At 33.7% G+C, this 70,125-nt stretch overlaps 2 protein-coding genes across 7 annotated transcripts; one reads left to right on the top strand and one right to left on the bottom strand.

Annotated features, from left to right (window-relative positions):
- Positions 1-36,080: 36,080 nt before the first annotated feature.
- LOC114368172 (protein MAIN-LIKE 1-like) lies at positions 36,081-37,254 on the bottom strand. Its single transcript, XM_028325512.1, has 3 exons — positions 37,120-37,254; positions 36,614-36,973; positions 36,081-36,230 (listed from the first exon to the last, which is right to left on the bottom strand). Exons 1-3 carry the CDS (start codon positions 37,252-37,254, stop codon positions 36,081-36,083), a joined length of 645 nt encoding a protein of 214 aa, XP_028181313.1.
- Positions 37,255-42,029: 4,775 nt separating this feature from the next.
- On the top strand, positions 42,030-48,710 carry LOC114368592 (pentatricopeptide repeat-containing protein At4g21300-like). 6 transcript variants are annotated; one of them, XM_028325804.1, is made up of 4 exons: positions 42,030-45,020; positions 45,202-45,295; positions 45,395-45,465; positions 48,309-48,710. In XM_028325804.1, exon 1 carries the CDS (start codon positions 42,399-42,401, stop codon positions 44,943-44,945), a length of 2,547 nt encoding a protein of 848 aa, XP_028181605.1. In that variant the 5' UTR covers positions 42,030-42,398; the 3' UTR covers positions 44,946-45,020; positions 45,202-45,295; positions 45,395-45,465; positions 48,309-48,710. The 6 variants fall into 6 exon arrangements, with proteins under 6 accessions (XP_028181605.1, XP_028181604.1, XP_028181603.1 ...); XM_028325803.1 differs by having other exon boundaries at positions 47,881-48,710; XM_028325802.1 differs by having other exon boundaries at positions 47,046-48,710.
- The last annotated feature ends 21,415 nt before the right edge of the window (positions 48,711-70,125 follow it).

Genomic DNA, 70,125 nt, shown 5'->3' with positions numbered 1-70,125 from the left:
ATTTTTTTTCACATCACAATTTTTTTTATCCAAACATAAAATTTTAAAAATAAAAGAATTTCAATTGAAGTATTTGAAATTCTTAAAATTTAAAAATTCTCTCATCAAAACACACTCTTATGTTAATTGAATTATGGATTTGTTAATTAAAAAAGAAAAGCCTGTTGACAAATAAAAGTAACACGCACAGGTAAGGTTAGTTCATAAGATTTGAAAAAATTAAAGGAAAAAATAGATGCAGGGTGAGTTTTTAAGTGTTTGTTTCATAATAGATTAGCATTTAATCTGAGATTATTAAAATACAAAACTCAAATAATAGGATAAAACGGAGTGAAAGAGTAAGTTAACGGTTGAGTTGCAGAGAATACATTTCCAGCCTCCCGACTTCTCCTATCTTGTTTAGTTCATTTAACTTAATATTGTTAGAGTGCCCCCATTCTTATGTTAAAATATCAAGCAAATTACATATCTTTCCGTGAAAGATATAAATATTATATTGTCCTCCCCAGATTAACATATACAATTTAGTTTATTTAGCTTAATATCGCTAAATAATACTCATCATAAGATTTTAATTAAAATATATGGTACAATATTTTTAGTTTACTAAACTATCATTCACTTACTCGACATTTAAAGAAAATAATTAAACTTAAAATGATTTACTAAATTGATAATTAAAAATAAAAGTTTATAATATATATATATATATATATATATATATATATATATATATATATATATATATATATATATATATATATATATATATATATGTCAGTTTGTATATAACATATTAAATTTGCAATAATTATATTTTATATAATTACAGATTTTTAATATAAATAGATTCATTTAAAAATTTGTACATTCAGTATACATATATGATATATTAGCAATTTATTTCTTAAATCCAATAAATATATTAACTTTAATAAATATAATATATAGCAATAATATTAAAATTAATTATATACTATATAGTTAATAAATATAATAATTAAACTAAGAGCATTAGTCGAACAATTGAATCGAAAAAATAAGTAAATGATCATTCTAAAATTAGAAGAAAATTTCAAAAGTCTAATTATTTTTTTTTCATTATTATAGAATAGGTGTTTCAGAAGAATTGCACCTATTTGTAATGTGTTTTGGAATATCTTTTTTGAAATTATTTTTAATATTATCAAATACTTTTTCTATTTCTAATTATAAGAATCTTTCAATTAATTTATATTTCTTAAAAAAATAATTATCACATTAAATTTATCAATTATTTGTATTATGATTATAAAATTACTCATTTCTTCTCTCTTTATCCACTTACTTGTTTCTCAATAATATTTGGAAAGAGAATAATTAATTAAGAGTATATAGGAAAAATAATAATAAATATATCTAAAAATTAGAAAATAATCTTATAAAAGGGACAAACAAATTTTTTTTAAAAAAATATTATAATTAGAAACATAGGGAGTAGACATTTAGAAGTATGAAGTTTTGTTTATGAAATAGGTGTTTTAGAAGAAAAACACCATCCGTGAGGTGTTATGGAATACTTCTTCAATAGCACATTTAGAACATGTTTGGTCATTGGTGGTTAGAATAAGATAGAATAGGATAAGACAACTACCCTATTGTAATTTGTTATTTATTGCATCAATAGGATATAATTATGATTATGTTAGTCAATATATATGTTAAATATTATAATAATTATTATATATATAATTAAATTTTCTTTTTATACCAAAACTATACTCCCTCTATCCCTAAATGTAAGAATCTTTTCAAAATTTTGCTTGACCCTTTTTATAAGATTATTTTTTAATTTTTAGATGCATTAATTTTTTTCTACATACATATCATTACTTAATTATTCTCTCTCCAAATAAATAAGGGGATAAAAAAATAATAAAAGGATAATTTTGGAATGATAATATAAATAATTGATAAATTTAATGTGATAATTAATTTTCTTAAAAGACGTGAATCACTGAAAAATATCTTATAACTGGGTAAGGAAGGAGTATAACATTGCATTTATTATAAAATACACATAATATATAATTTTATATGTTATTATATAATTATATACATATATAATATAAAATAAACATAACATATAGTATAATATTAATTTGTATAATTATATATATAGCAATATATTATAATTCAACACATTATATATATATATATATATATATATATTAACGTTAATTCACGCTAATTAAGAAAATTAGAATTAACTACATTTAATTGCATCAATTTCAATAAAAAGTAATTTTTCTTAACTTACCTTTCATTTGGAACTTGATATTAGGAATAAAAGCATCAGATCATTGAAATTAATACCTCAATTAAATAAAGAGTATTTTACATATATTAACATCAAATAAGGTAAAAATAGTTAAAATTTTATCATATTTGATATCAAGAAATATATATTTTTTATATTTGAGATTGGAGAAAGTATATATATAATAATTTTGGCAGGTAAATTTAAAATAGGTTTAGTTTACACATTTTGGTCGTTAAAAAACTTTAACTAGTAAGAACTAAAAGGGATATGTTTAGAAATTATAGAGACTAAATGGATAATTAAGCCTTTAAAATATATTACTAGTTAATGTACTAAAAATTATATAATTATTGTTCAAATACTTTTTTAAAATATTTAAATTTAAATAATAATCATAATATCCTATATAATTGTTTTTATAATCTTAAGAAAAGTACTTACGTAAGTAATTATAAAATTATATTTTTTTAAATAATTTTTATAATCTGTATAATAAATCAAAATTTATTTTAAAAAAATGTAATTTTAATGAAACTGTAGTCTTGTCATTTGAACATACTTCTCTCTGTTACTAAATCTAATACTATTTTAACTAACTCACATTTTAAGAAAATTATTTAATTTAGTTAATAATATTAAATTTATTAATAATTTGTATTATTTTTTTAAATTACCCTTAAAGTTATTAGGACTCATCATCTTTCTTTTTCTACTTAATTACTTTTTACCTAATTAATTAATGTTTGTTAGGATTCTTCTTCAATCCATATAAGAAAGAGAATGCATTTATGTTTTAATTCATAATATTTATTGTAAAGTAATTAAGAGTATATATTTATCAAAAAAATAATTAATGCAAAAATTAACTTAAAAAGAGTCTTATAAAAAAAGACATGCCAATTTAAGAAAAAAGTCTTATATTTAGGGGCAAAAATAATTTACATTTTATTCTATCAATACTTGGTTTGTTATATGGTGTGCATCAAACATTGGATAAGATCAAAGCTTACAAAATCACGGTCCTTGAAGTAACAAACACACTTATTTACTATTACACCATTTACCACTACATCATTTAGATATTTGATGCAAAATATAATATTAATATAAGTTTCATGTAAAAATAGCTTAAAATTTAAACCTTTTTTTTATTTTTTATTTTTTATAAACTTATATATTATCTTTTAAAATATAATATATAAGATTAAATTTTATTTTGGCATAAATTATAATTGTATACTTATATAAGCTTTGTTTTTATTTTATATATTATATTTATATAATCTTATGTGTTTTTATCATATTATTCAAAACTTATTTTATACTTTAAATATATAATATGAATTTTTATCTTTAATTTATATTTTTTATATAAATTATAATTTCATAAAATGACAATATTGTATTATCTTTTAAAATATTTAGATATGTGATTTAATGGCGGTATTGTTTTTACCTATATTAAGATATTATCATTATTTATTATAATAATATTTTTATTTATATTTAAATTTATTTAATCAAGTACATAATTTTTAAAAAAAATTAAATTATATACTAAAGATAAGTAATTAAATAAAATAATAATATTTTCTATTTTTAAAAACATTTATATATGTGATTTATTGACATTATTTTTTTATCTATATTACAATAAATAACACGAATATCTTAATATAGACAAAAAAATGTTGTCACTAAATCACAAGTATTATTTTAAAAGATAAATATAATATATAAAATAAAAAAACTTATATAAATATACATATTCTAATTTATATGAAAATAGAATTTAATATTATATATTATATTTTAAAACATAATATATAAGATTATAAAAATATAATAAATTAAAAAAGAAAAAATATGAATTTTAAACTATTTTTGCATAAAACTTACATTAATACTATATTTTGTACTAAAATTTTAATTGAGTGTTTGGGTGTAGTGATAAAAGAGTGTATTTCTTCAAAAATCATGGTTCTAGTCATTTCTCAAACATTTTTTTAACTTCTTATTTTTAAAAAAAATATTGATCAACTTTCTAATCTAGTCAATGGTTAAAATGTAACAGTGACTAAGATATTAAATGAAATATAGGGAAACTCAAATAGTAACTTAAAAAATAGGGAGACCGATTTGGTGAAATAAACAAAATAGGAGGATTTTGATTTTGTAGTCTTTATTATATCATATCCTATCTTGGCCACCAAATGAGTCATTAAAATACCATTATGGAATACGAATTTGAAAATACATTTATGTTTATTGAATTACAGATTTGGTAATCCAAAAAGAAACACATACAGATATGGTTAGTTTAGAACATTTGAAAATATTGAGCATCTAGAAGAATCCATTTTGAGTTCTTGGATCACTTTCATTGAGTCTTATGATATCACATAGGATGCAAAAAAAATTATCATTTTTTGTTCCAGCTATAGAATCCAATTTAGTTTCTTAGATTTTACTTGGAAAAAAAACAAAATATCTTTTTTCTCTCAAATGATATTAAAAAATAATATGTTTTGAAAAAGTAGAATTCTTGAGAGTTTTTTTCATATTAAAGATGTTGTCACTGAAAGAAAGACCCAAATTCCCCTTACTTTTAAGGAAACTACTTGTCCAAAGTACATTGGGTGTGCTACAAGTAGAAGTCATGTGGAAATTTAGTGGGAAAAAAAGAAGCAAAATATGGTTTCAAGATTGAGGAGGAATTTCGAGTTATAACTCAAGGGGTTTGTGAATTACCAAGGATGAAGATCACTTTGGTTGATCTATCTCTCTCTATATATATAAAGTCCATGTGAAACTTCTATGTGTAACAAATCACCACTAGCATTGCACATAAAAATATACTAACACTTTGTTAAGGAATTCGAAAATAATTTCCATGCCCGGTTTGAAAGATTGTGTTTCACAAAAAGTTTTCTATCTGGTTCCAATTTTAGTTGTCTTTCTCCAGTGATTGTAAACAATGTGACATTCCGCAATGTCTTCCAAATTCAAATGAGTGAACCCTTTGTCTTATATAAAATAATACATATTGCTTGGAACGTCCTGATATTAACAATAACTTTACGTGAGAAATGGAAGAAATTAAAAACTTGGCAGATAAAGGTTGGTTGAATGATTAAGTAAATTACTAAGTAACTTACCAAGTTGCTACAGGTAATTTTGTATTGATTCAGAAGCACGTTGAAAGTGACTGAATTCGGTACTTGATGGTATAATGAGTGTCATTTTGGGAACGATTTTGGATGACTACTTGATGTAGCTCCATATGGAGCTTGTAGGCCTTGAATCTTCTTCATCAATGGATTCCTTTGCTTCTTGAAGATAAATGGAAGAGGAATGGAGAGATGATTGGAGATGCCACTTCAAGGAGAAGATGAGTCAAGAAAAAGCTCACCACCATAGGAAGCCATGGATAAGAGCTTGAAGGTAGGAGAAGATGAGTGGAGGGAGAGGGAGAGAAAGAGCATGAAATTTTGTGCCTCAAATGAGGTCTAAACTTTGAAGTGTAATTCTCAAATGATCAAAGTTGAAAAAATGCACACACATGACCTCTATTTATAGCCTAAGTGTCACACAAAATTGGAGGGAAATTTGAATTTCTATTCAAATTTCACTTGAATTTAAAATTGAATTTGTGGAGCCAAAATTTCACTAATTATGATTAGTGAATTTTAGCTATGGTTCAGCCCACTAATCCAAGATCAAGTCCAAGATTCTTCACTAAGTGTGTTTAGGTGTCGTGAGGCATGTAAAGCATGAAGGGCATGCACAAAGTGTGACTATATGATGTGGCAATGGGGTGTAGCAAGAAAATACTCACCCCCCTCTAAAATTTAATTGGATTGGGCTTCTCCCAATTCAATTAAATTTATTTCCCAACACACACCCCAAATATTCACTTAATGCATGTGAAATTACAAAACTACCCTTAATACAAAAACTAGTCTAGGTGCCCTAAAATACAAGGGCTGAAAAATCCTACATTTCTAGAGTACCCTACCTACATTATGGAGCTCTAAATACAAGGCCCCAAAATAATGAAATTTTAATCTAATATGTACAAAGATAAGTGGACTCATACTTAGCCCGTGGGCCCGAAGTCTACCCTAAGGCTCATGAAAATCCTAAGGTCTTCTCTGGCTCAATCTTCTTGGAGTCTTCTATCCAATGCCCTTGGGGGGTATGATTGCATCATTCCCTCCCCGTTGAAAAGGATTTGACCTCAAATCCAGAGGTTCGTGAAACTCTGGGCTTCTTCCCTCAACATCTATAAAAAGAATAAAAACATATATATTAGTGGTTTTTGGTATGTTGGAGTAAGGTAAGGTCTGAAAACTTATTTCCTGGGCATATTCCCATGAGGGAACATAGTTCCTCACCAACTCAATAAGTGGTACTACAAGTATTGAAAAATATGGGACAAAATTTTTGTAAAAGTTTGTTATGTCATGGAAGCCTCAAATTTTCCTTATACTTGGTGGAGTGGGTCACTCAGGAATGACCTTTATTCTCTTAGGGTTCGTGGGAACCCCTTAATCACTATTTAAAAAATTAAGGAAAGTAATGCAATAAAATGTATTTTTTTTGTATTTTCATGTTGATTATTTCTACCAAAAAGTACCACAAACCTAAGGTGTCCCGTATGAGCACCTAAGTTTGTATTGAAACTAAAAACAAGAACAAACCTACCTAATGAGTTCCTATGTACACAAATTATGAAGATGTTTGGTGCATGAGTGATTTTACAAAAGAGGGTTGCACCACTCAACACATTCATCATACCACCTATTTTAGGGATTTGGTGCCTAATAATACCTATTTTGGGCACCAACAAAGCACAAGGATTTAAGCTCTTATGAACCAAACCTTCATCCAACAACTCCTTTACTTGAGGAATAACCTCAAGCCCAAGAGGTGTGGCAATACTAACAAGTGTCTTTTTACAAAGGAGAAAATGTGGAGGTTGTCTAAGAGGGGAAGTTTCTTTAATGTTTGTCTATATTGTAAAATAACTTTCCTTCTTAGCTAACCTCTTGGAGGAGACACTTACCTCCTTACACTCCTCCTTAACCATTAATGGTTGTCCTTCTTCTTGCGGGTAAATTTCTTCACTAGATTCTTCCCCTTTTGCTTCTTCACTTTCACTAGAGGAAGGTGAAGTAGTAGCCTCATCTTGGCTACTATAAATTGTAGAAGCAAAGCTTCATGGTGAATCAAAGGAAATTCAAAGGTGTTTTGATGATAACAAAAGATTATGACAAAGGTGATGACAAAAAGCTCAAAGATCAATCAAAGAACAACTCAAGTAAATCAAGAAGAATTCAAGACTCAAGAAGAAAGTTTAGAGTCAAGAATCAAGATTCAAGGTTCAAGATCTCAAGAATCAAGATCAAGATTCAAGACTCAAGATTCAAGAATCAAGAGAAGGCTCAATCAAGATAAGTATGAAAAGATTTTCTCAAAAATTGAATAGCACATGATTTTTCTCAAAACATGTTTACCAAAGAGTTTTTACTCTCTGGTAATCGATTACCAAATTGTTGTAATCGATTACCAGTAGCAAAATTGTTTTGAAAAAGTTTTCAAATTGAATTTACAACGTTCCAATTAATTTCAAAAAGCTGTAATCGATTACAATGTTTTGGTAATCGATTACCAGTGCCTTTGAACGTTGAAATTCAAATTCAAATGTGAAGAGTCACATCCTTTCACATAAAAGCCTTGTGTAATCTATTACACTGATTTGGTAATTGATTACCAGTGACAGTTTCTAAATAAATCAAAAGATGTAACTCTTCAAAAGGTTTTTGACTTTTTCAAATTGGTTTTAAGTTTTTCTAAAAGTTATAACTCTTCTAAATGGTCCTCTTGGTCAGACATGAAGAGTCTATAAATGCAAGGCTTTGATTTGCTTTTCAATACACTTTTTACACTTTTCTAATCAATCTTTTACAAGCCCTGGATCTCTTTGAACTTCTTCTTCTTCTTTGTACCAAAAGCTTTCTGAAGTTTTCTGGTTTTCTAAACCTTGAAAACTTGTGCTATTCATCCTCTTCATTCTCTTCTCCCTTTGCCAAAAAGAATTCACCAAGGACTAACCGCCTAAATTCTTTTTGTGTCTCTCTTCTCCCTTTTCCAAAAGAACAAAGGACTAACCGCCTGAATTCTTTTGTGTCTCCCTTCTCCCTTGTCAAAGAATTCAAAACGACACAGTTTGAGAATTCCTTTGATTCTTCCCTTTCCCATATACAAAAGTGTTCAAAGGACTAACCGCCTAAGAATTCTTTTGTATCCCCATTCACAAAGTATCAAAGGTTTAACCGCCTGAGATCTTTGTCTTAACACATTGGAGGGTACATCCTTTGTGGTACAAGTAGAGGGCACATCTACTTGGGTTTGACTGAGAACAAGAGAGGGTACATCTCTTGTGGATCTTTGCTTGTAAAAGGATTTTTACAAGGTTGAAAGAAATCTTAAGGACCGCAGGTCGCTTGGGGACTGGATGTAGGCACGGGTTGTTGCCGAACCAGTATAAAAACTCTTGTGTGTTTGTTTCCTTCTTCCCTACTCTTTTACTTTCCGCTGTGCATTTAATTTCCGCTTTTACTTTCTGTTAAGTTTCTCTTCTACTCCATATTCTCTTAACAACATAAGTAAAAGCCTTAGAAGAGTAATTTTTTAATTAGTAAAGGTTTAGGAATAATTAATTCAACCCCCCCTTCTTAATTATTCTGAGGCCACTCGATCCAACAGAAATGTCTTGGCCCCTTATAATCATGGTTTTCTTGGTGGGGCATTGAGAAGTAATGTGTCCTCTTCCAAGACATTTAAAGCACTTTATAGAGCTAGTCTTCTCTTGCATACTAGCCTTAGGGGGTTGCTTTTTTATTGTCTTCCCCTTATCATCTTTGGGCTTAGAAGGTGCTGCCCCTAAGATGCCTAGACCTTGGTCTTTCTTTGGATAAGAGTGAGAGCCATAAGATTTTAAAGTAGACTTTCTTTTAAGTTGTTGCTCTACCCTTATTTCCCAATCTAAGTAAGCCTCTACATTGTCCTTCCCATGGAAGTATGAGAGGTTAATGTTAACCTCTTGAGGCTTTCTTTCCTTTTCTCTGCTATGGGAGTGAGATCTAAGATGTTACATATGCCTTCCTTCATAATAGTCACAAAGTTCTTCACTTAGGCTCTTACAAGAGTCATGACTACTATAGGTGGCATGTTTTTCTTTTCTAAACTCTTTTAGTATTTTCCTTCTTTCTTCTTCCTTTATTTTTTCCCTCTCATCTTGATTTATTTCTACCCTCTCCTTTCCTTTTTCTTTTCTTTCTAGTTTTTCTTTCCATAACTTGAGGGAACTCAACTCATCTAAGATTCTAGATAGAGGGTTTTTATGACTAGTACCCTCACCATTAACACTAGATGAATGATGACTCATGTTGGTTCCTAAGTTATGGTTTTTTCTTGTTGGGGGTTTGCAAAAAGGTAAAAGCTAGGGTTTCAAAAGAACTCAAGATAAGTGTGATAAGCAAGAAGAAAGTATTATGCAATAAAAAGATAAACTAGGCGTGACTAGTAAAGAAAATAAGCTATGAAAGTAAGAAAGAAATTAAAGTGCAAGAAATGTAAACTAAGCGAATCCTAGGAGTGTATGGATGACCACATTTAAGGTTCCCAACAAAATACTTACTATCCTAATGGAAAATTTCCTAAAATTATTACACACAAATAGAAGTTTGGCAACCTATTGGAGGCTCCCAACACACTTCCAATGAAGGCCTTTTTGTTACAAAACTTGAAAGCAATGAAGGTAAGTAAATTGCGAATTACAAAATTACAAAACGGTCCTCAATTTTGGTGGTTGTTCTCTCTTTGGTGATTCACTCAATTTGAAGTGCTTCTTAGTCCAATAGCTCTTAAGGTGGTTGGCCCCTTGCTTCTTGACTCAAATTCTTCAAGGGATGGCACCAATCCTCCTTTCCAATTCCCTATATGGCAACTCACAAACAAGGAAACAAAAAGACAAGCAATAAACAAAGACCAAAAAATGAAATGAAAGCTAAACCAATAGATTTTTAGTAAGACAAATTTTCAAGGATTATTCAACAATTAAAGCAATGAAAAGCACACAAAAGCAAGCTAGGACTCAAAGAGAAACCTAGAATGGCTCTAGAGTAGAGTAAAAAAAAAGAAATAATAAGACTCAAGAAACATCTAGTTTTGGCACTTGTTTTCACACTAATTTTCAATTGAAATTTTAGAACTAATATTTTTATAAAATAGTCACCAATTGTAGAACAAATTTTGAGCCAAAACAACAAGCACAGTTCCTTTTCACTTTTGTTTTCCTGGACACTGATTTTCCTGCCAACTTGTGTGATTTTTCTTATTTTTTTCTTTTATCCCAATCACTTGGTTATTTTTTCTAATTTTGGTACAAGTGTCTATAAAATTCAGTAAAAATTTCAGCTCAAAATTCTTAGTGACCAATTCATAGTAATTTTTACAATTCATATGTTCAAGCTGCCAGCACCAACGATTTCAACCTAGAAATCAAGAGTAGTATTTATGTTGCTTAAGGCTTGGATAATTACAATTTGTGTTTGCTTATGCTCAAATGTCTTGAATAACACAATTCAAGAGAGCTTAAGACTTATTTTGATTCACAAATCCAGCCACAACTCAGCACCATAACTCAATTTCTTCATAGGCATCATATAGGAAACTTATAAAACAAAACAAAGTTCAACAACAAGACTACTTCTAGGAATTGATTTAGAACATCTTATAAACTAAATAGCATGCATGAATTAGACTCAAAATTCAAAATATAGGCTGAGAATGACAAGAATACATGAACAAATGTATCTAGAATTCAATCAACCAAAATCAAAATTCAACACAAACTTAGAATATAATGTGACCATTATTATGACTAAACATTACTCTAAGACAACATGGATTAAGTGATTTACACTTAGATTTTTGTGTTTTTTTTTTTCTAATCAATATTTTGGAAGAAAATTTAGATCTAAAGGTTCAACACAAAAACATGATTCAAGAGTAGATCTATAAAATTTGAACCATAGAAATGCAAGAACAAGTGTAGATCTAAGATTTAATCGGTTTATTTTTTGAATCTACTATAAACAGCACCAAATCAAAAGACAATGGAGGATATACGTGGAGAATAAGATGAAGAACAAGGAATTAAATTGAATTGACCAAACAAAAAGATAGAGGAAACAAAAGAACATCACCTAGACGAAGATGCTCTGATACCACATGATGTAGCTCCATATGGAGCTTGTAGGCCTTGGATCTTCTTCATCAATGGAGTCCTTTTCTTCTTGAAGATAAATGGCAGCAAAATGGAGAATGAAGAAAGATGATTGGATATGCCACTTCAAGGAGAAGATGAGTCAAGAGGAAGCTCACCACTATAGGAAGTCATGGATAAGAGCTTGAAGGTAGGAGAAGATGAGTGGAGGGAGAGGGAGAGAAGGAGCACAAAATTTTGTGCCTCAAATGAGGTCTGAACTTTGAAGAGTAATTCTCAAATGATCAAAGTTGAAAAAATGCACACACATGGCCTCTATTTATAGCCTAAGTGTCACACAAAATTGGAGGGAAATTTGAATTTATATTCAAGTTTCACTTGAATTTGAAATTGAATTTGTGGAGCCAAATTTTGGAGCCAAAATTTCACTAATTATGATTAGTTAATTTTAGCTATGGTTCAGCCCACTAATCCAAGATCAAGTCCAAGATTCTCCACTAAGTGAGCTTAGGTGTCATGAAGCATATAAAGCATGAAGGACTTGCACAAAGTGTGACTATATGATGTGGCAATGGGGTGTAGCAAGCAAATGCTCACCTCCCCATCTAAAATTTAATTGGATTGGGCTTCTCTCAATTTAATTAAATTTATTTCCCAACACACACATCAAATATTCACTTAGTGCAAGGGCTGAAAATACAAGGTGCCCTAAAATACAAGGGCTGAAAAATCCTATATTTCTAGGATACCCTACCTACATTATGGAGCCCTAAATACAAGGTCCAAAAATAATGAAATCTTAATCTAATATGTACAAAGATAAGTGGGCTCATACTTAGCCCATGAGAACCCTAGGGTCTTGCATATTTGGCTCAATCTTCTTGGAGTGTTCTATCCAATGCCCTTGGGGGGGGGGGGGTAGGATTGCATCACTACTGGTTTGGAATATGGTCAACAAGAATACACTCTAATCATAATGGGTTAACGCCACTTGATGATCCCCGGTCAGCTGATAGAAATCCCTCAGTGTTGTCTACCCTGATACAATGGTTGGGCCGTCCAAATTTTGGTTGTACACAAGAGTATGCATATTCCCATTTTTGTCAACCAAATGCTAGTAACATTCAAGCATGTCCTTCCACCTCATGGAAAACAACCTACTAACTTCACCGCAAGTCTACATTTGAAATATGTGTAACATTAGAATGATAATAATTGGTTGATCAATAGTACAAAATAATTGAAAAAATGAAAATGACAACAATATCATAATAAATGGTTGACCTGCTCCTTGGCATGAACGGTGTTTAAAACCTCATCTGATGTTCTTGTGATCTGCAACATGATGTTGGCCATTTCATAGCACTTTTTGTGCTCTTCGTTCATCAATTTTGAACTCCATATAGAGTTAAAAAGTTTCCATAATTAAATGTTGACAAATAAATAAACATTTAAGCATATTATTATACAATTATATAACAAAATTGACATTAATCTTATGTCACGAAGAAAGCCAATTCCTTTTTAGCCTCACATAAAGATGTACATTATACATTTATTTTCCATGTTCAATGTGCTCAAAGTTATGCATATTATGAATTGAAACAGAACAACAAACCAATAGATAAGTGTAATGAAATGGATAAAACTACAACACTCATAATTTGCTGAAAAGGCAATTTCAAAAGGTAATAGAACAATGTGCCCAAGTCTCTATTTTCTGTTCCACAGTGTTATGATTAGGAAAAAAATGATATACTTTGTTAATGAAGAAAGGGATGATGAAAGTCCCTTCATACAATGTATTAGTAGACAATGCTATTACAAATCTGACATAATAATCTTGTGGCATGATGAAAGCCCCTTCATACATTGAGTTATTACTACACAGTGTTCATATAAATCAAATGGGTAAAATAGAAATCATTTTCGGACAAACATTTATTTTGTAATAACAATTAGGGCATCCAATTAACATGCCTAACATAATCTGTGTTTGGCTACACATAATGCTATTTTTTAAAAGTCAAACTAAATGTTCATGTCTCTGTGTCACTGTTCACAGTGTTTCGATTATCGAAATATAGTATCCTTTGATAACCGAACAAAGTGCATACAAAGATCATTAAGCCTAATATGATGTTGGGTCTGTGAGCGACAATACAAAATCATTCAGTACAACATAGGAGTTTGAACATTCTTACCAAGCGCGGTGGCTCGACGCGTGACTGGTGGCTGGTTGAGGGTGTCAGACAATGACGGTGGTGGAGGAGAGTGTTGTGGTTGCACATTAGACGGACTGGCTTCATCTTCCAACCCTGACTCAATCTTCATCTTTGCTAGAAACGCGTGTGTTCTTCACTGGTCAGTGCAGGAGGTTTCTCTAGCTTTGGAAATAAAGAGAAGCAAATGAAACTGCGTACAGAGTTTGCAGTTTTAAGAATGAAGCATTCATCACAAAACCAAATTTGCTTACTGCACCCACCAATATACTTGGACACCCAAGCCATTTTGGACAATTACATAATTGTCCTTTGCTGAATCTAATACATATTACGAATCCGTAAAGTCATTATAAATTTGCAATTCGTATGGGTCGATAGCGATTTTGTGTTGATTGCGCATTATTTGAGTGTGTAAAAAATTAATGTGAAAATAACTTTGTAATAAGTTTGGGTCAATGCAGGACATTAATATGACACTTTTACATAACTTATGATTTATTTGGAAAACTTCCTAATTGAAGACTTTGATATTGAAAAAGAAAAGTGACAATTTATTTCAAGTGGTTATAGAAAAAAAAACATGGCTCGAGGTAGCATGAATGTATGGAAATTATAGTATATGTGTTAGTTCTTTCTTTATACATCAATCAATTTTGTACTTGGAAATGTATTGATATCAGGACAAATGGTCATTGCATACACAACACATGTATAGCCATCCTAATTTACTCGGTTACATAAAGCTTGTCATGTTCAAAATATCACATATGCAAATTGATGATACCTTGCAGCTCTGGCTTCTTCTGGAGTCTTCATCTTGATCTTCCCATTGACGGAGGTATCGAGGAGCTACTTGGAATGGGGTCGTAAGCCATCAATGAAAATGTTTAGCTGTACTAGCTCGCTGAACCCATGTGTAGGAGTCTTTCGGAGTAACCCATGGAAGCGATCAAGTGTTTCACTTAGCGATTCGTCAGGGTGTTGGTGGAAGGATGAGATTTTTACCTTACCCTCTGTGGTCTTGGGCTCTGGGAAGTACTTCTTCAGGAACTTCTTCCCCACCTCTTTTCATGTTCGCAGGCAATTCCCCTTGAACGAGGGAAGCCATCTTTTTGCTTCACTGGCCAAGGAGAAAGAGAATAAGTTGAGGCAAATGGCGTCTTCTGGCACTCCTCCTATCTTCACCGTGTTACATATCTCGATGTATGTGGCTAGATGTGCATACAGATCTTCACTCGGCAGGCCATGAAACAAATTCCCCTGAATCAGCTGGATGAGGGAATATGGATACATGATGTTAGCCACCTGGACATCCGGTCTGGCAATGCTGGTGAAGTATTGAGGTGTGATGGAGACAGAAGAGTCCTCTAGCATCATCCTTTATGGATGGTCCTCTTCCATGATGCATTCTTCAGAGAAAGGATGTAGACTGGTCACAAAAGAGGGAGAGGATAATTAAAATGAGGATCCTCTCTACTTGACTGATCTACACCTCTTGTTGCTCTCTCCTTCTTCTTGCAACGTTGTTCCTTCTGCAAGTCGCTTCAGTCTCTAGGTTCAAGGGAACAAGATTTCCCCTACAGCTGTACCTCGCATACAAGAAAGAGAAACACTACCGTTCATGTTATCAAGGTAAAATAATTAAAAATAGAAAAAGAATAAAGAAAAGAAATTACTTTCAAATTGGGATATGTGACAACCAAGTACGAAGGACAAAGTCCCCGATAACGACGCCAAAAACTTGTTAACACATTGGCAAGTGTACCAATTTTATCACAAGTATTAAAGATTAAATGGAAGACCGAGTGTCGGGTCCGCAAGTACTTTGTTTGTACTTGCATTGATAAATATCCAATTTGTAAGCAAGAGAAGAGGGAATAAAATAGAAATAAGAAGAAAGAAAGAAATTAAATTTAAAAAGGCAAGAAAAATAAAATAAACAAGATGAGTGCAAAAGATGATTTTAGAATGCAATTATGTTGGGGCCTAACATGCCTAACCACCCTTAATGCAATAATAATGTTTTTCTCTATTAACTGTTTTTTCAATTTCCACCCGCATCTGCTAAGATACTCAACCCTGATCTCTCATGATGAAGAGCCTAATTTATGTATTCTCTCTCCCAAATCTCTATGCAAAGATTGAATCATAAATTGAATTAAGTACGAAGATGTATGTAGAGGCACAACAAGGTCACTCTATCCCTAGTAATGCATTATTGAGATGCCCTTTCCTAGTTCTTTAGACATTACCATTACCCAATATATAACCCCTAAAAATAAATGCATGGATGGCCAAACCACACAATAAAGATGAAGAGCAGAAAAGAGACAATAGAAATTGAAAATGCATTAATAGATAAGAAGAGCAGTTACATTACAAGGGCATTGGCTACTAAGCTCTCAACAGAGGGGGTTTAGCCTCTCATAGCCATGAGAGACTTTACACTTCAGAGGCTAATAGAAGAAGGGGTTGGATGGCTAATAGAAAAAAAGGGGGTGGGGGGGTGGGGGGGGAGTGGCTAAGAAAAAGGGTTTCCCCTAAGGGAGAGACTTAGACTTTGAATTTCTTCACTAGAGGGCTCAGAGACCTTGTATGTCTTTCCCTTCTGTTTCCTTCTCCTTATATAGGCTCCAGGTAGCTTAATTTTCATGTTGACTCTACGCTTAGCGCAAGTTCTCGTGCTAAGCGCGCCTTTGGGCTTTGTTGTGGGCTTTTCCATGTGTTAAGCTTGAGTTGTACACTAAGCTAAGCACACACTAAGCCTAGGTGGGGGCACGCTAAGCGAGCTACCCACTTCTTCAATTTTTCTTCAAGGTTTTTTCTTCCACTTTTTGCCTTAATTTTCCTTCAAAGCACTTGAATTCTTCTTCTCTTGACTTCTGCTGATCAATAATAGCAAAGATGTTAATTTCTTCATTATTTCATTAAAAACAATAATAAAGTAAAGAAACTACACTCATTTATCAAATTAGCTCATATTTCGCAGTCATAATTGCTTTTTCCCTAGTCTTAGCTAGTCTCATTTTCCTTTGGTTTCTTGTAAGGCCTACTTCACTTCTCTTGAAAGACAAGACAAGGAAAAGGTTACTATGTTTTCTCTTTCACATCTATATTATGAATAAAGTTAATTTGTTCACTCTTATATTCCATTATAAGGAATCCATACAATGAATTCTTTAAGAGAATGACATGCTTGCAAGCATGCAAATATGGAATCATGACATTCAATATTTAATACTTAACAACTAAATATTTACTCATGAAATACATGCCCAATCACATTGAATGCAATTTTCATATTCATCACCTAGATATATGGAAATTAAAATCGATTTTCACATTTAATATAATTTTCACAGAGATGTATGTCTTATATTCAATAAAATCTTCACAATCACATTAAATATAATACAGTCGATTTTCACATTAATTACAAACATGTATGAAGGTCCCCAATTTTACATTCATCACATTTTAACAATGAAAAAAATGAATTAGTAAAATTATAAACAATTGCCCATAATATATGATAAATCCATATTTGTCAAGTAAGGGCGGGACAAAATCATTTTCGATCGAATTTGGTTTCAAAATGTTCAAGCTGTTTGAAATTGACTAGTAAATATTATGGCCTATAATTGTTAGTTTGAATTTTGGATTAGATCAAGTTTGGTTTGATAGGGATTTAGTTTAAAGCACATTGGTTATTTCAGATTTGTTATTCTAAATTGATCTCTTAACTAATATAAAATCAAAACATCTTCCTCCACCTCCGCGTGACCATTTTAGGTTATTTCTTCATCGTTGCATGTAACATATTTATCACCATCTTGAGTCTTATACACACGACTATATTTGCCTTCATGATCATCCTCTAGTTCTCAAATCGTGTTTGACTCATCACGAACATTTGCATATCTAAACTCTCCTCCTAAGAAGACTACCACACATGTGCTAGAGCACTAACCACACATGTCTTCAAGTGTTATCGTCACTAAAGATTAATAAGAAAATGCTGAAAACAAAGAGATGAAAGATATGAGGAAAGGGTAAAACCAAAAAACACAGACCTGCACACGTTTTTCATTATATGATACATTGTGTGATTTATGAACAACTAAACGAACAATACAAGCAACATTAGCTTTCTTCCACACCCAAAATGTTGTGATGAGTCTTTTCTTTGAATGTCTCCCCCAACAATTCATCCTCCAAAATTTTCTTAGTCAAACAATTCCTCCCCTCTAAAACTTATCAAATATGATACTCTAGTGTGGAAACACTCCTTTTCAATAATGTTTTCTTTCTTTCTTTTTTCTTTTCTTTATTTTAAATAATAATTTAAATGGGAAGCAGATGGAAAAGTGACTCATCAAAAGCTAAGTTTATCTTTTGTAAAGAAAATATTTCATTTTACATTCCTGTTTTCTTTTCTAGTAAATATTTATTAAAAAATTATCTAAACAACACTTTAGTATTTATAGTTTTTTCTTCTTTTAACTTTGCATTTGTGAAAAAAAATTATAGTAATTAATAAACATGTTTTGTATTTTCTATTCAATTTTCATCTATTCTTCTATCCAACAATTCTTTATGATAGTTCTATATTTATTAAAAAAGAATCACAAAGTCACATACTCTATACTAATAAAAAAAAATTACAACGACACATGCCTATCATCCCCTATTTATTATTAAGGCTAAAATGTATTTTGATCATTTATCTCATTATAAAAAATTATTGTGGTACTTTTAACTCTCAAATTTGAATTAATGTTGTCCTTATGAAACAATGTCATTTTTTTTATTTTGAAGTATTTTTATTGATCCAAGACATAAAACTTGTCTCATTAGGGTTAATTGGAAAACTTAAAAATATAATATCAAATTATTTTTTGAGAAAATTACACTTGCACCTTATGAGTTTTTTTTCTTTCAAATTTTACATAACACCACTTAGTTTTTCTATTCCTACACTAACCTACTTTTAAGTTTGGAAACATTACACTAACACCCCATTAGCATTTGAAAACATTACACAAACACTTCATTATATATTTTACTAACACCCTTTACAAGGGAGATTATCACAATGGTTTAAAAACATTGAGTATTTGTGTAATTTTAGAAAACTTTAGCGATGATTAATGTAATTTTCTCTCTTTTTATAGCTTTACTCACAATTTTTTACTATTCACTTTTCACACATTTTTTACTATGTTTCTGGCCCCTCCCTTTTGGATTAAACATTAGGTGGATTTTATAGTTTTTATGTAGATGAATTTAATACGACAAATTTGACATCTTAAATATGTAAAAAAATTCAATGTAAAAAATAATTCATTATTCACAAGAACAATATTAACTTAAATTTGAGAGTAATAAATTTTTGAATCCTATAAAATATCTTATTTTTTAGTTTGACGAGAAGAGTTGAGATTTTCAATCCATCAAGTTAAAAAATAGGTTGAAAGGGGGAAAGGCAAGTTAACCCGTCAACCATTTTTTTATAAAAAAATATAATTAATAATTATTTCTATATTTTGTACAGATATTATTAATATTTATTTAATTTTAGATTTTTTAAATAAATTATTATTCAAAATTTAAGGTAAATTAATTAAAAAATATTTATTATTTATTTACTTTTAGTTTTTTGGTAGGCCAATCCACTAACTCGAGTATATATAGGCGACTGTTGCTTCCTGGACCACCAAATCTTATTTTACATTTTGGATTGGACTCACTTGAAGATAATGAGGTGCCAAAAGCAAGTTTAGAGGTGCATAAAGTTTTAGCCTAAATAGGTAGGTCAAATTTAAGGCTGATGCTAGGTGCACCCAGTATTTTTTAAAAATGTCAAAACTGCCCCTCTGTTATTTTCTGCTTTAAAAACCAGTGTGCAAAGTGCTTTTCGCCGCAAACGTTATTTTCTTCCACTTTCTTGTTGGATCAAGTGGCCTCAGAATAATTAAGAAAGGGGGTTGAATTAATTATTACTAGACCTTTACTAATTAAAAATTTACTCTTCTAAGGCTTTTACTATGTTGTTAAGAAAGTCAAGAACAAAAATATAAACTTAACCAAAAGTAAAAGCGGTAATTAAAGTGCACAACGGAAATTAAAAGAGTAGGGAAGAAGGAGACAAACACACAAGAGTTTTATGCTGGTTCGGCAACAATCCGTGCCTACATCCAGTCCACAAGCGACCTGCGGTCCTTGAGATTTCTTTTCAATCTTGTAAAAATCCTTTTACAAGCAAAGATCCACAAGGGATGTACCCTCCCTTGTTCTCTTTGAACAACCTAGTGGATGTACCCGCCACTAGAACTGATCCATAAGAGATGTACCCTCTCTTGTTCTCAGTCAACAACCCAAGTAGATGTACCCTCTACTTGTACCACAAAGGATGTACCCTCCAATGTGTTAAGACAAAGTTCTTAGGCGGTTAAACCTTTGAAACTTTGTGAATGGGGATACAAAAGAATACTCAGGAGGTTAGTCCTTTGAAATATTTTGTATATGGGAAAGGGAAAAATCAAAAGAATTCTCAGACTGTGTTGTTTTGAATTCTTTGACAAGGGAGAAGGGAGACACAAAAGAATTCAGGTGGTTAGTCCTTTGTTCTTTTGGAAAAGGGAGAAGAGAGACACAAAAAGAATTCAGACAGTTAGTCCTTGGCGAATTCTTTTTGACAAAGGGAGAAGGGAATGAAAAAGATGAATAGCACAGTTTTCAAGATTTGGAAAACCAGAAAACTTTTGAAGGCTTTTGATAAAAGGAGAAGAAGAAGGAGTTCAAAGAGATTCAGAAATCAATTGGGAAAAGTTTTAAAGGATGTTCAAGATATTGAAATGCAAATCAAAGTCTTGCTTTTATAAACTCTTCATGTCTGGTCAAGAGAACCATTAGAAGAGTTATAACCTTTAGAAAAACTTAAAAACTATTTGGAAAAGTTATAACTTTTAGAAAAACTTGAAAACTATAGGAAGAGTTACATCTTTTTATTTTGTTCAGAAACTATCACTGGTAATCAATTACCAAATCAGTGTAATCGATTACACAAAGCTTTTTTGTGAAAGGATATGACTTTTCACAATTAAATTTGAACGTTCAAACACACTGGTAATCGATTACCAAATACTTGTAATCGATTACAGCATTTTGAAATTAATTGGAACGTTGTAAATTCAATTTGAAAGTTTTTTGAAAACCATTTTGCTACTGGTAATCGATTACAATAATCTGATAATCGATTACCGGAGAGTAAAAACTCTTTGGTAAAAGGTTTTGAGAAAAATTCATGTGCTACTCAGTTTTTGAAAAACTTTTTAATACTTATCTTGATTGAGTCTTCTCTTGATTCTTGAATCTTGAGTCTTGAATCTTGATCTTGATTCTTGGAACTTGAATCTTGAAACTTGATTCTTGATTCTTGAATTCAACTTTCTTCTTGATCCTTGAAGTGTACTTGAACTCATTCTTTGATTCTTGAGATTATCATCTTTGTTATCATGAAGTGTTCTTGACTTTTGAGTTTTTTGTCATCATCTTTGTTATCATCAAAACTCTTTGAATCAATCTTGATTCATCATGAAGCTTGCTTCTACAATCTCCCCTTTTTTGATGATGACAACTTCTGAAATCAAGAAACACATACACACATTTTTTCCTAGTCGATTACTTACATAAATTTCCATTCTCCCCCTTTGTTTTTGAATTTATGCTTCACTTAAAATTAAGTTTATTACTCATGTGAGTTCTTGATTTAATCCCTATTTCTCTCCCCATTTGGCATCAACAAAAAGCCAAAGTGCGTAACAAGTATGAAACATACAAATACAACTAATCATTCACAAAACAATCATGAAAAAATATAAACTAATCATCAAGCAAGAAACATGACTAGATCAAATATATAGAAAAATCACATAGTCATATAACATAATTCATAATTGTTCAAACACATCATGCAAATAAAGAAATACTAAATTGTTCAAATGTCATAATAATATAGCCAAATACACGGCTGGAAATCAAAGTACTAGTAATATTAAAATGAGAGAAAAACTAAAATGATGGTGGCGACGGTGGTGGTAGATCAAAGCTTGAACGAATATAAGAGACATATTCTTCGACCTTGGTGATTCTTGACTCCATCTCATTGAAGTGCATGTCCACTTGTAACTCCAAAGTATCAAACCTTTCACCAACAAAGGTTTGAAGACCATCGAACCTATCCAAAATCTTTGAAAGAAGAGATGAATCTTCTCCATCATGTCCTTCTTCACCAACATTTCGAGCACCCTTTTTCACCCAAGAGCCATCATGCTCTTTTTGATAACCAAAGGATGCAATGACTGAAGTGCCTATTAGAAAGGATCTCTTGATTGGAACATAGGGTTCAGAATCAAGAGGGATGTTAAAGTGTTGAAGGAAGAGGGTGACTAGGTGTGGATATGCAATGGAGCATTCAATCGCAATGCCTTATGCATGCGATATCTAACAAGATGTGCCCAATCAATTTGTAGGCCTTTATGAAAAGCCCACATAACAATAAGATCTTCTTCAGAAACCTGTGCAAGGTTTGAAGATCTTGGAAGCAAGATGCGAACAATTAGATAGTGAAAGATGCGGCTTTCAAAAGCCAATGAACCGGCAAAAAGCCTTCCGGTCATATCCGCTTGGTTGGTGCAAACCAACCGGCGGGCATCATGCACAGAAAAATCAAACTTCCAATCATCAATCAGTGTACCTTCAAATGGTACACCTTCTCTTGGCAATTGGGTTAAATCATAGAATAGGGATTGGTCAATGACCATCTTAATCCCATAAACTTCAGAAATTAAAGTGCCTTCTTGGATTTCTAGGTTTGAATAGAAGGCTTTGACTAAATCAGAATAGACATGCAATTTTAAAGACATGAAAGGAATAAGATTGGAGTTTTCAAATGCTTGAATGCATTCAAAACTCTCATTTGAAAAGAAATCCATATCAATGAATTTTGGATCAATAATGGAACGAGATGAAAATAGATTTGTGTACCGTATCAGCTGTTCCTCAGATGAAAACAATGATCCAGAGGGAATAGAGGAAGGAATCGGCGTTTCCTGTGACTGGAAATGTCGTTGACTCCGACTCGAAGTGCCTTTTCGCTTCTTTGATGGTTCCACCATTTGAAGAGATTATTCGAAATTTTAATCGGTTCAAATGAAAAAGAATGAAAACAGATGAAGTTTGGGCTTTGTGGGGAGTGATTTAGACAAGAAATGAGTGAGATATGGCTGAAGAAAGATTTGGGGACGAGGGTTTTCGAGAGAGAGGAGAATTGCAGATTTCAGAATTTGAAATTTGAATATATAGGTGCAGGGACGCGTGGTAATTGATTACACTAATATGGTAATCGATTACCAGAGAGCAACATAGTCAGAAAATAACTGTCTGTAATCGATTACACTAATATGGTAATCGATTACCAGAGGTTATTTTAGCCAGAAAATAAAAGCTGATTGACTTTTTAGAGGAGAAGGAATTTGAAATGATTATCAAAATACTTTATAATAAAAAAATATTAAAAATACTTTATGAATGAATCTTAATCAAGTAATTCACATATTATATCATATAAAAAATTAAAACATGTAGATATTCAATTATATCAAAGCAATCAAACACAAGTATTGAAGAATAATTATTATAGATATTATTAAAATATTTGAATGAAGATTTCATGCAAAGAAGATAAACTCAATCAAGAACACATACTCATAATTTCAAACAATCAAAACAACCAAATAATAAAAAATTGTTAGTCATCATAATCAAATAAATTGAAGGAAAAATTTCAACTAGAAATATTTTAACAAGAGAATGGTTTTAATATTACCTTTTTCATGATTAAGATGTCTAGATCTTCAAAGATGAAAGTCATACTTTTGCTCTTTGTTTAACCTTCTTGAGAGATGTTTTCATCACTCTCATAATCCTTGGTTAGAAGATTGATCTCCTTTTCTGAACCATCAGATGAATCATTGTTGTCCCATGCAATGTAGGCCTTCTTGGTTCTTCTTTCATCATATCTTTTCTTATCACTTTTCTCAGGCCATTCTTCATTTGAAGGACAATTAGCTTTGATGTGACCAATTTGATTGCATTTGTAACATCTAAGAACTTGAGAGTCTTCTTGTGATCTTCTTCCATTGTTAAAGTTCTGACGCCTTTCTATTCTTTTTCTCTTGACAAATTTCTGAAACTTCTTGACAAAGAGTGAGAAGTTTTCTTCATCATCTGAGTCTTCTTCTTCATTTGCTTCTTGCATTGATGATGAGGCTTTAAGGGCTATACTTCTCTTCTTTTTGTCAGTTTCTTCATTTTGATTAAGACGTTGGAGTTCCATCTCATGTTCCTGCAATTTTCCAAATAAAGTAGCAAGAGACATAGAAGAAAGATCTTTACTTTCAGAAATAGCAGTTACCTTGGGCTGCCATTCCCTACTTAAGCATCTTAAAACTTTATTAATCAAATCTTCATTAGGAAATATTTTTCCTAAAGAGGCAAGATGGTTGACTATATGTGTAAATCTTTTCTGCATGCTATGGATGCTTTCATTAGGGTTCATCCTAAACAATTCACACTCATATGTAAGGGTATTGACTCTAGATCTTTTTACATCAGTGGTTCCTTCATGTGTAAGTTGGAGAGTATCCCACATCTCTTTGGCATTTGTACAATTTGACACTCTAAAATACTCATCTATTCCTAGGGCTGAAGTAATAATGTTTTTGGCTTTAAGATCATACTGGATTCTTCTTCTATCTTCTTCTGTCCACTTATCTCTAGGTTTTTGTGTTGTGGTGCTTGTGCTAACATCTACTACAGTGGGTATGTATGGTCCTATTTCTATTGCTTCCCAAATGTTTAAATCTATGGCTTCAATGAAAATCTGCATATGGGTTTTCCAATAATGGTAACCCTCACCATTGAAAATGGGTGGTCTATGAATGGAATTTCCTTCAGGAAACAAAGGATTTGAAGAGGCCATGAATGTTGAAGTGGTTAAACTTTCTACAAGATACCTGCTCTGATACCACTTGTTGGATCAAGTGGCCTCGGAATAATTAAGAAGGGGGTTGAATTAATTATTACTAGACCTTTACTAATTAAAAATTTACACTTCTAAGGCTTTTACTATGTTCTTAAGAAAGTAAAGAACAAAAATATAAACTTAACCAAAAGTAAAAGCGGTAATTAAAGTGCACAGCGGAAATTAAAAGAGTAGGGAAGAAGGAGACAAACACACAAGAGTTTAATGCTGGTTCGGCAACAACCCGTGCCTACATCCAGTCCCCAAGCGACCAGCGGTCCTTGAGATTTCTTTTCAACCTTGTAAAAATCCTTTTACAAGCAAAGATCCACAAGGGATGTACCCTCCCTTGTTCTCTTTGAACAACCTAGTGGATGTACCCTCCACTAGAACTGATCCATAAGAGATGTACCCTCTCTTGTTCTTAGTCAACAACCCAAGTAGATGTACCCTCTACTTGTACCACAAAGGATGTACCCTCCAATGTGTTAAGACAAAGTTCTCAGGCGGTTAAACCTTTGAAACTTTGTGAATGAGGATACAAAAGAATTCTCAGGCGGTTAGTCCTTTGAAATCTTTTGTATATGGGAAAGGGAAGAATCAAAAGAATTATCAGATTGTGTCATTTTGAATTCTTTGACAAGGGAGAAGGGAGACACAAAGGAATTTAGGCGGTTAGTCCTTTTTTCTTTTGGAAAAGGGAGAAGAAAGACACAAAAAGAATTCAGGCGGTTAGTCCTTGGCAAATTCTTTTTTGCAAAGGGAGAAGGGAATGAAAAAGATGAATAACACAGTTTTCAAGGTTTGGAAAACCAGAAAACTTTTGAAGGCTTTTGATAAAAGGAGAAGAAGAAGGAGTTCAAAGAGATTCAGAAATCAATTGGGAAAAGTTTTAAAGGATGTTCAAGATATTGAAGTGCAAATCAAAGTCTTGCTTTTATAGACTCTTCATGTCTGGTCAAGAGAACCATTAGAAGAGTTATAGCCTTTAGAAAAACTTAAAAACTATTTGGAAAAGTTATAACTTTTAGAAAAACTTGAAAACTATTGGAAGAGTTACATCTTTTTATTTTGTTCAGAAACTATCACTGGTAATCGATTACCAAATCAGTGTAATCGATTACACAAAGCTTTTTTGTGAAAGGATGTGACTCTTCACAATTAAATTTGAATTTCAACGTTCAAACACACTGGTAATCGATTACCAAATACTTGTAATCGATTACAACATTTTGAAATTAATTGGAACATTGTAAATTTAGTTTGAAAGTTTTTTGAAAACCATTTTGCTACTAGTAATCGATTACAATAATCTGGTAATCGATTACCAGAGAGTAAAAAATCTTTGGTAAAAGGTTTTGAGAAAAATTCATGTGCTACTCAGTTTTTGAAAAAACTTTTTAATAGTTATCTTGATTGAGTCTTCTCTTGATTCTTGAATCTTAAGTCTTGAATCTTGATCTTGATTCTTGGAACTTGAATCTTGAAACTTGATTCTTGATTCTTGAATTCAACTTTCCTCTTGATCCTTGAAGTGTACTTGATTCAATCTTGAACTCATTCTTTGATTCTTAAGATTATCATCTTTGTTATCATGAAGTGTTCTTGACTTTTGAGCTTTTTGTCATCATCTTTGTTATCACCTAAACTCTTTGAATCAATCTTGATTCATCATGAAGCTTGCTTCTACATTTCTCTCTTGGGTGTGGTTTTTTCTTGCGATTGGTGAGCTTCGGTGAAGGTGTCGGTGTTTGTTGTTGCTGTGGTTGGTTCGTCGTCAGCGACATACGAGGTACGCATTTATGCTAGGTGTGTGTGAGTGTAAGGTGCGAACAGTTGATCTGTATCCTGATAAGTTGATCCATATAAGCCTTACAGATCAAGTTGATCCGTATGAGCCTTACAAATCAACTTGATCTGTATGTTGATATTGCACATATGTATCAAGTTGATCCGTAAGGCTTATACAAATCAACTTGATCCGTATAAGCCTTACGGATCAACTTGATCCACAAGTCTTATACGGATTTTGAATTTGTAAAATTTATTTAATTTTATAATTATTTTAATTATTACTTTGTTTGTATTATCATAGTTAAAAATAATTTAATTGTTTATACGTGTAATTGATTAGAATTGTATGTAGAATGACATAGGATTTTTGCATTTTACTAATAATGAGTTGTTGTGAATGATAGTAAAATATTATGTATAGTTTTGTATGTTATGTATATTTCGGTTAGGTGTTGTATGTCTGTGTTGAAATTTATGATTTATTGTTAAGATGGACGGAGATCAATGGATGTATGACAGTATGATGTCTGAAGAAGTTGATATGGATTATCAAAATGAAGAAGAATGTGGTGTGAATGAATCACATGTTGATTGTTCGGATGCATTCAATACTTCTTAGGTAATAATATTCAGGATTATGAGTGATTTAATAAAATGAATGTGTTGTAGAAAACTAAAATTGTCTGGATTGCTTTGTAGGTGTTTGACAGCCGAGATGATGTTTTGCAGTGGGCTCGATCCGTTGCTCATGAAAACGGATTTGTGGCGGTGATTATAAGGTCTGACACAAACACTGGTTGTAGAGAAAGGATTTCGTTTGTGTTAATTGGCCGTGAAAGGAGTGCCGAGTATAGGTGTAGGAAGAAAGAATTTGTTAGAAGAGATACTGGGACTAGGAAATGTGGGTGTCCCTTCAATCTTCGTGGGAAGCCAGTGGTTAGATGACAAGGTTGGATGGTGAAGTTGATGTGTGGGATTCATAATCATGAATTGGCCAAGTCATTAGTTGGATATCCATATGCTGGGCGATTGACTAAAGCTGAAAAGACACTTATTGCTGATATGACTAAGTCAATGGTGAAACCAAGAAATATCCTGTTAACTTTGAAGGAGCATTGATGAATGCAATGAAAACTGTATTTCCTAAGTGTACAAATTTGTTGTGCAGATTTCACATAAACAAGTTTGTCAAGGCCAAATGTAAATCATTAATTGGTCAAAGAAATGCTTGGGAGTATGTCATGGATGCCTAGGGAACTCTAGTTGATTGTCCTTCGGAGCAGCAGTTTGATGAGTGCCTGAAGAAGTTTGAAAGGGTTTGTTCACTTTGGCCAATGTTTGTTGACTATGTGAAGGAAACATGGATAATCCCACTGTTAGTCATCTTACACGACTAACTTTTGTATAGAAAACATTTTCCAAAACTTGTATAGTTCCCCCAATTTATGGTCATTTTGTAGTGATTGTGTAAATAAATCTTGTTTTATGGTTAGAGTTGTCTCTAGAATATTTCCATTGAATTTAATAATGAAATGAGTGTTTGAGAATGATTTGAATGAGCAATTGTATGATTTGAGTGGATTGGAAAGATTAGATAATTGTTTTGATCAAGCTTGTAGCCATTAGAAGAGAATGAGCATGTGATTGGAAGCATGACTAAAAATGTTAGTCAGATTGTCAGATTGATTGTGAAGGAATGCATTGACTGTATCCCGGTGAGAGTGTGATCCTTAAATTTTGAGAGAAACAACTATCATTTGGTACCGATTTTTGCCTGAATCTCTGAAGTATAGACTGAATGCATGAAATTGAGGATGATGAAGGCCATGCTTGATTGTGATAGCCACTTAGCCAAAAAGTTGACCATGTGCTTGAATGAATTATCCCTTGTACCCAATTTGAGCTGAATGAATTATTGATTGATTGAACCCTGAGCCTATACAGTGTTATTCTCTTGCTACCTTGACTTAGGTTGTAGGAGAGCATTATCTACAGGAAGCGTGGTTCAAAGCAAATTTGTTCCAAATTTGGGGGAGGCACTGGGTAAGAATTGAAATGGTCAAAGTAAACAGCATACTCACACTATTTATGTATATACACATAATGTCTCTGTATATTATGCTTAAAAAACCATGAAAATAATAAGTGTGTATGCTGCAAAATAATGAAATGAAGCTGAATGCCTAAATAAAAGGCAAGTATGGGGTGTGAATGAATGAAAAAAGTGAAGGTTTATCTATGGATGAATGCTCTCCTAGAAAAACCATGATTTGTTGGAAGCCTAACCCCATTACAAGCCTAGAAAATCCTTCGGATTCATTTTGTGTGTTCATTGCTATGTGATATGAGATGAAATGCAAAGGTTAGGACTTGTGTTAGTTGTATATGATGGAATGAGCCTAAACACTTGAGCTTGAGTGAAACAATGACTGTGACGTTTTGATTGATGATCCTTCCTTGATTTCTGCCATCCTTACTAGCTTATTTCAGTTGTGACTCTAATGTGTATGTTCTTATCTTTGAAAAGCTGCATGTTTATGAAAATCAATTGATTGAAGCAGTCCATGATATTCAGTTCATATGGTTGAATTTTTTTGTGAAGCAAACACCATTTTGAGTGATCACTGTAGTTTGTCACTTGAGGACAAGTGAACTGTTCTTTCTTTGCTTGAGGACAAGAAAAACTGTAAATTTGGGGGAGTTTGTTAGTCGTCTTACACGACTAACTTTTGTATAGAAAACATTTTCTAAAACTTGTATAGTTCCCCCAATGTATGGTCATTTTGTAGTGATTGTGTAAATAAATCATGTTTTATGTTTAGAGCTGTCTCTAGAATATTTCCATTGAATTTAATGATGAAATCTATACAATTTTAGGAGAAAAAGAGGTTAAGTCATGAAGTGTTAAAAGTGGCAGTTGAGCTTAGCTCATCAGTGGACTAAGCGCGCATCCACCGCTAAGCGCAGCTTCAGCGCGCTTAGCGCATCACAAGAATCTAGCAGAGCATCAATATCAAGGTCGCACGCTAAGCGTGAGATCAGTGTGCTAAGCGCATCATTTGTCTTCAGCCAGGCTCAGCACACGACTGGTGCTAAGCTCAAATCCACTTATGCGCGCTAAGCGTGAGGGTGGTGCTAAGCACAACGTCGCAAATTCAGAGCCTATTTAAAGCTTGTCTTGTGCAGAATTAAGGCAGGCAATACCCAGGGTACAGATTTTACAGCACACCTATTTCAGGAAAAGAGCTCTGGAGGCAGCAAGAGGAGCAGCTTTTGTAGATATACCTAGGTTTTGTAATCTCATTATTGTTAGGGTTTCTTCTATAATGTTGGTTGGGGATTTCTAAAGAACAGCTGATGTAATTATTTTAATATCTAATTAATTGTGTTTCTTGTGTTCAATGCTTCTTTCAGTGCTTAAATTTTGTATGCTCTTGGTCTAATCAACCATTTGTGTGCCTGGTTAGGTGACTTTAGCATTGGGAAATGTATTGTTGCCATAGAACTTGAATGAAGCAAAATTGAAACTTAGTCTTACAAGAGGGATCTGAGGATTAAGTTTTGGTTTTAAATATGTTGTTACAATAATGTTGTTTGGTTTAAGTCTAGTCCAAAAGGAGGGATCTGAGGACAAAGCTTAGGCTAAATTAGTATAAACTTTCGTAAGGTATTTAAGCTAAGTCTAGTCCAACAAGAGGGATCTGAGGATGAAGCTTAGTTTAAGTTAGTCTAAACCTAGGAGGGCTGTCTAAATTTAGCCTAGTCCAACAAGAGGGATTTGAGGACGAAGCTTGGATTGATTCAGTCTAACTAGGGATTGAGGTTTAGTAATTTAGGCTACAGCATAGAACACAAAAGCATGATTGATTAGAGAAACATCTTTTTAAACATCAGCTGGTCTGTTAGAAAGACCCAACATCTTTACCTACTGTTGTCAATTTTACTTACTTGCATTTTTATTGTTTTTAGCCTAGACTTAGTTTAATTCTATTCTAAATCATCAATTATTAATGTTTCTTTCGGCAATGCCTTATTTCTGAATTTAACCCTGTCTAAGACTAGTTCCCTGAGTTCGATACTCGGATTCATCCGTTTTAATTTTAAATACTTGACGATCCGGTGCGCTTTCCGGCAAACCGGATTTCCTTTGAACATATTTGTATAAAGAAAAAGTGGACCAAAAAGTAACTGCAGGGGAAATCCAACACCCACACAAGGAAAATTTTGTTACTGCCTGAACGAATAAGGTGATGCACTTAGGAAACACAACAACAAACAAGTATGAAATTGTTCAATTATTTCTATTAACGTTGATGAATTCATGGAATTTTATTGTTGTATATGTTTATTGTTATTTGTGTATTTGAAATGTAGGGTTGAATCTACTCACTGGGCTTTAAAAAGAGTGTTACAGAATAGCCTTGGAGACTTATGCAGTGCTTGGGATGCCATGAACAACATGATGACGCTACAACACACAGAAATTAAAGCATCATTTGAAACAAATACACATGTGGTTGGACATGTGTTTAAAAAAACTTATACAAGAGGCTTCTTGGAATGGTTTCAAGGTATGCTTTAAATCAGGTTGTTGCTGAATTTGAGCGTGTTCATTATGCTGGCAAGAATCCTTCCACTTGTGGTTGTGTCATGAGAACCACGCACGGCCTTCCTTGTGCTTGTGAGATATCTAAATATGTTGTTGGTTGCATCCCACTGGATTCAATCCATATGTTTTGGAGGAGACTCGGTTTTTCAGACTAAGGGTTATCTGAGGCCAAAGTGACCATCAAGGAAGAGATGGAAACCATATCCAAAAGATTTGAAGAACTTGATGTCTGTGGTAAGTTTACTCTGAAGAGTAAACTTCGGGAAATTTCATACCCTGATCAAAATTCGATGTGTCCTCCTCTAGCAAAGGTTAACACAAAAGGTGCACCAAAGAAACCGATGAACAAAAACCCAAGGTCAACAAAGCGTGATCCATCTTACTGGGAGTATGTAGATGCTTTTCATTTTGTGCAAAATAGCAATTCGTTAGTAAGGCGTAGTGCGTCATCTTTTTAGCAGCCCAATCCAAGAAGGATCATGCCTATGTTGGATCAATTTCAGCCATTTATCCACGACTTCATTGATAACATTGTTGATGTCAAAGCTGATGGAAACTGTGGATATCAGTTGGTTGCCAGTTTATTAGGTATGGGTGAAGACTCTTGGTTGTTGGTCCGCAACCATTTGCTTAAAGAACTTGGCAAATTCTCAGATGATTATATCAAGCTCTTTGGTGGCATGGACAGATTTGAGGAATTAAGGATGTCACTACTTGTTGATGGGTTAACCAAGGTATGTAATTTATGTTTTGATTTTTAAGACTTAACTTTAAAATTAACTTTGATGTCTATATTTGTTTCATTCAGGTGACTATGGATAAGTGGATGGATATAACCAACATGGGATATATCATTGCATCAAGGTATAATGTAATCCTTGTATCCTTGTCTCAACAACAAAGCATGACGTTATTTCCTCTTAGAAGTCAACCACCGCCAGATTCTTCAGTGCATCGCATAATTTGTATCGGTCACGTGTATGACAATCATTTTGTTGAGGTACATTGTAGATATAAAGTGTTTTTTTATATTTATGCAATTAGTTGTGTATGATTGAGTTAATATTTTTTTTGCATGTACAACAGGTTTATTTAAAAGACTGTTGTCCTTTATCGCCTGTAGCATTGTTATGGTCTAGCAATTGTCATCCTCAGGCGAAGCAGTGGCCAACTCCATATATTAGTAGAATGCAACATTACAGAAGCTTCATGATGTTCAAAAGAGACTATGTTGATATAAAAGATGACTGAACATGTACCTTTTAATGACTGATCATTATGGATTTGAATCTCACATTAGAGTTATCTGTCTTTGTATGTTTGTTGCATTAACAAAAAAATTATTACTTAATTCTTGCGTTAAGAAAAAAAATAATTGGTGCAACTAAAATAGAGTACGCATGTATGATAAATCGTTGTCTGAATTAACAAATACATTATGAAATGCATGCGTGTGAACATAAAGCGTGACAGGACAGGACATTGTAAGACTTGACTACACATTCTGATCTGATGCAAGATAAAGCATGTCACGTCATTGGTGTAGTTGAGAACACAAACAGAAACCATGTGCACACATATGTATTTGTTTTAAAAAAAATGAAGGAATGATACTGAACTCATCTATATATATGACACAGTCGAACACTGTAAAAAATCACATGTTCTTTCCTAACCCAATTCTTAGAACAAAGTATGGCATTCTTGGGAGAAACAAGCAATCAGACAATTGTGAACTCGACATTAGGTTTTATTTTTCCAAATGGATCCGTTGTTCACAACGACAGTGGTTTTTATTTTCAAACTTCCACTCCAGTACCCATTCGAGTACCTAACGCTTGTGATTTTCAAATGTTAAAAACCATAATACACAATACCCTTCAGCTAACTGACAAACAATATTTGGATGAAATTTACTATCAACAGCCATTCACAGATACAGGTAGCCAATTTTGCTTTCAATGTATGCAACAGAAAAATGATGATGATGTTAACACAATGTTAATGTGTAATCATCAATTTTCGTGTGTTGGTCCGATTGAGTTATTATGCACCATTGGTAGAACACCATATGATATATTAAACTTACTTGAAGCCACTATAACCTCTACTCATGATGCCCTGCTATATTACAATGGGAGGTGAAATATGCCACGCCAAAATGAGTTTGTTGGTTACTCGTTCATAGGAAAAAATTCCAAAAAGTTTGACATTCCTTCCAGATGTACCATGGATGAACTGAAGGATTTGATCAAGCAAGTTGTGCCTCATGGGATTCCCCCTTGTGGTATTCATGAAACACAAACGGTAAGACGATTATTTTTTCGACAACCAAGCCACTATGAGTATTCAAATAAAATTATCAAATTCGAAATTATTGAACTGAAAACCAATGATGACGTGCTCAAGGTGTTTGTGCAGTCTAACTATTGGAAAAAATCTGGACCAATAAAAATTTTAGCTGTTTTTAGTAAACATATAATGAAAATGGAAGACGACATGTCGTTGTCACAAAATTAGCATGACTTAGTTGTAGTATTTCATGCAAATTTTATTTCTTTCCACTATGTTGAAATTAATGTAATGTTTGAATTCGTGTCCATTACCGTATGATGATTATTTTATGTTCATGGTTTAACTAAATCAACAAATTCGTTAAATTCAAATGATAATAGTGGGACCAGAAAATAAATTTGTTGGTAGATAAAAAAGTCTAGAAAGATAAAAAAAAAAAACAGAGAGTAAATATAAAATAAAAAAATAACTCCCCATCTATGAAGTAAATAAAAAACATAGTAAATAAAAAAATAAAAAAACAAAGAGACTTAATAATAAATAATAAAAAAATTTGTGATCATACTACTTGTATGAAATTAAAATCCCATGTTGGTTTCAACGTCAATTTTTTTTTAAAAAAATCAAACTAATTATTTTATGTAAACTAATTTATCTTATACTTTGAAAATACATAATAAAAGTTGTCAAATAATCTAAAGCAAATAATTGTATATACATATTTTTGAATTTCATAATCTTACTAAAAATTTAATTACAAATATTATCATAAAATTTATTAATTATTAATTAATAATTTGAAGTGATGAATATACAATACTAATATTTAAGAAAATATATAACACTTATTTGAGGAAAAAAATTTCTCCAAAAGTTAAAGTATTATTTTATTATATAATTTATATTAGGCTTAATTGAATTTTATTCACCTGCAATTCTTCAATTTTTGATTAATTTTAGCTCAAAAAATTAAGTTGGCACATTTTATCCCTAAAGAAACTTGCGGATTTTACTTTCATTAATTTACTCTTAACATAATTGTACTTTTTATTCCAATTTTTTATTTTGTTAGAAAATTTTTCACCCACCTTTTTATTTCTTGGCAAATTTTACCTCTAACTTTTAATTTTTTTTATAAAATTTTACCCTTATTAACTTTTGTGTTTATTAATGGATATACGATCCAAGAATAAAAATCACAAGTTTATAAAAATTTGGAGTAAAATGCACTAAATTAATTTGTTAGAGGTAAAATTCCTAAAAAATAAAAATGATGTGATTTAAATATAATTTGTTAGAGGTAAAATCACAAGTTTATTAATTATTTTTAAATGAATTAAAAATAAATTAAATTAAAAGTGATTTAAAAATGATGTGATTTATGTTTCAATGTTTTTATAATAAAATCAAATGAAAAGTAATATTGATGAGATAGAAATGTGGTAGTTTGCTTCAAAATAGTTTTTAGTATGAGAATAAGAAAGAAAAAAGATTCTAAATTAGTTACATCCATATTGTATTATTTCAAATTAGTTTTTAGTTGTTTGCTTCAATTTGGAATCACATTCATACTATTTCGATGAATTTCGAATGAATTTGGAATCAAGTAATTTAAAAATAAGATTTAAACGAAAACACTAATATTATAAACCAAAATAACTTAAAATATACAAAATGTTCAGTAAAAACCTAAATGTTTTCAAATACAAGAAAAGTATATACATCGTCCAAATATGATAATATAAAATGTGTAAAGACTATGGTTGATCCGTGCGATGCCTACGTCGAGACCTCACATACACAATGCGGTTTTTTGTGACACCCCTGAAAATCCTAATGCATTCTTCCATGACCTCGTGTGTCTTTGTGCCTTCCATGACTATCCTAAGGTTGAGTAGACGCTCTAACCTTTTGGCAATCGCATGGCAAGCCTCCTGTGAACTAGAAAACAAACAAATTAGACAAATTAGTATTAAAATAATTGACGTAAATAACATTTGATACAACTAAGAAAATAGTAACACTCACTACTGCATGTCTGGGCTGCTCCACATCAGAACGAGCATGTGTCAATGTTGATGCTGGCTTCGGGACCTGAGGGATATGTGGCTCCACAAATGAGGCATCATGCGTCACAGGTGCATCTCGCAGTTGATCTAATGACTGTGTCGCGGTCATGAATGGATGAGAAATGATGAAGAACCAGTCCATGTACTCAGGCGCACACTGACCTGGCGCAAGATGGTTTGAGTAGTGCATCCACCTATCGTTTATTTCATCAAATGCACCCATGAATCGACAGGTTGTGCAGGAATACTCTGGACGTATCCGAACTGGCGAATGACCCTCTCTGGTCGGTGTCTGATGACAACAGGCCCCCAGTGGAGCTGACCGGAAAAGCATGAAATCAAATGAAACTCCCGAACCAGTCGATGCTCCCCATAAGGCATCCAGCAGACATCAGGAATCCTTAGTCAATCCAGACGCTGCCTGTAGGTCGTTGTAGATATGGTCTTCACAGTCGCCTGCGTCGCAATCCACCGACATGCACATGGTGACACCTCATCATAGTCTGGATCAGTGATGCACTCCGCAACTGATGGAAAGTGCTTATATATCCAACACTACAAAGATTACATGAAAATCATACAAATTTCAAATGAACGTCTAAAATACCCTATTTAAAACATTGTTGTAATTAACTTATGAAAAACATATTGATTACTTGTAACAGAGTGATGTAACTAGCAAGTTGTCGACAGCTGCTGATACAAGCATCATTCAAATGATCGTACATATACACTAGGGCAGTAGCTCCCCATGCATAGCTCCCAGTCTAACTCAGGTCATCCAGAGCGTCTAAGAAGACAACATGAACATGGGTTGCACTCTTGTTAGCAAAAAGAGTGCAACCTAGAAGATGAAGAAGATAAACACGAGCTGCAGCTGTCCAATGTCCGGCCTGACATCTGCTCTGATATATATCTGGTAGCCAAGATAAACGTACGTATGGTCCATGACAATATGTTGTCTCGGCCCTGGCTGCCTCTCCTGAGACCTCTAGTAACTCAACCAACATCAACATCGCCTCGTTGACGTGCAGAGGCTGGAAGGTATGGAAGGCACCAACAATGCGAAGATGAAGAAAAGATGCCACGTCGTCCAGGGTGATGCTAAACTCCCCCACGGGAAGATGGAAACTGCTAGTCTCCGTATGCCACCTCTTCACAAACGAGGATATAAGTCCCCGATTGCCAGTGTCTACTGAACATGCGATCAAATGACTTAGTCCTGTGCTAGCAACTAGGCCCTCAATTTTAGGAGAAGGCCTACCTAATTTCTGCACGTTCCTTCCATGGGAGGATAACTTCAATTCAGGACGATCTTGAATTGAAGTATAAAGGAACAGACACTTTATTAACATAATAATTTAAAGGAACAAAAATTTCAATAATAACAGATACTTAACAATTAAGTTAACTTGAAAATTATAAATAACTCTCCGCTCCATACGCTAACTGCAATATGGTCAGCATACTCCATAAGCACAAATGGGTCACGTGGTCCACCTGGAAATCCCTCAGCATCATCCGCACCAGCATCTACACTAGTGTCTACACCAGTGTCATGTACGTCTGCAGCTACCATAGGCTCATCAGCAACTACCACAGGGTCATCCTCGGCAATAGGGACAGCTCCCCATTGCCTGCGTGCCGATGTGGTAGGCCTTTGCCGCTAGGGAGCATCATCAGAATCATGACGATCCTCTCTCCCCAGAGCTCTGCCAATAACCTACCTAAGGAACGGCCTAAGCCTCTAGTCCTAACCATGATCTACAAATGTCTACCACAAATTCCATCACTAAACCACACAAATTCATCACAATATTAACTTGTGTAGTTTCTTCTCCTACATTTGTCATAATGCTATATTTCTTTATTTATTATTTTGAAAAATGTGAAACACCATGTTTGGTATTTGGTATCTTAAAAGTTTACCTTAAGGTTGAATTCAAGTGCTCCCGATTTGGCAGTTCAGTATATTGGCCAACATTAGATGTAAGGGATGGGAACAATTCTTGAAAGTAGTAGCATTTGTCAACTACTCAACTTAGTCGAAACATGGCAGAGGGATACTGGTTCTTGAAAGATGATGTGTCATTTTAGCTTAGACAATTCTCTCGTGGTCTAAATAATGTCGTCAAGAGGTTTTCAAGTTACATCATTAATGGGAGATTATGGAGACGAAGAAAGAGTTTGAGATGCAAATTGGAGAGGTTAAAGGACATTGAAGAGGTTTAAGGACATTGTGGAGATGAAGAAAGAGTTCAAGATGCAAATTGGAGGTTCGAGGGAAGATTAAGCATGAGAATGTGGTTCTTGTCAGAGCCTTCTACTTCTCCAAGGATGATAAATTGCTTGTTTATGAGACGTTGGAAGAAATGGGAAAATGAAACTTGTATAATTTTAAACTTTGCTTTTTTTAACCTTTAACCGTTCCCCATTTTGTATGAGCTAATGTTGGTTTTTGTGAAATAAGGTTGAATGAGGGCAACAAGTTTCCTGCATGGTGACCATTGTGGTGATTTTGGTTTTGACCAAAGGGTCCTAATTGCTCCCATAAAATCTATTGTTGACAAGTTCCAACTTCTTCTCGAGTTCCTCAAGGTAACTAACTTGTTGTGTAGTATGAATTGCAATTACATGATGGTTTGTGAGATAATAAAAATGATTTTTGCATGAAAACCCTCTACTGGTTCGTGGATGCTATTGTTTAGATTGGTACGGGTGTGGAACAAGAGGTACATCATATTGGAGACAAGCTACCATCTGAATCTTCTCCAAAAATTCTCTTCAGAAATTTTTGAAGAGACACTACTGGCATAACATGTTGGAGACAACCAACGATCTGCATCCTCTTGAATTTGTCAAGGAAGTTGTTTCCAATTCATGAAATGTTAATGCATTTGAATGGTTCTTATTGCATAGGTAGAAAGTCAAGTTGTAATATTCGGCTCTCGCTTTAGGCATCGTAGAGTATATTTGCTTAGCCTTATTGCTCTTTCCGGTCACCAGAGGGTCTTCAATTTTTTGGGAAAGACACATCAAATCTTAAAGGTAATACATAATAAAATAAAGTATACTAACCTCCACATGAGGTTTCTTGATATTACACTTGACTTCCTACTTTTTCAACATTATGGCTCAAACCAAATGCATTGGATGAACTAGTTTTTGTAGTTTTAGGACAAAAACAATTGGCTCTATCTTAACATTATCATCTCATCCTCCTTTATGTTATTCCTTATACTTATTGCCATCCAAACCAGATATTGCATATATTCAATTGACCATAATATAGAGATGATATACCCTTATTTCCCAAGGTCCAGTCTAAGCATGTTATTGATATGCATATCTATAGCCTTTGTAGCAACATCTATTTTCCTATGGAACAAGAAACAGAACAAGGATTTGGGGCAGATTAAATGAAGAAGAAAGGAATAAATCAATAGTGAAGTATGACAAAACTTGGAAGGAACTTTGGATTTCCAGAGGGAGTCATCAGGATTTGTTTTTATTTGAAGATTGGTAACGAAATGGAAGCATTTTTTTTACATTAATACACACCTAAAGAATGAAGGATGCTGATGGGCCTATGGAAGTTAACTAAAGTCTGTGAGAGAAAGAAGAATGGGGTTAAGGCCATAATTGGGAAGGAGAATTCTGTTAGTTCATATCAGTAAACTCCTTTTTGACAACATTAGGAGATAAATGCAAGGGTAAGACTATGTACAATGACCCTATCTCATACCTTGGCATAACAAGGAGCCTTCGAGCACTTGGGTATCTTAAAACTAATACAAACTATTAAAAGAGGTTCAGGTAGACTGCAACTTTGGGATAAACCATCAAAACATTCGTTGCCCTAAATTGATTTATTGAGGTTTTCCATTGAAGTCAAAACTAATACAAACTAAACAAATTTCAAACCAATATCAACATGTTCATGTTCAAACAATACAATACAAACCAAACAATGCCAATTGTCAAATGTAGCACAATTTTTTAAATTAAAATTGGGTCATACGGATCAAGTTGATCCGTTACACATCTTACAAATCAACTTGATCCATAAGAAGCGTACAAAGCAAGTTTATTCATACGTTTCTTACGGATCAAGTTGATCCGCAAGCCAAATTCCATTGCGGATCATCTAAAACATATAACCTACATCTAATGCGGATCATCTATTTTCTCTGCGGATCATCTACATCCTATAACCTACATCTATTGCGGATTACCTAAAGCCCTAGCGGATCACCTAAAGCCCTAGCGGATCAACTAAACTAAACACAGTACACCAGCGAAAAAGGAAGCAGAAAATGAAACGACACCAATGGGAGAAGAACGCTTACCTCTACGGTCAACGGTGGCGTAGGTTCTGGGTGCACGTCCTCAATGCAACTCCTCAAAGCAACTCCTCAATGCACGGACAGACACGGCAGTGCAACGACCACGACAGCGAAGCAAGAAGAGCAGTGGCGCAGGGGCTAAAGAAGAAGAAGAATATCAAAAGCGTAGGAAATGGAAGCGCTGGGTGCACAATTATTTTAAAAAAATAGACAAGGATAATTTTGTCTTTTAACATTAAATGTTGGGTGCACCGATAATAATGTTGGATGCACCTAGCATCAGCCCAAATTTAAACTTACTTTTCCAATGTTAATGAGGTGTGGGTCAATTAATTTTTTTGCTGCCTAGACGGGTTGCCAGGTTGGCCTGCTTTGCCACCTATGGATGGCTCACGCAAAATCCTGGTTTCTTTCCTTTCTCTATATATAAGACTTTATATGTTATTCAAACATGAAACACAAGGTTTGTTTATGTTTGGGGTGTTGGCTCATGCCTCTAGCGTTCCATTCACCTTGAAGTTAATACATAACAAAACCATTTGTTTTACTTTGTCATGCCACTAAGGTTTTAAATTGCAGCTGCCTTAAGATTTTCACAATTACAAATATTATGGATTCTGTGATGTGGATTACAATCATTATGATGTGAATGACTAAACTTTGTACAACAATCCATGTTAACATTTAATTTAATATGTTTTCATCATTATTATTTAAAGTATCTTTTTTATATATTATCTTATCATCTATCTTTTTATTCTTTAACTCATTTCAATTTCCATGTTGGGAATTCATCCACAAGAGCTTTGCAATCAATCTCAAATCTTCATGTTTTGTAACTCATTTGGATCTTGATGTTTTGTTTAAAAAATGTAACCAAATACTTAGTTATTTCTAAGCTCAATTGTGAGTTTTATAAAGAGACAAAATAATTTTGTCGCTCATTCATCAACTCTGCATGCTAGCTCTCATATCTTCCATCATATTCCATTTTTATTTTTGAGTTTGTTTTGAATGAAATGACATAAGTTCCTTCTTCTAAAAAATACTCATTTCAATTCAAAAATATATCAAATTGATTTTAAGCTAATTTAAATTAATTTAAAATAATTTTTATCTTTAATCAAATTTTAAATCTTAATTAAAATTACAGAGCTTAACCAATTCTTTCCATTTCTCATCCAATTAATCAATTTTAGGTAATTTTTCACTCAAAATTACTTAACTCTTACCAAATTTATTAATTATTTTTTTGCAATTAAAAAATTCCCATTAACTTATTCTCGAGTAGAGATCTTGAGTAGGAGAGAGAAAAACACAAGTTGTGGAACCCACATCACTAACCCGTTATTCCCTCTTATTCTCTCTCTTTTTTTTTTTGGTACATTAGAAAAGGAAAAGAAAGAAAGAAAATTAACTAGCTGACCCTAAGTATCTGTGGAATTCATCATTCCTAAGTGTATGTTGGATTTAAGATGTGAGTGTGTTTGGTAAGAGACTAAAATTTATGAAAAATTTTAAAAAAAATTGAATGTTACTAAACAAAACTTTCACTTCAAAATGAGATAAATTAGAATAAAATTGAACATGTAAGAGAGAGGAGATATCAGAATTTTTTTCCTTCATATATTCTCATCTTGCACTCCTCCATTTATTAGTTTTATAATCTTGGTGCTTGGCAGTGAACTCACTAGCCACTTCATCCTTTTATTTATTTATTTATTTGTTAATTAATTATCTACCAACACATGATTATTCATATACCTTAATGGTTAATTCTTCACGGTTAATAAAAAATTAATGGGTTGGCATAATTAATTATGTTTTAATTATATGTTTTTTCCTATAAAAAATCTCAAGTAATTTTTTTAAGAAAGATTAAATTAATAAGAAATAAAAAAAATAATACACAACTTTATTTATTTTTCTTTTATTATATGATTTAATTATTTTAATTCAATTATTTCAATGTGATTGTTTTTTTATCTCTGACAAACTAACTGTGGACTCTCATCTCATCTTCAGTTAGTCTCTTTTCATTTTTTTTCCTCTCTTACTCTTTCATCCCAATTCATCTCTTTCCACAAAACAAACATAACCTAAAACATATCCTGTTTACATCTTCATCCTCCTCCGAACTCCACCTTGCGGTGTGAGTGTTGACTGAATAGAATAGAGCGTTTCAAAAGTGTTTTTCAAGCGGGATTTCTAGGACGACAAAAAATGGTGTCTTCAACGTAACGGTGGTTTGGTTTGTGATGCCTTCAAACCCCAATTGCGAAAAACTTGATTATGAAAATATTTGCTTCAACAGCGAATCAACTCTACTTCGCTGTCCGAAACTTGATTATGGTTTACGCCTCTTTCACTTTCTAAAATGTATAACAGAACTACAAATCTATGCTCTATATTTAGACTTTCATTTTCAAGGTCAAAACTAATGCACACAGCAACAACAAGCATCTGCAACAATAATAATGTTATGGCAAAACCAGAGACCCTAGATTCTCTCACAACCCAGTTGGAATCTTTGTTCCGGGCTTGTTCGGATGCTTCCATGGTTCAGCAAGCTAGGCAGGTTCACACTCAGGTCATTGTTGGCGGCATGGGTGATGTTTGTGCTCCGAGTTCAAGGGTTTTGGGGCTGTATGTTCTTTGTGGTAGGTTTAGGGATGCTGGGAACTTGTTTTTCGAGCTCGAATTGCGCTATGCTCTTCCTTGGAATTGGATGATAAGAGGGCTTTACATGTTGGGGTGGTTTGATTTTGCCTTGTTGTTTTACTTCAAGATGTTGGGTAGTAATGTTTCACCTGACAAATACACGTTCCCTTATGTGATTAAAGCCTGCGGTGGTTTGAATAATGTGCCATTGTGTATGGTGGTTCATGATACGGCTCGGTCCTTGGGGTTTCACGTGGACTTGTTTGCTGGTAGTGCTTTGATCAAGTTGTATGCTGATAATGGCTATATTCGTGACGCCAGGCGGGTGTTTGATGAATTGCCTCTGAGAGACACCATTTTGTGGAATGTCATGCTCCGTGGTTATGTGAAAAGCGGAGATTTTGACAATGCGATAGGGACTTTTTGTGAAATGAGGACCTCTTATAGTATGGTTAATTCGGTGACGTATACTTGTATTTTGTCTATATGTGCTACGAGAGGGAATTTTTGTGCTGGTACTCAGCTTCACGGTCTTGTTATTGGTAGTGGGTTCGAGTTTGATCCACAGGTAGCAAACACACTAGTTGCCATGTATTCAAAATGTGGGAACCTTTTATATGCCCGGAAGTTATTTAATACAATGCCACAAACTGATACGGTGACTTGGAATGGGTTGATTGCTGGATATGTACAAAATGGATTTACAGATGAGGCTGCACCTTTATTTAATGCTATGATCTCTGCTGGTGTCAAACCAGATTCGGTCACTTTTGCAAGTTTCCTTCCTTCTATCCTCGAATCTGGGAGTCTCAGACATTGTAAGGAAGTTCATAGTTACATAGTGCGACATAGGGTGCCTTTTGATGTCTATTTGAAGAGTGCTCTTATTGACGTATACTTCAAGGGTGGAGATGTGGAGATGGCACGCAAGATTTTCCAGCAGAATATTTTGGTTGATGTTGCAGTTTGCACAGCTATGATCTCGGGTTATGTACTTCATGGACTGAATATCGATGCTATAAACACTTTTAGGTGGTTAATTCAAGAGGGAATGGTGACTAATTCCCTAACCATGGCTAGTGTTTTGCCAGCTTGTGCTGCTGTGGCTGCTCTGAAACCAGGGAAGGAGTTGCATTGTCATATTCTAAAGAAACGATTGGAGAATATAGTTAATGTGGGATCTGCCATCACAGATATGTATGCAAAATGTGGAAGACTGGATCTTGCTTATGAATTTTTCAGAAGAATGTCTGATAGAGATAGTGTTTGTTGGAACTCAATGATTTCAAGCTTCTCACAGAATGGAAAACCAGAAATTGCCATTGATCTTTTTCGTCAAATGGGAATGAGTGGAGCCAAGTTTGATTCTGTGAGCCTATCATCTGCTCTCTCTGCTGCCGCAAATTTACCAGCACTATATTATGGTAAAGAGATGCATGGCTATGTGATTAGAAATGCATTTAGTTCTGACACTTTTGTTGCAAGTACACTGATAGATATGTATTCTAAATGTGGAAATCTAGCTTTGGCTTGGTGTGTGTTTAATCTGATGGATGGGAAGAATGAAGTTTCATGGAACAGCATCATTGCTGCCTATGGAAACCATGGTTGCCCTAGAGAATGCCTTGACCTATACCATGAGATGTTAAGAGCAGGGATTCACCCTGATCATGTTACATTTCTTGTTATAATATCAGCTTGTGGCCATGCGGGCTTAGTTGATGAAGGCATACACTACTTTCATTGCATGACTAGAGAATACGGGATCGGTGCTAGGATGGAGCACTATGCATGCATGGTAGATTTGTATGGTCGTGCTGGTCGTGTGCATGAAGCATTTGATACCATAAAGAGCATGCCATTTACTCCAGATGCAGGTGTTTGGGGGACATTGCTGGGAGCTTGTCGGCTCCATGGCAATGTTGAGTTGGCTAAACTAGCTTCAAGACATCTTCTTGAATTGGACCCAAAAAATTCTGGATACTATGTATTGCTTTCAAATGTACATGCTGATGCTGGCGAATGGGCGAGTGTTCTTAAGGTAAGAAGTTTAATGAAGGAAAAAGGAGTCCAGAAGATACCTGGATACAGCTGGATTGATGTTAATGGTGGAACCCATATGTTTTCTGCTGCTGACGGAAACCACCCAGAATCTGTTGAGATCTATTTGATTCTGAAGAGTCTCCTTCTTGAGTTAAGAAAGCAGGGTTATGTTCCTCAACCTTATCTTCCACTTCACCCACAAATCATGGGCAAGAATTGAGTGAAGAACAATTGATTTCTTTCTTATTCTCAGCAACAGTCATATCAAATACTTCTTGATGCAACTCCTATCATTGTGAGATAACTTCTATAAAAACTTATGGGTATTCTTTAAGTTGGGATTGTTCTTTATCATATGAATTTTTTAGCACTTATATATAATTCAAGGTTATAGTTTCAATAATATCATTTAAATTTGGTATTTACTTGAGAAGCTGCTGTTTATGGTGACGATTTTTAACCTATTTTGTACGCAGAGGTTGTCAAATCTTTGAATTCATGACAATTTTAATTGCAATCTCTGTCAAGAAGTTGCTCGGGCATGTGTTAATACAGGAGCTCTTGATTTTGGTTTGTGCACTTTACTGGTGTCTCCACTTGTGTCTTTTCATTTGTGAAACTTAAAAAGATATGAGATATTGAGGCTATGTGGATAAAATGTGTATGCAGGAAAGAAGGTTTTGTGGAAGCATAATGTCTATGGACTGAGCCCAAATATTGCATCTGCACACCATTTACTGGTACTGTTTACATGTTAATGTTCTAAGTTCTTTGATTCTGTCCCTGTTTTCCAATTGGTAAGTTACTGTCAATTTGCTGCAGTTGTATGCTAAGAACCACAATGATACTAAACTGTTGGTGGAAATAATGAAACTTCTGAAGAAGAATGATTCACCATTATTTAAATTTGAATTACATTAAAAAAGAATATAGTATTAGGATAGATTTAAATTTGAATTAACTTGCATACAAATTTATATGCCCTGCATTTATAGTGCTTAATGCTGACTGATGAAACAATTGGTTCTTCTTACTTGTTAACAACTTAAGATATTTAATTTAAACATAATTACAAAGGAATATGACTCAACTCATATGTAGTTTTGGTATAGTGTTTCTTAATACCTTGAGCTATCAAATCTTTTGCTATGTGGATCTTGTGTTTTGGGGCAGGTATTTATTAGTTCAGAAGTAGTAACTAGTCATTTAGTAGATATAATTATTCTTAGGTGCTGCCTGGCAGACTCATTTCAAATCCTATCTTGTTGTCAAGGCTGGTGTAAAACTACGACAAACCTCATTTGAGACATGAATGGAATTTCTCAGTTTTCGAAGTGCTGGATTGATTAGTAATTAGCAGCAGTGAGGGGTGAGGGAGGCGAACTCAAGCATAAAATAGAATAGAAACAAGGGAACTAAAATAGGAAAATCACTCGAACACAAGAGTAGACTTTTACTCCATCATTCAATGTGCTAAGGTTCCTATTCTAGACTTAATAATTTTACTTACAGTTTAATTGGAATTTACACGGAGGAGGGGCTTGAGCTGGTGTAAAACTACGACAAACCTCATTTGAGACATGAATGGAATTTCTCAGTTTTCAAAGTGCTGGATTGATTAGTAATTAGCAGCAGTGAGAAGTGAGGGAGGCGAACTCAAGCATAGAATAGAATAGAAACAAGGGAACTAAAACAGGAAAATCACTCGAACACAAGAGTAGATTTTTACTCCATCATTCAATGTGCTAAGGGTCCTATTTTTGACTTAATAATTTTACTTGCAGTTTAATTGGAATTTACACGGAGGAGGGGCTTAAGCTGATTAAGAGTGATTGATTATTTTACTCCTTTTATTGGTTTTTGTAACAGTAATTTCTTGATATCTTCAGTCTTAAAAATGGAGGATCCTTTGTATGTTTGCCAGCATACCACACACACACACATCTTCTAAAATTTTGAACATATTTGCTTTGGTACTCAGATTTTTGCAGCAGAGGACCTGAGCCAATGTTATATTCATCAAATGGCAAAGCTTGGGCAATTTGCTATCCAAGGATATAGCTTTTGAACCCTTTTACTGTTTCTAAGTAGTAGCTTTTCCACGCTTTCACGTATTTATAAGCTCAACTACTTAGTTTTCAGTACTGCCTGATTTGGTTTGTGCTGAATGTCTAAATATGCATTGGTTCCATCTGCATCCCCTTGTAAATAATGATTGCATTTGTGCATTATTATGCAACTATATACTAATTCTTACATCCTAAATTTTATGCAAACACACTGTCAAAAATTAAAATGGCTGATCATGATGACCTTTTAGCTTCAGAGATGGCTGAGCGTTCGACCCCTCCAACTGCTGTCTCCAACACTGCTAATGTGTTACCACCTTGCACTCGAGGTCGTAGAAATCAGTCTCGTGTTTGGACTGTTAGTATAGTTATTTTTGCTGTGTGCTTAAGGTCATTGTTTCTTTAGGGGTATTTCTTAATTGATATACTGAGTGTTTGTACCATTCTCTTGACTAGTAAGAATTTGATTACAACATTCTTATAGTCTGGATGCATTCCCTATAGTTATTAGGTGGGAAGGAACCGTATCATGGTTAGATTTATATATGACAGGCGTGTTACAACTATGTAGTAGTTCCGTCGTGCCTGCACTATAACGTAACTCTGTCTCAATTGCCCTGCTTTAAGAGTCCCTGCTGTTAAGTATCAATTTTTCTTTTCAAGGGTTTATTTCTTTTCTTGTATTGGAGATCAGATTATATAGCTATAAAGTATACACCATGAACTTTATTAAACTGGTCGATCTTAACATTCTAGTGAAACACATTCTAGTGTTTTATTAACATAAAAAATTCGGTTTAAAATTGATTTGCAAAGAACCAATATTCTAGTGTTTATTAACATAAAAAATCCGGTTTTAATAATATCCAAACTGCTTTCAAAAATCCATATCTATTTAAATGGTTTGGATTTAAAATCCAAACCATTTAAACGGATATGATTTGGATATGGATTTGGATAAAAAAATCCAATCCATGCCAACCCGTAGGTTCATGGTTCAGTGGTCAAATACATTAACCTATTAATCTGGCTATTATTGGAGGCTTAGGTGGATTAGTCCATTCCAAGTAATTACTATTATCACAGGTTGAATGACACAATCAAGCAAACAAAGGGTCTGAAAGGGATTGTAGGCCAACAAATAGGAAAGTGAAAATTTTTGGAAAAAGGTAACTAACGCGGTAACCTTTCTGGTCCAGTTTTTATTTAGATCACAGGTTATGACTAATGATACTCTATATTAGTAACTTCAATGGTTTCCATCAGCTTCTTAATGTTATTGTTGTCAAAATAGAATAGCAGGAGTTCTATTTCTATATAAGAAGAAAATTTTTAAAAATGACTGGAGTTACTTAAAAGCATGAAGGTGTGGTAGAGGTGCTATAAAAATGTGGCGTCAAACTATCTTTTTTTTTTTTTTTTTAATGTTGGTGGCCTCAACTTTGAATTCTCCTTGCTGTATATCTATTAATTCGATGCTTGTAAGTTAATGGCATTTTCCATGATACTGACAGAAAGAACAAATTGTTGAAACACTGATGCACATGGATCCTTGAAGACAGGTTTGTTGAATGCAAAGCATACTAGCACTCCTATGAATCCTAATATCAAATTTCAACCAGAACAGGGACAGCCTCTGTCAAACCCAGGAAAATACAGAAGATTGGTCAGAAAAATAAATTACCTTGTTGTCACTCATTGAGACATCTCTCGCAGTCAGTGAAGTTAGTTAGCTTTTAAACTCTCAATGTAAGGACCATTTGGATGCTATGATCCATATCCAAAATGTATTGAAGGAGCTATACGAAAAGGTTCACTATAAAGAGCATACTTTCATATGTTGATTAAGTAGACCTGAAAAAATAAGGGGAAAATGAACATTATTGTTTTTTAGGCTAAATATCACTTTTGGTTCATTATGGTTTAATGTTGTTTCACTTTTATATATTAAGTTCTAAAAGTTTTATTTTGGTTCTTTTATGTTTTTAAAATTTTTATTTTGATTCTTTATGTTTTAGAAAGTTTCATTTTGGTACTTTAAGTTTTAAAAGTTTTATTTTAATCCTTTATGTTTTTAGAAGTTTTATTTTGGTCTTTTCTTCTAATTCTGTTAGCAAAGGTTAGTGTTATGTTAAATGTTAAAATAATTAATCTAAAATAGTTGCGGATAAAAATTGCTACTATCTTTAAAATGCATTCAATAACACCTACTTTCACAACCTTTGTCATCTTATGCAAATTCCATAGCCTCCACAATAGAACACTAAAGCCATTGTCCATTTAGATTCTCAACCTCCACAACACTACATCCATCATCAACAAAGAACTATTTGCAACCTCCATCTACCAAACAACGCCATTGTGTCACCTTTTTAGCCACACTGTGATCCAACACCAACATAGATAAAAAAAAACGTTGGGTTTTGACGGTAATGAGAAACTTTAGATATGATGTTGTGTTGGTGATTTTGGGTCTTGCTTTTGGGTCTTGGTTTTTTTTTATATGTAGGAATTGGACACGATATCAGATGGTTTACAACACTCACATAGTCACATATCATGCTTAACCAACTGAGCTAGATCCTCTTGCCTTTTGGGTCTTGCTGTGATTTTTAATTGTCACTATTTTAAAATTTAAGAATTAAAATAACTTAAACATTTGCTAATTAATGGAAATTAGAAGAAATGACTAAAATAAAACTTTCAAAAACATAAATGATCAAAATGAAACTAAACATAAAAGATAAAAAATGAAACTTTCAAAAGCATAAAAGATAAAAAAAAATGAAACTTCCAAAAACATAAAAGATAAAAAAAAAATGAAACTTTCAAAAGCATAAATGATCAAAATGAAATTGTCAAAAACATAAAGAACCAAAATAAAAATTTATGTACCAAAATAAAATAACATTACAAATATATACTAGTTCTAACCATGTATATACAAAGAAATAATTCCACCGTCATAGTTATAGGAAATAAACATGGAAACTAAATTACGGGGAAATATTTTGTAACATGATACACATGTCAAATATTCAATCATCACATTTTTCACATATGTAAGATTGTAACACTCATTCTCAACAAGTCGGTGTATAGATATCTATAGTTTCCAACTTTGGGAGAGATCACGGAAGCTCTTCATGGGTATTCCTTAGTTAATATATCTACAAGTTGACCACTAGAAAAGGGACATACATATGTTGCTGCTATAATACTATTGCCAATTTTCTATATGTTAGTAGTAAAAGAATGACCGCTTCCTCCATGTGTCACCGCTATCCGTTTCTACAAATTTTTTTCCCGTGACACCTGTTAGCGCTTCCTGAAGCTTACAACCACATGTTAGCGCTTCCAACAGCTCCTGCACAAGGTTACTGCATTCTGCTTCCTCTGCTTCTTTGTTCCACCATTTTCGATTTCCAAATTTCAAATTCAAATTCAAAAGTGCAGGCTATGGTTCGTCTAGGTTCCAAGCTATGCTGATTCTGTAGTCTGAGTTGATTGATTCACGTCGTTGAGCTATTGTCACAAATATGAGCCTATGAAACATTGTGCACTAGCATCCAATTTCCGATAAATGTGAGTAGCTTCTGATTTTACCTCATTTCTACATTCTAGTTGCATAAACCGCAAACTTCTGATTTCACCTCACTTCCACCGGTGTTGGTTGAAGAACCTCACTTCACTTGTTAAGGTTCTTTCTCATTTTTTTCATTCCAGTTGCATGTTCTGCAACCTAACCAAAATCTTGCATTTTATTCTCTGGTGTATAGAGGTTGTCACCTATGTTGGTTGAAGAAGCTCACTTCACTTGATAAGGTTCTTTGTATATATCGTCTCAAGCTCTATGCACAACCTTCTTTTTTAGTTTCTGTCTTGCCGTGCTTCTATTTGCGGTAACTTATCTGCTTTGCATGGTTCATGTTTTAATGCTTATCTATGTTAGTAGTTCATCATGGTACGTAAGCTCAACTCCATTATGGACATTATTGCTGAAAAGGAGACTTGGAAAATTAGTGTGTGTGTGTGTGTGTGACTAATATGTGGGTTATTCAAAGGGCTTCAAGGATTAACATTGAAATGATCTTGATGGATGAGAAGGTATAATATATTATTCATGTTTATTGTCAAATGATTGCAATTTGATATCACTTTTTGAATTTTTTCATAGGCTCATAAGATTGTTGCTCAAATTAAAAATGTTGATCCTGGTAAATGGAATGATGTTAAAGTGGGTTAGACATATATGATAGAAAATTTTGAAGTTGAAAAAGAATACTTGATAGTTTAGGCCAACAAAGCATGCCTTTAAACTAAACTTTGTTAATGCCACAAAAATAAAAGAGTATTCTGTGTCACAAATATCAGAGGATGAAGATCCAATTATGTTATTATTGAACAAACTTCCTACATATGAGGCCAATATAATTTATAATCTTTATGGTTTGTAACATGACAATTCTGAATATAATTGAATTTTATTGTTTTTTCAATTTAGCTCGTTGAATTGAGCCTGAAATGTCAGATTCGTTTATGAAGCAGAGAGATGATATAGCCTACACTGTAAGTTATGGTCAAATCTATGTTTATTAATACTTAACTTACAATTAAGGTAACGTCTGTTGTATTTATATACTTCCACAGTAGCAATCCTTATCAACCAGTGGAGATTTTGATCTTGAATCATCTAAGTCAGTAACTCTTGCAAAGAGAGAATTCTTGATCTCTAAATCTCAACTGGAATCAGTACCATTTGAAGACTTGTCATCAATTCAGTTATCTTATTCCAGATTATCCAAGCATATCAAGTCTAAGTAAAACATGATTGGATAAAAGGATTTTGAAGCCTGGTTATATTTTGGGTTGTTTAATGTTGCCTTTTGTGTGTTGTAATATGTCAATAGAAATGGTGATGGTTCACCAAAATTGCTATATTTTAGGTGTTGTAATATGTTAACACTTATGCTCTATGTAGAATGCTTAAATTAAGATATAAAATATGTTTTCTTGACTATGAAATATTTCATATTGGACGTGAGCTTATGTATTTCTCCTCCTGTATACCACTTTCTAATACAATAGAGGTGCCTTCCTCATACACCAGAGCTGTGTTATGATCAAATCGAAACAAAAGTCATCAGTGTTAATTGACCCACTACATTATATCCTCTGTTCTAAAACATGTGTTGTAAACCTTACGAAATCATTACAATATAACACAATTTGGTATTATTATGAGGTTGTCACTTGTGTTGGGATTAAAATAGTGCTAAAAATTTAGTAATGTTTAGGCAGTCTCTTGACATATAACGTAGTCAAAAAGACCACGAGGAATAAAATGTAAACATAAGAAGTGCTCAAAGTGTTTTTTCACGATACGAACATGAATATAATAATGTAACCAAACCAAATGTATTTGAATTGGTAATTGATATGTTAATATTTGAGCAATTGGTTGATAGTCACATAGATGTTCTTCATTTTATTTACAAGAATCGTAGAGTAATAGTGATAGACATGATGGTTTAAGTCATATTGCAGTCAAAGTTATTGATTTGTGCACTACATAGTTGCAGACGAAGATCTTTTAGCGACATGGGTGTAGATTGCACACAATAGCTAATAGTAGAGCCTACTAATTTTTGTGCACATGAAATGACAGGTTAACACTCTCGACATTACACGATGTTTAGCCAAACGAAATTCAAATGCAGAAAGCACAGAGCAGATGGCTTTGCTTATACACTACCAGTAATAGTAGTTGATTTTGTTACAAACCTAGCACACTTGTATTCGTGATACTGTTGTCCTAAGGCGATGGCAATTTCAGGATACATGTTAATCCTAGTGAAGGCTATTACTCCTTCTATTACATGTTGGGTTGTAAAGGCTCAAGTCAGTAAGTTATGGAAAATAGTTGACAACGTTAATGTTCGAAATGATTTTGTTTGATAGCCAGGTATGAAGTTATTGTGTTTATAGCTTATTTGTTTGATACCTATGGAAAACTGTGTTTATTCCTTAATCCGAGTTTCATTTTTATATGAAATAAGGGTGATCAAATTGAAATATCCATAAGAGAAGATATTTGGAATCTCCTAAGTTTAAATATGGAAGAAGGGAAGCTTTATATTTTGCACAATGTTAGTGTACAGAGGAACAATGCTGAATTATGCTTGGCAAATCATGAATATAAGCTTGAAATAACAAGATTCTATATTGTTGTCAATGGGATCTGAATCATTAAGTGAACTATATTTCCTGAAACCAATTCCATTATAAGTCATTACTGAATCTTTGAAATTCCTGCATATTGCATAGATATAATAGTTGTCTTATTCTAATAGGATTTAGTTATAATGTTATGAGCAAGTTTGTGATTTAATTTGTTGGATATTTTATGTAATGAAGACATAGCTGGTGAATTTTAGCAATATCATTAGTGGAAAACTTTGTAAAAAATGGCACTACTATTCAGACGATATTTGGTCACGTCACTAATGGAGAGTATGATTCACTTTTCTTGAAATTACATTTTGTATACTACACAGTGTTTAATATTCAGTTCTGTATTATTGTGCTGACATACTATTGAGCGTTAGTGATGGAGAGTATGATTCACTTTTCTTGAAATTACATTTTGTATACTACACAGTGTTAATATTCAGTTCTGTATTATTGTGCAGACATACTATTGAGTGTGTTTTCTGTGATGAATATGTCAAAGTTATAATAGACTTAGTGAGAGATAGCAATGTTTCTGCTTCTTTTTTGGCAATTCAACATAGCAGACTGCAAGTATGTGGTGCATTGATTCACAGTAGGCATTAATATTAATGTTGAATGTCGTTTTCACTTGATGATACGACATGCATTTGTAAATATATTAACTAAAAGCATATCAATGAAACAGGTGAAATGTATATTGAAACGGTGACTAATGTAACAAACATAATATTGAATCCAAACTTACCAACCATGTCTAATTCTGGAATAAGGTATACATTCATTTAATGTGTACCTACTGCAGTTGCAATTTTGGCCAAATGTGTATTGCCTTTGTCATTGGTCAAATATGCATTCGTTTAAGATTAACATTACATGTGCCATAATAGAGTTAAGACTGAAAAGGTGTATGTGATTAATCTTGGACCAATTCCAAAAGACGTTTATTTCAAATTCTTGATTCTTAGTGCCCATAAAAGGATTGTAGATTTGTACTTATTTGGATGGGTCAATGTTTTTAATCCTTCATATATAACCGTTTAGTTGGACTGTTGAAGTTGTTAATATGGTCTTCACTAATATATACATATGGTTCTTTTCACTGTGAAGGATGATTTGTGTGTAGTTTGGGCTAAAATTGTTGGATTCATGGATAATACACATTGATGGGAGTTAGAAAATGGCCATCAATTGGTAGAATATAATGACGCGGGACATTACCAAACTGAAGTTAGTGTTCCACTAATTTCGAGGTAAATGTACTTAATTCATACATTTTATTCTGAACACAAATCATTCCTATGATAGTGAATTACAAAATAAGTTTATGATGACATTGCATCTACTCATTAATAGCTCAAGTTTATGATGATTCAGGAACTACATGGTTTAAATGAACAAATGCTAATGTAGCAAAGTTACTCAATGAAGACTGACATAATCTTATTTTGTCAACTGAGTTACTTACAAAATTTTCATATACCTCTGATTGTTTCAATAGTTTAACCAATGCTACATAACCTGTTTTTTTGACATTTTCAAGATCCTGATCCGAGAGTGTATCCACCACAAGTGATGTCGCTTATTGGAAAACATCTACAGTTTTTAATAGATAGAGAAAGTGCTGAAGGAAGATGTCTTCGAGATGCTGTTAATTATCTTAATGGATATATGGTACATTATATCTGTCATGACAAGCAAGTGCTAAGGATGTTTCATGCCAAGGAGTTCATAACAATGGCACAAGAGGTATGTGAAAAATTCAATGTTATCATAATTTAATTGTGTCAAAACTGAGACTTATTACTAATAATTAAACCCATTAGTATTGCCAGTTAGGTGCAAAGATAGTTGCACACAAATCATCAATTGAAAATGCTAAGATGATTATTGCACAACCTGCTCCACTTGTAGTGTTAATTGAATGGATTAAAAAGCAAAAAGAGGACCTAAGATATGAAGGTTTTGGTGGAAGCAGGAATGATGCACCCCAGGCTACAGAAAATTATTATGATATGAATCAACATCTTCTTAAGTATTGTAAATTACGTTGTGCTCAAACTTGGGCTTTGTTTTGTAAATTTTGGGATATTACTTTTGTTTTTTGTTCAAATCAAATGCAATGCAGTGTTCCTAAACAATATCAAAAAGGAAATTCAAAATCCATGGCAATTTGGTATGTTCAAAATGTGATCACTGTCAAGTAATTGTCATATGACCGTTTTTAATATTTGCATAGGCTCATAAGATTGTTGCTCAAATTAAAAATGTTGATCCTGGTAAATGGAATGATGTTGTTAAATTGGGTAAGACAAATATGAACCAAAATTTTGAAGTTGAAAAGAATACTGGATAGTTTAGGCTAACAAAGCATGCCTTTAAACTGAACTTTGTCAATTCCGCAAAAATAAAAGAGTAGGATTTTCCAATTGTTTGTAGCCTGTAATCTTTAGCCTTTGTTGTAAAACATGTGTTGCAGACCTTATGGAATCATAAGAAAATCATCTATTGTATGAAGTAATTTCTGGACAAAACCAAAATCAATTTTAACTTAATGGTCTTAAACAGATCACAACAAAGCAGATAAGTGTCCAACAAAAATCACAGAAGAGTTGGGAGTTGACTTGTGGGAGGCTATTATCTAAAGCAAAAGAAGGTTTGCTTTTAAGTATGTTGGCAACCTATTACCCATTGGATGAGATATGTCTAAAATTTGTTATGCCATGATTATAGTATTTTTTAGGAAATAAAAAAAATAGAGTCATAATCTGCTAACAAGTGGCTACAAGGTAGCTAAAAGCTATACTAAGTCTACCAGCTACCAAAAAGGTATTGTTGCCAACAAAAGCATAACAATCAAGAGTACTAAGTCTTCCAATAAGTCATATTTTCTATTCTAACCATTGTACCATCTAAAATCCTAATGAAAAGCATAAGATTTTCTAATTAATGGAGTTTGTGTATCATTTTTCCTGGCTAAATTTTTTTTAAATCACTGTCACAGCTGGTAAGTGAATTAGACTTGATGTAACATTGATTTTCTTCTAACATATCTTCAGTTCCTTATTAAAGTAGTATAACTTCAAACAAATTTGCCAATCTTCAAAGACTCATTAACATTTTTGTTTTATCATATTCTGCTAAGACATCTTCAGGTCATTATTGAAACACTTTCATTTCTAGTTAATGATTCATGGAAGAAGAGAGCTTTAACGTGAGATTCTGCTAAATCTGCTAGATTAAAAAGAAAACTAATATTGCAAGGAAAATGTTTAAGAAGAAGTCAGAATGACACAGCCAAAAAGGCACACATATTCAATGAAAATATAGGTTTTGCATCTCTATACTAATATCCTCAAGTTGTACTGTTGTTATAAGGTGTATTGCTACATATGCTGTGAAGACTAAGCTTCTATTATGAATGTCACAGGAACTGTTAATGTAGTTGGAACAAGTGGCAACAGCCAAAGAAATTTTCAAATGGCATTAGCAGATGTCACTAATACTCAGCCAAACAGTCAACACGTGCCAACCAGACAAAGGAAAACTATCAATAACATATGTAGGCTTCATAGTAATTTGTACAATGACTTTGTGGCTGCATCTTCAACTTCTACTGGACTACTAAATAATGAAATCCATGATCATTCCTTTGTACCTCAACATGCAAATGATCCACTTCATCATACTAATGAAGCCTCTTTAGATAACAATACTGAAAATGCAGGTGACAATAATTTGAAATATTATACCAAATGAATTACTCATAAAGTAATAATCATAATGGTGTCACTGTTGTGGTTATGTAGAAACATATGACAGTGTACTAGATGATGAGAATGAGCTATCAGATTATGTTGATGATTCTACTCATGACATTAGCACAGGTTTTATTGTCAGCATGCATAAGTTTTAGCTTAACCACAATGTTATTTATGTCAAACTAAACAACATTTATTTTGTAGGATATGTTGATCTAGGCGACCCTTATGAAGCATGTGCATATTGCCAAGTTGCTATGTGGTATCAAGAAAGGACGAGGAAAAATAGAAAGCTAGCTAATCCCAAATATAGTCTTTGTTGCAGCATGGGAAGGATACAACTTTCTTTTCTCAAGAATCTTCTAATGCCTTTGCAACAACTACTATGTGATGAAGAATCATGTAGAAGCAGAAATTACCAACAAATATCAGGGCTTATAATATGATGTTTGCATTTAACTCTCTTGGGGCCAAGATAGATGCAAGTGTGCTCAAAGGAAAAAGTCCAGCAATTTATAAAATTCACGGACAATCATGCCATTTGATTGGATGCCTATTAGCAATGCCTGGGAAACCACCAAAATTTGCCTAGCTGTATATATATGATAAAAAAATGAGATTGAAAATAGAATTGGTGCAATCATGTAAAATGTGTTTTTTGACTTTGTTTGCTTTGAATGGCTATATGCTTGTTTTTATTCAATTGTCACACAGTTAAATGATGTACCCAATTATTTAGTTTATATCACTCATGACATTTTCTGTATTTGTGCAAGGCAAAATATACTTGATTCAGAGCTTATGTCGAAGTTAAAAGATATGCTTGATGAATAGAATGTGTTTTCTAAGTCTTTTAGGATGGCAAAAGACAGATATGATAACTATCAGACAAATAATCTTAACCTATAATTGATTGCAGACAGGAAGAAGGATGGAAGCATTTATAATTTGCCCACGGTTTTAGAGGTGGCTGTAGTTATTATTGGTGATGCAAGTCAACCTATTAATCGAGACATAATACTTGAAAATCAAAGTGGACGATTACAAAGAATCAACGAGCTTCATCCAAGTTATCTTAGATTGCAATATCCTCTGTTGTTTCCTTATGGTGAAGATGGGTACCGCAATGATATCAAACATAGAGATATGGATGATTCTCATCAAAGGAAGAGAAACAAACTAGAAGATTATTTCAACAATTTATTGTTGATGGTTACACAATGATGGAAGCAGAATGAATATTGTTTATCAGAACTCATCAAAAGCAATTGTGTTGTGTTAAATATGATACTTTAAAAAACTCACAACACCCAGTTCAAAATCAGCATGCCAGTTGTCGAAAGCGTATTATTTTACCTTCATCTTTTGTTGGTAGCCGTAGGTATATAGATCAATTGTACTTTGATGGAATGACCATATGTAGCACTGTTGGATTTCCGGATTTGTTCTTAACATTCACTTGCAATCCGTACTGGCCTGAGCTTCAATGGTCTGTTTCAACTCTTAAATTAACTACATAGGATTGGCCAGACATTGTAACAAGAGTTTTTAAACTCAAGCTAGAACAACTAATGTCTTACTTGAAATATAGAAAAGTTTTAGGCAATGTGCTTGCATGTAAGTTGTCCATTCCTAATGTTCTTAGTACTAAACTGACCATTGTGTGTATAGTTGTGATTAAACTAACCATATTACAACTATAGATATTTACACAATTGAATTCCAAAAGAGAGGTTTGTCACATGCTCATATCTTTCTGTTTTTGGATGCTGCCAGCAAGTATCCATCTCCTGTAGATAATGATGACATAATATCAACTGAGATACCAAATTCTATTGAACAACCACATCTTTATGAGTGTGTCAAGAAACATATGATGCATGGTTCATGTGGTCATGCAAACAAAAAGTCACCATGCATGAAAGATGGAAAGTGTTCTAAATATTTTCCAAAAAAATGACAAGCTAAAATTGTTGTTGACCAAGAGGATTATCCTGTTTATAGAAGGTGTAATGATGGTAAATATATTCATAGAAATGGTATAACATTAGACAATAGATACGTGGTATCATACAATCCATACCTATTGTTGAAATATTAGGCTTACCTCAACATAGAATGGTGCAATCAATCAATGTCCATCAAGTATTTATTCAAGTACATTAATAAAGGTTATGATCGCATAACCACGACTTTTATGCCTGTCCAAAATGAAGATGGAACAACTGAACAGATTGTTGATAAGATGAAGCATTATCTTGATGGTATGTACATTTCTCCTTGTGAAGCTTGTTGGAGAATATTTTCATTCTAGATTCACAAGAGATCACCTGTTTTTGAAAGGTTGTACTTTCATTTGCCTGACGAAAATTCAGTAATATTTGAAGATGGTGATGGCATTGATGTTTTGTTGTCCAAGCCAACCGTTAAAGAGTCTATGTTTACCTCTTAGCTGCAAGCTAACAGCATTTTCTAGCAAGCAAAAGATCTTACATATCTACAATTCATAAGAAAATTTACATACGTTGCCAAAAAAGATGTTGGAAGCCATGTAAAGGAGGCTATGCAATTGGAAGGCTTAACTGGGTGCCTCCAAGTACTTGCAAATTGTATTATCTTAGGATGATGTCGGTTGTGGTTAAAGGACCAACCACTTATGAAAAAATTCATACAGTCAATGGTCAACTATATTCTACATTTAGAGAAGCTTGCTTTGCTCTAGGCTTCTTGGTTGATGATAAGGAATATATTGAGACTTTAAGAGGAGCATGCTATTGGGGTTCTGGCCAATTCCTTAGAAGATTGTTTGTAACAATGCTCATATCAAATAGCATTGAGAGACCAAATCATGTATGATCTGAAATAGGGGAGTGCCTAATTGATTGTATCCTTCATCATCAGAGAAGGATAAAAAACATACCAGGTAACATATATTAAACCATGACGTCTTTTTTCAGTTACAATTATTGTTTAGAACTTAAAAATTCAATTTCTTTTTTGTGCCCAAAGATTTATAGTTGGAAACAAAGGATTTATAAAATTTAGCATTGCTTGAGATTGAAGAGATATTACAATCAAACAAAAAATCATTAAAGGATTATCCAACCATGCCTTTTCCAAGACATGTGGTGTTGTCACATTTTGGTAATATATATATATATATATATATATATATATATATATATATATATATATATATATATATATATATATATATATATGTGAACAAAATTATGACAAGGCTCAATTACAACATGATGTCAAAACATACTTTGCTTCTTTAACAGGCTAGCAAAAACTGGTGTTCTTCTTAATTGACTATGTAATATCAATACAATAGAAACAATGATGGCTCATGTAGTAGCTACCTTCCTTTTTTTTGTATGCAAATATAGATGAATAGAGACATATCTTTGGTAGTATCATCAATGTTGTCAATAGACAGGCTGGTGGAATGTTTTTCCTGTATCGGTATGGAGGTACTAGGAAGACTTTTATGTGGAAGACATTAGCTTCTGCATTACATTCAAAAGGTGATATTGTGTTAATTGTTGCCTCAAGTGGCATAGCCTCATTGTTATTACCAAATGTAAGAATTGCACATTTGAAATTAGTTATTCCTATTCCTACATCAGAAAACTCAACCTATAATATCCACCAAGGTACAGAATAGGTTGAACTGTTAAAGGAAACCGAGTTGATTATATGGGATGAGGCTCTTATGACTCATAGGTATTGTTTTGAAGTATTAGACAAAACATTGAATGACATCATGTGTATATCTAATTCTGACAATGTTCCATTTGGTGGAAAAGTTGTTGTATTTGGAGGCGATTTCAGGCAAATTCTTCATGTCATACCTAGAGGAAGTAGATAAGACATAATGCATGCTACTATAAATGCCTCATATCTGTGAGACAATTGTACTATCTTAAAGTTGACAAAAAATATGTGTTTGCAGTCTAACCTCACATTGACAAATGCACAAGAAATCAAGAGTTTTCCCAATGGCTGATAGATGTTGGTGATGGGAAACTAGGCAAAGGTGATGATGGGTGTTATGAGATACAAATTTCACTTAATCTTTTAATAACAAACTTCACTGATCCTATTGAAGCAATTGTCAGCCATACCTACCTAGATATCTAGAAGAAGTATAAAGATGAGGAATTTCTCAAATCCAGAGCTATACTTGCTGCAACAAATGAGGTGGTAGACCAAATTAATGACTAGATATTAAACATTATCCCAGGTGAAGAGAAAGAATATTTTAGTTGTGACTCAATTGACATGACAGATGCTGCAACAACTGAATGTTTTGAAGCAGTTACACCAGAGTTTATGCATTCATTGAAGACATCAAGAATACCTAATCATAAAATTAGGTTAAAACAGGCACACCTGTTATGTTGATTCGGAATTTAGATCAAGCTGAAGGCCTATGCAACAGGACTAGGCTAATTATCTCTAGAATGGCCAACCATTTTATTGAGGCATGAATAATTTCTGGAAAAAATGTAGGAAGTTTGGTTTATATTCCACGAATGTCATTATCACCATCTCAATCTCCTTGGCCTTTCAAGATAACTAGAAGACAGTTCCCATTTATTGTGTCATATGACATGACAATCAATAAATCTCAAGGCCAATCTCTTCAATGTGTTGGATTATATCTTCCTCAACAAGTTTTCAGTCATGGCCAGCTTCATGTGGCATTCTCAAGAGTTCAGAGCAAAAGTGGATTTAAAATTCTTATTCATGATAAAGAAGGAAAACCACTAAATACAACAACTAATATGGTTTTCAAGGAAGTACTACAAAATTTTTAGTTAACTACAGGGTTATTAACTGCATTATAAGTTGTAACAACTTCATGACATCTACTTTTTGCATAATTTCACCAAGACAACATTCACCTCAGCTTTATCCTCCTAAGCTTGCAACATGAGTTCTATAGATATGGTTTATTTACTTGGTTTTAGTTTAAGACTACATGCGTTTGTTAGTTATTGTGTTCAATATTGTATTGACAATGTAAGAGTTTGTTGTTACTTATTGAATAAAAACATCATTTTTGTATGCCTAAGTAAATTCAACTGATATTTTGATGCAGCAATGCTTATCAGCCACCAGGTTTCAGTTTTACGCTGAATGCATGTATACTTCATGCAATGTTTTTACTTAGTGTCTTAAACAAATGTGGTATAAGTCAAGTTTAGTGTGACCTTGTATTAAATCCTCTCTTGTGGTTAAATGGTATGACTGTGTAATGGTGCAACTTTTAATTTTGAGTCATGATAATCAACTTTTGAGGGCTTTTTTACCAAAAGGGGGTAAATTTTTTCCCAATTTTCCAATTGAGGGTATCTTTTAAAAAATTACCCAAAGGAGATAAGTCATAACAGGTGTTACGACTTCTGAGTTAAAAGTCGTAACACTTGTTAGGACTTCTTATTTTTTAATTTTTTTTAACAGAAGTCGTAAAATTATTTACAACTTTAGTTGAAACTTTTTTTTTACGACTCTAAAGTTGTAAATAATTTTTTTTTTATTTTATGACTTTAAATTGTGAAACCTTTTTAATTTTTTTAATTTTTTTTAAAGGTTTACAACTTTGAAGTCGTAAACATCTTTTTTATCTAGTTTTTAAGTTTTTTTTTTAAATTTAAAATCTTTTTACACTTTTTTGTATTTTTTTTAAAAAAATTATTTAAATGTATAATAAATAATATTAACTTGACTTATTTATTAGTATATTTTTTTACGATTTTATTTGATATGTTATTAATTTATTTTAATGTTTTATTATTTAAAGCATGTTATATATTTTGAATATTGTTTTATTTAATTTTTTTATTTAAAGTTTAAATAATCTATTAATAAAAAAATTAAAAGCAGATATTAAAAATTTGAAAGACTTTAATTTAAAAATTGATCACATTTAAATAAAAATTACGCATTTGTTCATTTGAATCACAGTATTATTATGGTCATTACCAACATAATCAAGTTTTATTTAAAAAATATATAATTTTTATTTAAATATAATCAATTTTTAAATTAAATTCTTTCAAATTTTTACTATCTCCATTTAATTTTTTATGTTTTTTAATTAATAGAGTATCTAAACTTTCAATAAAAAAATATTTAAATAAAACAATATTAAAAATATATAATATGTTTTAAATAATAAAATATTAAAATAAATTAATAACATATCAAATAAAATAATAAAAAAATAAACTAATAAATAGTTCAAGTTAATATTATTTATTAAACTTTTAAATAATTTTTTAAAATTTTAAAAAAATAAAAAAAGCATAAAAAAATTGTAAATTTAAAAAAGACTTAAAAAAAAAAAGGTTTACGACTTCAAAGTCGTAAACCTTAAAAAAATTAAAAAATTAAAAATAAAAAAAGGTTTTACGATTTCAAAGTCGTAAAAAAAATTTAACTGAAGTTGTAAATAATTTTATGACTTCAGTTAAAAAATAAAAAAAAATAAGAAGTCGTAACAAGTGTGAAGTCGTAACACCTGTTACGACTTATTCCTTTTTGGGTAATTTTTTAAAAGATACCCCCGATTGGAAAGTTAGGTAAAATTTTACCCCCTTTTGTTAGAAAAGCCATTTCTGAGGCTAGTATCTATAAGGTATCATCAATTTGCATATGTGATATTTTGAACACGACAAGCTTCATGTAACTTAGTAAATTAGCATGGTTATACCTTTTCTGCGTATATGATGACCAATTGTGATAATATCAATACATTTCCAAAGCAATCGGATTAAGATCATCTGTAGTTAACTATAGGGTTATTAACAAATTTGCAAGTTGTAACAACTTCATGACATATACTTTTTGCATAATTTCATACATACCGAAATTCACCTCAGCTTCATCCTACAAAGCTTGCAACATGAATTTTTTAGATATGGTTTATTTTTTGCAACTTCAATTTAACACTACATGTATTTGTTAGTTATTGTGTGCAAAATTGTGTTGCCAATGTAAGAGTTTGGTGTTACTCATTGAATAAATACTTAATTGTTGTATGACTAAGTAAACTCAACTGATATTTTGATGCATCAATGCTTATCAACCATGAGGTTTCAGTTTTACAATGAATGCATGTATACTTCATGCTATGTTTATACTTAGTGTCTTAAGCATATGTGGTGTAACTCAAGTTTAGTGTGACTTTGTATTAAATTCTCCATTGTTGTTAAATGGTATGACAGTGTAATGGTGAAGCCTTTAATTTTGAGTCATCATAATTATCTTCTAGAGAATATGGCAGCTAGTGATCACGCCATCCTTCGTGATCGAGCCTACATGCCTACTAAGAAAAGCCTTCTAGAGCTCACTTCTCAAGATGCTATGTTGGCTCAAAACAAGCTCCTAGCCAAGACCTTAGAGACTCTCATATCCACTCTGAGTAATCTTCCTCAACAACTACATGTAGTGCAACCTCCTCCATCCAGGCATAGTGGGGGATGCAACATTTGTGGGGGTGCTCATGAGTCAAGTTCATGCATGGTCCAAAACAACGCAGCCAATGAGGTCAACTACATGGGAAGTCAGAATTGTCAAGGATTCCATCAAGGAGGACCATCAAGATTCTATCAGAGAGGTAATTTTTCGCAGGGCCAAGGTTGGAGATCCCATCCAGGGAATAATTTCAACCAAGGAGGTTCATCTCATCAGCCTCCTAGTCAAGAACCCAACCTACAGGAGAAAACCACCAAGTTGGAGGAATTACTAATACAGTTCATGCAAACTACCGTGTCACATCAGAAGAGTATTGATTCAGCAATAAGGAATCTGGAGGTACAGGTGGGCTAATTAACTAAGCAAATGGCTGAAAGGCCTAGTGGAACCTTCGGGGCCAACACTAAGAAGAACCCCAAGGAGGAATGCAAGGCAGTCGTCACCCAAAACCTGAAGCAGGAGGACACTGAAGCTGACAAAGTATTGCAGGATGCGGCCAAAGAGGAAGAAAAGGATACAAAGAGGGAAGAAGATGATGATGGGGAGAAGAACAATGATGAGGTCTTAATCCCTAAGACCAAGAGTCAGTTAGCTTGGGAGGCCAGAAAATAGATACCACTGGCCTTACCAAAAGAGGCATCGTACCCTCTGGTGCCATCAAAGAAGAATAAGGAGCACTACTTTAAGCAGTTCCCTGAAATCTTCCAGAAGCTGGTGATTACTATCCCTTTTAGAGAGGCCTTACAGCAGATGCCGCATGGTGGACATGGGGAATGGAAACTTAGAGTTGAGTGTGGATGATTAGAAGTTAACCTTCAACCTCTTTGAAGCAATTAAGCATCCCAGCAATAACAAGCCATGCTTCAAGGTGAAGGTAATTGAGCAAGAGGTGGACCACACTATGCAACACCTGACTACTCACTCACCATTGAAAAAGGCTTTGATAAATGCAATTGATTGTCTGACCAATAAGAAGAAGAGAGATCTGGAAGCCTATATAGAAGACTTAGAGCGATTAAAGGAGATTCATGCATGGGAAGATGTCGTTGAAGATTTAAAGAAGGACAATCCTCCAGAAAAGCCAAAGTTGGAGTTGAAGACCCTACCCACGCACCTGAAGTATGCCTTTCTAGAGGAGAATGAAGTCAAGCTGATTGTGATTAGTAGTGACCTATCATCAGAAGAGGAAGCTCGGTTGATGGAAGTTCTCAGGAAGCCCAAGAAGGCTATTGGGTGGCACATTTCAGATCTCAAGGGAATCAGCCCTGCTTATTGCATGCATAGAATCATGATGAAGGAGGAGTATAGACCAATGAGATAGCCATAGAGAAGATTCAATCCATCCATGAAGGAAGAAGTGACGAAAGAAGTCCTCAAGTTACTTGAGGCTGGACTCATCTACCCTATTTCTGATAGTGCATGGGTGAGTCCAGTCCAGGTGGTGCCGAAGAAAGGAGGTATGACAGTCATCCACAATGGAAAGAATGATCTTATTCCTACTTGGACTGTCACGGGATGAAGGATGTGCATCGACTTCCAGAAGCTCAATGAGGCCACAAGGAAAAACCACTTTCATTTGCCTTTGATGGAACAGATGTTGGAGCGACTAGTAGGACAATCCTTCTACTGTTTCTTGGATGTGTACTCAGGATATAATTAGATTGCAGTGGATCCCAAGGACCAGGAGAAGACAACTTTTACATGCCCTTTTGGTGTCTTTGCTTACAAAAGGATGACATTCGGGTTATGTAATGCACTAGCTACTTTTCAGAGGTGCATGCTAGCCATCTTTGCTGACATGGTAGAGAAGTGCATAGAAGTCTTCATGGATGATTTTTCAGTCTTCTGACCTTCCTTTGATTGTTGCTTGATGAATCTAGAGCTTGTGCTGCGAAGATGTGTTGAGACCAATCTGGTGATGAATTGGGAGAAGCGTTACTTCATGGTTCAAGAAGGGATAGTGTTGGGCCACAAAATTTCAGCCCAAGGCATTAAGGTGGATAAAGCAAAAATTAATGTCATCGAGAAGTTACCACCACTAGTAAATGCCAAGGGTATCAAACATTTTCTTGGACATGCAGGTTTCTATCAAGGTTCAACAAGGACTTCTCGAAGATAGCCAGAACATTGAGCAACTTGCTAAACAAGGATGTAGTCTTCAAGCTTGATGAGAATGCCTAGAAGCCTTTCAGACTTTGAAAGAGAAGCTTGTATCTGCCCCAATATTGGTTGCATCTAATTGGAGCAAGGAGTTCGAGCTAATGTGTGATGCTAGTGACTATGTTGTGGATGCAGTTCTAAGACAACGACGAGACAAGATATTCTATGCCAGCAAAGTCCTAAATGACACCCAGTTGAATTAGGCGACCTTTGAGAAGGAAATGTTGGCCATCGTCTATGCCTTAGAAAAGTTCTGGTCCTATCTGGTGGGATCCAAAGTTGTTATCTTCACAGATCATGCAGCCATCAAATATCTTCACACCAAGGGAGATTCAAAGCTAAGGTTGATAAGATGAGTCCTGTTGATTCAAGAGTTTGACATCGTCATTAGAGACAAAAAGGGATTCGAGAATGTAGTGGCTGACCATCTCTCCCGGTTAGTGAATGAAGAAGTGACCCAAAAAGAGAAAGAAGTCAGGGGTGAATTTCCAGATGAATTCCTTTTAGCTGCAGTTGACAGGCCTTGGTTCGTAGACATCGTCAACTACAAAGTAATTGGGGTCATTCCATAGGATCTCAATTGGCACCAGTGGAAGAAGTTTCTTCATCTAGGATGATCCATATCTGTTCAAAATCGGAGCAAATAACTTTTTGAGGAGGTGTGTAACTAAAAAGGAAGTCTAAAGCATACTTTGGCATTGCCACAACTCACCTTATGGGGCCATTACAGTGGAGATAGGACAGCTGCCAGGATACTTCAGGCTGGATTTTTCTGGCCGTCCATATTCAGAGATGCTTATGACCATGTACTTTGCTGTGATCAATGCCAGAGAACATGGGGAATTTCAAGGAGGAACGAGATGCCTTTGCAGAACATCATCGAGTTAGATGTTTTCGATTGTTGGGGGATTGATTTTGTAGGGCCTCTACCATCCTCATACGGGAATGTCTACATCCTGGTAGTTGTTGATTATGTGTCTAAGTGGGTGGAAGCCATAGCCACTCCACAAAATGATGCCAGGACCGTGATTAAATTTCCAAAAAAGAATATCTTCTCCCTTTTTGGAGTTCCTAGAGGGTTGATCAGTGATGGAGGCACACACTTTTGCAATGTACAACTGTAGAAGGTTCTGGGGCATTATAATGTCAGACATAAGGTGGCCTCACCTTATCATCCTGAGGCCAATGGTTAAGCAGAAGTGTCAGACAGAGAGCTGAAGAGAATCCTGGAGAAGACCGTCGCTTCTTCAAGGAAAGATTGGGCAGTGAAGCTGGATTATGCCTTGTGGGCTTACAAGACTGCATATAAGACTTCTATAGGCCTCTCACCCTTTCAGATGGTATATGGTAAGGCTTGTCACTTGCCAGTGGAGTTGGAGCACAGGGCTTACTGGGCCATCAGACTATTGAACTTTGATGAATCCTTGTCTGGTGAGAAGTGAAGACTGCAACTGTTGGAGCTAGAAGAAATGAGATTAAACGCCTATGAATCAGCCAGGATCTACAAGCAAAAGATAAAGGCGTACTATGATAGAAAGCTACAAAAGAAGAATTTCCATCCTGGCCAGCAGGTGTTACTTTTCAATTCAAGACTCAGGCTCTTTCCAGGAAAGCTCAAGTCAAAATGGTCGGGACCCTTTGTGATAAAAGACGTCAAGCCACATGGAGCAGTGGAAATCATGGATCCAACTTCAAGTGAACCAGAGAAGAGCTAAATCATGAATGGACAACACTTGAAGGCCTATAATGGGGGCCACCTAGAGAGACTGAAGAGCGTCATCTATCTTCTCGACCTATGAGGGATCCAGTGTCAAGCTAGTGACATTAAAGAAGCGCTTACTGGGAGGCAACCCAGGAATTTTTGTTGTCTTATTTACTGTTTTGTTTAACTTCGAAAAAAAACTTGTTTTTAGAAAAGTGAGGATACTAATCAATTTGAGTGATGTTGTAGGATGATGAGGGAAAACTGTGATGAATTTAAGAAAAAGCTTCAGGCACTAAGCGCAACAGCTCGCGCTCAACGCGCATAAGGCACAGACCCACTAAGTCCAACCTTTCTGCTAAGTGCCAAGACCACTAACTAAAGGGAAGATCAAGGGACTCACACCTATCAGGTGCTAAGCGCGTCCTTCCCACAAAGCGCCAACACCAGTAATGCAACTGTAATGTTAGGTTGCACGTTAAGCCCGACGTGTGCGCTAAGCGCGGGATTTGTAATTGAAGTTGAAAAACCACCATATAACTTCCTTCTTCTTCTTCTTCTTTTTCTTTACTACATCTTACCCATTTCTCTATCTCTGCTTGCATCTAAGAGAAATCATTCTGCCTTCCCATATTCCCCATAGTGCCTATAGTGTGTGCTTTATTTATGCTTACTGATCATATTAGGTATGCATAAACTATGTTAATGGTGTTGTATTTGAATTTGGGGGTTGCTTTAATGTGTTGAGTCTGGGTCATAATGGTTACATTCATGCGTTAATCTTCAAACATGCATAATAGTAAGTAAGAAATTATGTGTAGAGTGCACTCGTTAAGCCCACCTTCATGGCTTAGCGAGTTTGTACGTTCAAGGCACACACAGGGTTCCTGGGTTTTTGATGAACGTGCTAAGCACCCACTGGCGGCTTAGTGCGAGCTCAAGTTCTAGGCTCACTTTTGATGAACGCGCTAAGTGCCCACTGGCGGATTAGCGCGTTTTGAATTTATGGAAAATTTGGATGAACGCGCTAAGCACCCCTATTGCACTAAGTGCGTTCATGAGTCTCATAAATTTTTTGGTTTGTGTTCAGAAGTTCATGCATGGGCTTAGCGCACGTCCTCGTGGTAAGCCCCAGTAATGCATTAGCGCTAAGTGCCCACTAGCGGCTTAGCGCCCAGTCATTTTTCAGTTTTCTTTTGTCACCTTAAATTTTGCTAAGCACACCCCCTTTTTGCTAAATATTAACAAAATTTTGTTTTTTTTTCGTGGTTTTCGCAAATGGCTTCTAAGAGGTGATGAACCAAACGAAGCCAGACATATGGAGAGGATTCCACCTGGGATTCCTCTCGGTTCATTTCAGAGACGACATGACACTGGTACCAAGAAAACGTTCATCTCCAGAACATCCTGTCGGAGAAGAACATGGAGCTTACCCCCAAGGATGTATGACAAATTTTATGGCGAGCTCCACAGGTGCTACTGGCACAGACGACTCACCAACCCTTGCATTTGAGGCTGATTTGGTCTGCTAAGCTGGCCAAGGTTGAGCTAAGCTAACTTCAATTCGATCTGAATTCGGCTAAGCTTCAGCCTAATCGCGAAGCGACATCTTATCCTTGGCTAAGCGTGACCTATTGTCACCAAGCGCAATTCCTATCATCAGCTAAGTGCGCGTATCCGCTAAGCGAGCCTTATTGAGAAACCAAACGTCTCTCTGGCTCGCTTAGCGCAGCATTCCGCTAAACGAGAGTGTCGAAATATACTTAAGTGAGTGTAACGGCAGTTACACTCACAATTGCCAGATTTCACCAACTCCTCTGCACTCTCTCTCTCTCCAAAAATTTACACATTTTGCATCTATGCTTTCTCTTCGTGTTGTCTACTTCCAATCCTAAAGCATTAACAATCCAAGTAAGTTCCTTGATTCTTTTTCTCTTTTTCTTGTCTAAACTTTAGGGTAGAAGACTTCAACTGTAGTTTTAGATT

The sequence above is a fragment of the Glycine soja genome, chromosome 9 (assembly GCF_004193775.1).
Source record: "Glycine soja cultivar W05 chromosome 9, ASM419377v2, whole genome shotgun sequence".
Classification (NCBI taxonomy): domain Eukaryota; kingdom Viridiplantae; phylum Streptophyta; class Magnoliopsida; order Fabales; family Fabaceae; genus Glycine; species Glycine soja.
This window is presented reverse-complemented; position numbering and strand designations above follow the sequence as displayed.

What these genes read in the sequence shown, in the direction of transcription:
- LOC114368172 (XM_028325512.1), bottom strand. Translation starts at nt 37,254, where the DNA reads ATGGTAGCTGCAGACGTACATGACACTGGTGTAGACACTAGTGTAGAT. An exon ending in CTGACCATATTGCAGTTAGC is followed by an intron (nt 36,974 to 37,119) that starts GTATGGAGCGGA and finishes CCTGAATTGAAG; the next exon opens with TTATCCTCCCATGGAAGGAA. An exon ending in CATATTGTCATGGACCATAC is followed by an intron (nt 36,231 to 36,613) that starts GTACGTTTATCT and finishes TAATCTTTGTAG; the next exon opens with TGTTGGATATATAAGCACTT.
- LOC114368592 (XM_028325804.1), top strand. Translation starts at nt 42,399, where the DNA reads ATGTATAACAGAACTACAAATCTATGCTCTATATTTAGACTTTCATTT.